At 36.3% G+C, this 72,089-nt stretch overlaps 3 pseudogenes; 1 reads left to right on the forward strand and 2 right to left on the reverse strand.

The window, feature by feature from the left end:
- Positions 1-8,583: 8,583 nt before the first annotated feature.
- LOC143410608 (coiled-coil domain-containing protein 34-like) lies at positions 8,584-34,186 on the reverse strand (annotated as a pseudogene).
- Positions 34,187-39,278: 5,092 nt separating this feature from the next.
- On the reverse strand, positions 39,279-44,606 carry LOC143410609 (leucine-rich repeat-containing G-protein coupled receptor 4-like; annotated as a pseudogene).
- A 27,365-nt stretch (positions 44,607-71,971) lies between these two features.
- LOC143410610 (melanoma inhibitory activity protein 2-like) overlaps positions 71,972-72,089 on the forward strand; it is a 4,128-nt pseudogene continuing 4,010 nt past the window's right edge.

The raw sequence follows: 72,089 nt of genomic DNA on the forward strand, positions 1-72,089 counted from the left end.
TTCAAAAGCACTTGTGATTGCAAACTGAGGCTGCGTCTACTCTGGGATCAGGAAACAATGGCGAATTCTCTGTAACTGCACAAACTATTGGGAAAATTGTACATGGGTGTGTCTGGTGAGCATTTTACTAAGAGATACTTTCTCTAATTCACCTTTTAGATTTACCTGTGTGGGCACTTTGCATCTCATCTTATACCAAGGGAGGAAAGCCTTTGGCTGAGGGAGTGGGAGCTGTTAGGTGGTTGTTTTGGTAACTTTATTCAAACTAAGAAGGGCATATACTACTTCCATTATTAATAATTACAGTCAAATGACATAATAAGCAATTCCACGTGGCAAACATTGTATTAGGTACTTTACATGATTAATCTTTGCATCCACCTATGGACTAAGCTTTATTGGGCCCATTTTTTAAAAGAATTAACTGAGGCTTAAGGAGGTTAAGACTTGTCTAAGTCCCCACAAAACATGTACTCAAACTCTGGTGAGTCGCTACTGCTCTCCTGAGTCCTGCTACCTCCCAGCAGGAGCTGGGAATGGCCCATAGGAAGACTCCCTGAAGAAAGCTGTTTTTATTTCACACATACCCTTCTACAAAGGAAATGATGCTGCTCTTACTGTCCTTAGTAGAGATTAGTAACCAACATCTGCACCGTAAAATTACAAAAATTAATCACTCAGAATAATAAAGTGTTAGCATACAAAAGAGGTTTCGAGATCATCCAGGATAGGGTCTTTATTGAACAGATAAAACTGGTGAGCATTTTACTGAGAGAAACTTTCTCTGATTCACCTTTTAGATTTATCTGTGTAAGCACTTTGCATCTCAGCCTACACCAAGGGAGGAAAGCCTTTGCTGAGGGAGTAGGAGCTGTAGACAGGTAGGTGTTAGGTGGTTGTTTTGGTAAATGTATTCAAACTAAGAAAACATTCCACTCCCACACCATCCTGTTTTGCCACTAAAAAGGAACAATGAGAGATTTCATCTCCCTCTGGCCCTCAGGTGTTTCCCAGGGCTGTAAAAGGAAACAGCCAGTAAGGCTTCTCCTTTTTCTAAGTTCTGTGCTCATTCTATCAGCTAGAAGAACATGAAGGAGAAAAGGAAAACAGGGTGGGTGGAAGGGCTCTGCAGTTTCTAGGAAAAAAATAAGGTAGTGTTCCTTGCCAACTTTTGCCCCTGCACATACAGCACAGCTTTCTTATGGTTGACAGATAAATAAATGTATTCTCAGTTTTAAGAGGAAATCCATGACACTGCTGTCCTTTCTGAAAAATATTTTCTCTCAGGCAGACTGCCATTATTAACATTAGGTAGGTAAAGTAGCTTTGGCGGGGGCATGTTTATCTCAAACCAACATTCAATTTAATTTAGGATATTAATGGGCAATAGTAAGAACACAAATATTATTTTCTGTTTGAATAAAGAAAATTTAGATTTTAGTTTTAAAGTGTAATTGGTGTAAACTACTCCATACTTTTGTTATTCACCTGGGCCATGGGTATCATAGCAAGCAAATCGATGAGAGTGTAAACACTGAATTGCCAATTAGTTCATTGGCAATTTGTTTTTCAAATAAATAGCCCATTTTTGTCACCTCAGACTTTGAGGTCACAGAAATATAGTATTTATATTTACAAAATATACTATTTTAACATCAAAAGCCTCAAAGTATATTTTCCCATGAAATACTTAAGATTTTCTTTACAAATGATTAATAATTTTCAAATTCCCTTTGTAATTTTGTATTAATGTGTCAATATGTGCAAACCCTCTGAAAATACCTTTGTTGTTCTAAAGCTTACATATTATCTGTGGTTGTTCTTTGAAAGAAAAAAATGTTACATGTGGAAATACACTTGAGTTCTGATTCTATTACTAATTCTTCAAAGTTCTGTTTAGTTGGGTGGCTCATCCTGAGTTTGTTTAATAACTCTGAGGGCCACCTCCTCATAGGGCGAGTATAAGATTAATTGTTGTTATCTCTGCTGGCATGTATTAAGTTCTTATAGTTTTCAGATTAGGACAGTCTTGTTCACCCAGAATCTAGCACCATTTTAGGGATGCAGTAAATAGCAGAAGTTCTCACTCATTCTCCCTGAACCTTAGCTTTACTTGATGCTACAGAACACCTTCTGCTCACCCTTTCTGAAAGTATCCACTCTCACTATAGGAGAACTCTCTTCATGTTCTCCTCCCATCACTTTTGGTGCTCTTCAATGGCTTCTTTCCCTCTGCCTTACCTCTAGCTCCTTCCTCACGTTCCATCCTAATTCGTCATCTTTTTGCCAACACACAGTGAACACTTGATAGTTACATGTTGAGTGAATAAATGAAATAATTTCATGCTTCAGACTCCTTGGGATATGCTTCAATAATGATATTAATCTGATTAGGTCTAAATATCTATCACTAAGTGAAATTTCTCAACTCTGGCAACAAACCTCTATCTCCACAAGCATATCTATAGCAATATGTTCAAAATGAAACTTAAGAAGTCCAATTAAAAATAGAAGATTAATCACACACACAGATTAATCTGTCCCATTCCTTAGGAAGATAGCTAAGAAATTTCTTGAAGGAAATATATACAAATTTACAAGGACAAAGAGTACAGAAGAGAATACAGTGGTTAACTAAAAATTCCAACAAACTTTTGTAAGAAAGCAGATAGAGGTGAAATGTCTGAATTAGAAGTAAGTATGAATGCAGTATTTTTTTTCTAGTCTTTAAGGACATTACAATAGTTGATTTTTTTTCTTGATTTTAATTAGTTTTTTCCACAGGGTGCCTTTTTCCTTGCTTTTTGCATTAACCATCTAAAGTTTTCTAAGCATTGATTACTAAAGGAAAGAAGAAAGGAAGATGAGTAAGAGGTGGAGAAGGAGGAGAACAACAACTAATTTGGCCTATAGAACCAAGGAGAGCACAGTTTATGCACTGGCAAGACAGAAACCCAGATAAACTGACAGTACATAACGTAAAATGAACTCTGAGACACAGAACCACAGTTCATTATATGTTATGGACTGTCAGTTTATCTGGAACCTGGAAGCAGGCCCTGGAACAAGGCCTATGTCCCCCTAGAAAATTAGAAGCTGCTTCTCTAAGAAACTTGACAGCCCCAGGGGAAATGACTTCTCACACTTTGGAGGCACCACAAACAACAAAAATATCCACCACTGACAAGCCCTACCTATGCCCACACTGCTTCTATTCAGCTCTTTAATGACCTGTTGCTAAATACCAACATATAGGGATTTGTATTATGAATATAAAGTCAGACAGAGATTAATAAACAATTGAGGGAAACTTCTGAATATGATAAAATGAAAGGGGAAATAGGTATACAGAGCAAACAGAGCCAATGAAAATAGAAGAAAATTGTAATTAATGTCTTTAGAAATGAGAAGATGTTATATCTATAAATAACTATAGGATGCTATGAAAATGGAATAAGCAAAAGAACGCTTGGAATTTAAAAATAAGGTACCATAAAAAGTTATCTAAGAATTTGAGAGATAATATTAAAGAAATCTCTCAGAAAATAGTCTCCTCACTAGGTAGAGAGTCATGGTGGTAGGAGTAAGATAGAAGAAAAGCAACATTTAAAATACAGAATTAAATCAGAAAGACCGACAACTGCCAAACAGGATTCTAAGGGGGAAATGAACAAAAAATATTATAGAAGACAATTACCACAGAAAAAAAATAATAACCTCCTGAGAGAAGCACTAAGAGATAGTGAGAAGTGAAACAAAATACTGTTTTCCTAACAAAAATAATTTAGTACTATTTTACTTAAAAAGAAAAGCTGGGCACGGTGGTGCACACCTGTAATCCCAGGAGCTGAGGAGTCCCAGACAGGAGAATCAAGAGTTCAAAGCCAGCTTCAACAACACAAAGGCTCTAAGCAACACAGTGAGACCCTGTCTCTAAATAAAATACAAAATAGGGCTGGGGTTGTGCCTCATTGGCCAAGCACTCCTGAGAGTTCTGTTCCTAGTACCCTCCCAAAAAAAGACCTTTAGTTTTCTCCCCTGAAATCTGTCCTTCATTTCTGTGTTCTCTTTCTCTGCCAATATTATTACCAATTATCTTACCATTTTTTTCTAAAACAGTCCTGCAAGTTATGCTTCTGATGGATCTTTAAAACATCTCTTTCCAACCCTATTGGCCTTGTCTGATCCTCACTCACCTCTCCCTGAAATAGTCCCACAGTCTTATTACTGGTGGCGCTACCTTTGGTCTCTACCCATCCAAACCATCCTACTACAGGCATGCTTTTGAAAGTTGTTCATGCCTGTAGTAACCTCCTGAAAATACTTTTTCCTCTGAAACTTTGAGGCTTGATACTGGTAGAAAGGTGTTTTCCCACCTACCTTGTTCCCAATATTATTTCCAAACAACTTCATCCCCCCTTCTTCCTTTAAAACTGCCAGATATTCTGAAGATTATTTCATCTGACCACACTAGCCCATACTGTTCCTCTTGACTGTCATTTGGCTAAGACATGACCTTGCTTCACTGAAATTCTAGTACCTGGCTTACTGTCTTCCTCTTTTCCACTACTTGTGACACATTCTCAGCAATTTTAGTACCCATCTTTAAAAATAATAATCCTCTTCCTCATACTGTGGCCTCCCAAATTCTTAATTTCCTCAACATACACACACACACACACTCTCTCTCATATATATATATATAATATATATTTATTTATTTATTTATTTTTCTAGCTGGACCACCCACTGCCATGGTTATACTCTGGATACAGTCACTGGTATTCTCTACCATAAGCTCCTGCCTCTTCAGTCTCCTTCCAGTTCACCCAGCCTTTGTGACATCTTAACAAACACCTTTCTATTAAAGATCTCCTCTTCTTTTTCACCCCTCTTTACCCATCTTTTGTGAAACATCATGTTCCAGAACTATAATCACTCCCTGAAAACTCTTTAACTGCTTTGTTCCTCTTTCTCTCCATCCAACTGTCTACTTGTATAATCCTGAATAAACCTTACTCTGGGCCTAAATCCACATAGCTAAACTCTTCTCCAGAAATGGAGAAAAACATAATAGAACAATGCTAATTGGTTTTACCCCATAACCAAAAATATCAAATGGAAAGCACCATTGCCAATTGGCTCTTCTGATTTCTCTAAAAATTCTGTTTTTCTCTCTCTAAAATGCTTATTTCTCTATTACCTTTTCCTCCAACTTATAATAACCTATTCAATTTTTTTGCAGATGATCTTGCCTTTCCTTCATACCTCATATAGAAGCAAGAAACCACATGACAAGAATTACCTACATCAATTTCCTATAATACTCTCAATCCAGCTACATTTGAATCTATGAGCAATGTGCTCTATATTAAAATAGAAGAAATTTCCTTACTTCTATATAGGCCACCATTTTTGCTATTTAAGAACTGCATTTCTCAAATCATCCCTAATCTCTCCTAAATCTTCAAGTCATCTTTCAACTATAGCATTACCATCAGCAGAAACACATTTAATATCACTCATCTAATACAAAACAAAGTGACCTTTACCTTATATTTCCTTCCAGCTCATATCCCATTTAGCTTTTCCTTTCACTATAAAACTTTTGCAAAACATTACCTCCGATTCTCTATGAAGTCTATTTCATTATAGTTTCATTCCAGTTTTTCTTCATATTTATTATATAGAAAAGGAAACAAATCTGATTGTTAAGCTTGAATCTTAACCTCTTGAGCTCTGATTCAATATTGCATTTATTGATAGTAAATCAAATATATCTTCTGAGTATCTTGATTTCCTCAAGTATAAAATGAAAATAATCAAAGTAACTATCTCATAAGATTATTGTGAAGATTAAATAGCACACATGAAAGCATAAGAATACCAGGACTGTAGAAACAATTCAATACATGTTCACTATTATGTTCAACAAGAACCTTCTTTCATCTTACCAAATCCAATAATGAAGGCTCTTCCTTGTCTTAGTTCTCAAGAGGCAGTAGACAGAGTTCACAACTCACTTCTATTCATGTATCCTGTGACATCACACTCTATTGGGTTTCTTATACTCTACTGGATGCTGATTCAGGATTTGATGACTGTTTAATGTCTAAAAATTAGAATATTCAGCCCAACCTTCTTACTATCTAAACTCTTCCTAGGTATTCTGATCAAGTTTCATGTTTTTAAATACCATCTATGTGCTGATGTTGCTCAAATTCATATCTCCAATCCTTGCTTTCTTCTGAGCATCAGACACATATAATTAACTATCATCTCCACTAGGATATAAAGTTGGTACTGAAAAACCTAACAAATCCAGAACTGAATTCTTAAAGACCTCCCTCTTTCTTCATCTTAGCCCATAAATCTGCTTTATTAATCTTTCTATTTCTGTAATAATTATCATTATGTACATAGTTATCAGGCCAAATAACTAGAAGTCATATCCGATTCTTCCTTCTTCTCAAACTGATATCCAGATAATAGCAGGCCTGTTTGCTTCATCTCAAAAATAAAACTCAAATACATCTCTACTTCTTATTACTGCTGCCATCTTAATCCAAGTTATCATGATGTCTTTGCTAGATGATAAAAAAATCTTCTAAACATTTCCCTCCTCCCATTCTCCCCTCCTTCCAATTAAGTAATTTTCTTCAGAGCAGCCAATGTAATCTCAAAGAATAAACCAGACCTTATCAATTCCATGTTTAAAATCGTCAGAGGCAATTACAATTAAATCCAGGCACAGTGGTGCACAGCTATAATTCCAGCATCAAGGGAGGCTGAGGCAGGAGATCACAAGTTTGAGGCTAGCCTCTGCAATTTAATGAGGCCCTAAGCAACTTAGTGAGACAATGTCTCAAAATAAAAAAAATAAAAAGGGCTATGGATGTGTCTTACTAGTAAAGCACCTATAGGTTCAATCCACAGTACTAAAAAAAGAGAAAGAATTAAATTAAAACTACTGATATCTATTGAACTCAAGATATACACTAAAATGATTAATGACTGAATGAAAAGTCTTGCTACAATAGTTATAATTAACAGTTAATCTCAGCTGTGAAATAGAATGTTTATTAGATATAACAACTACATGTGAAACCCTCAGAAATTCAGATACTTCAAATACACATCTCTCTCTCTCTCTCTCTCTCTCTCTCTCTCTCTCTCTCTCTCACAGGCACACACACACACACACACACACACACACACACAGAGTTATATAAAGCCAAAATTGCTTTTATAGGGAAAATGCACATATATTTTTTAACAGAAAAATATTGCTACCCTGAAAAATTCTACATTTTCTCTATAAAGGCAAATTTACTCAAATGGAATGATTATCTGGAAGTATCACTATTTTAGGAGTTCTAAGAAATATGGTCAAGGATCACAAGGGCCAGAAACATAGCTCAGCATAGGTCAGTGAGTGTGAGGCTCTAGGTTCAATCTTTTGTACTGCATAAAAACAAACAAACTAACTTAACCTAAATCTCACCAACATTTTGACTAAACAAACCCTACTGATTGCTAACAAATTGTTCTATGCTTAGAAATGCATTTTTCTAAAGTTGTGATTACATGAATATGCTTAAAAAATTGTGTTGTCCTTGCATTGTTCAACATACTACCTGATCACCAGAAACTTGGCTGGTGACTAATCTGGCAAATATGGAATATATTCTAAATAGAAATCACTTTCAAATGAATAAATTTTCATTTCTTTCTCAGGCCCTATAAAAGATAACAGGCTTTTCCTAGAAAGCATATTTAATAAAATTTAATACAAATTGTGTGCTATTTTAGTAATCATTTCAACTTTTATCCTTAAAATGTGTTTATGAATAAGATCTGTGATTTCAACCTCAGCAACATAAGCTTGACAATTAACCTTTCAATATTAAAAAATATTGCAATGGCAATCCCAATTTCAAAGCTAACAAAGAAGTACAATTAATGTATAAGTATTTTTACAAAATAAAGCACAATATTACTAAGGTCTCAAGATTATGACACATCAATCTAAGATGCAGAGCATAAAACAATGTGTTTAGATTTTCCTTTGGAAGTCCCTACTCTTATATCTGTAACAAAATAAACTTTTACTCAGTTATTTTTAAAATACAAAAAATGGAAAAAGTATACTAAAAGATATCAACAAAGACTGTTTTGATTGTTCTTGGTTTCTAACCCATTTAGAAAAGCATGCAGTTTAGAAATACATATTTAGACAAATTAATCTTAATGTTATGTTCTTGAACATAAACATCAGCAAACAATATAGAGTATAAAACAATACAGGCAAAAATTTTGGTTTTATGGGTATTACAGTGTGGTTTTAATACAAGCTAAACATAAGGAAAATTGTTAGATTTATCATGCAAAACAATATGCCAAGATCAATCTTAAAAGAAAAACCAAAATGTAAAAAATACCTTTCTCAATTAATCATTTAGACTTCATATAAAATACAAAAATAATCACATGAAGTACTAACTTGCTGATTGGGAGATAAAAATTCTTTTTGATTTCAAAATTAAGTAGCTTTAGGTAAAAGCATAGTATTTTCCACATATACTATCTTTCCATTTTGCACAGTGTTCCAAGGCAGAGATTGCTTCTGGCTTTATGAATTACCAGAGATGACCTGTGTGGCTAACCTATCACAGGTCTTTTATTCTTCTTTCCTGATAGATCCTTAGCTTCTTTGGGAGGTGGCATATGAATTGGTTTCCATGGAATTGAATTACAAAAGGCTGGTTCTGGATAGGAAGTTCCACTGTAAAAACCTACAATCATTGAAAAATCAGAACAAAACAAAACAACTAAACTTCTTGAGAACAACTACATATTTTAAAATTCCTAGAAAATGTTAAACTGTCAAAAAGGCTAACTATCACTGACACGCCAATCTAATCTGAATACTTTTAAAAACCTAACACTTTCTAATATACCAATGTAGTAAAAGATAATTCTGAGAAGCCAACAAATAGTTAAAACATATACAAAAATTAATGCTGAGAACCCAAATAATATTGTTAAAATCTATGCAAATAATAATACCTGCAAAGTTTTTAATATGGAATTAATTTCAGAACCATAAAATTGAATAAAACCTTCATTTTCTTAAACCTGTCTAGGAAATGACTTATTTGTGAACTAGTTTCCCCTTGTCAGAGACTAAAATTTACAGAAAAAAATTATTTTGCTTATACAGTTAAAGTGAATCAAGATTTTTTTAGAACAAAAGAATTTTGATTTATTGTTATTCAAGTTAATAAGATTTCACAGAATCAGTATAATTTTAGTACTAATTAGAGAGCATCTTTTGATGAACATACTGTTTAAAAATTGTGATGCCTGACAATAATAACTATGTCAAGGAAGAACATTCTGTAAATTATGTTCAAATCCTTTGGTCATTATAGACACACAAATTCCTTTATTTCATAACTGATAAAAATGATAGGATAAAGAATAAAGACTTAAGGGAAGTACAGCATGCAGACAAATATGATGCTTATTAGAATGAAGGGAAGGGATGGGGATAGGAAAAGAATAGAGTGAAATGAATTTAAAATAATGCTCATATGATGTATATAATTGAACCATTGTGTACATCCATAAGAATGGTATGTCCCATATTTGTTTAGTTATATCAAAATGAATTCTACAGTCATGTATAACTAAAGGGAACCAATAAAACAAAAAAGAATTAAACTCATTTAAAAAGCAAAGTAATTTAATAAAATAGTCCATTGTTTTAGCAATTAATTTCTAGTCAATATGTATATTCCCACCTAAAGTCTTAGCTTTACTATCTAATCATTAGGTTAAAATCACTGCTTATTGCCCTTTTTTTAAGCAAGAAAGAAAGATAGAAAGGGAGGGTGGCAGGGAGGAAGGTGGGGGTAAGAGGAGGAGGAGAAGGAGAATGAAGAAGCCATCCTCAGTAGCTAAAATGGATTAATGGGTATAATGGATGACCTCTATGACATATAAGAGAGGCCTAATCCTGACAGCAGGAATGTGTCTTTCAGACCCTGGCAGCCAACTTTGACTGCATAATATGTCAACACACACTTCACCAAGATGGTCAAAACAAAGTCTGGAATATGTTCCATTGTGTGAACAAAACAGAATGGGAGTATTTTTAATAATAAATCATTTAAACAAGCGAAGGCAGCTGTCATCAAGGTATGAACTTTCAACATAAAGCACAACGAAAAATATGCAATGCCATTTATCATCAGACCAAGCCTAAAGGCCAATTGGTTCTGTTTGATCATGTGCTATCTATATCCTACCCTGTAAAAATAATGTGCCAAAGACACTGGAAGCTCTACCTTAGAGAAGGTTAGAAAAAGGGTAGGCAAGATGAACCATTAAAAACATCCTCAGTAAGGCTTTTTCATCCAAGAATGTAAGAGCACTACCAGGGATGTTAGTAATTGAACCCAGGGCTGTATGCATGCTAAGGACCTGCTCTGTGACTGAACTACAATTCCATTCCTGAGAATTTAACTTATTTCCAAATGTTAGAAATCATTGATTAAAAGTGTAAGTTTGCAGTTCTACAACCATTACTTTTATATATCATTTATGCAGAATGAATAAATTCCTACCAACATAGTATAATTTTCTAAAAGATAGTAATTTGAAAGAAAAATAAATTTTATAAGTTTCTATTTCTGTGAAAAAGAAACAAAATGTATAAAATTTGCTTTTGCAAACCATACTTATGTAAGCCACATAACATTAAAACTAACCTGTAAGTTTTCCATTGGCATACCCATAGCTCTTTACAGCTGGACGACGTTTACCTTTTGCATTTTCCAACCATTCCTTAAACTTTTATCTGCTATTTCCTTTTTCTCTTGTAATTTAGCTTGCTGTTGTTTTTCTTTTTCCTTAAAATGACAGGACCAAAGCATTCCCAAGGATATTCTATAACTAAACTTTCCATTCAAATTTTACTGAGTCTTTTCTCCCAGTTCTTTCCTCTCTCGATGGCTTACTGGCCACAATATTGAATTATATTTCTATAATTTGAGAGTAAAATTGAACATAATCAGGGATGTGATATTAATGCATCTTCCTCTAAACAATAAGATATCAAACCCAAGAAAAAGAAAGGAATCCACTTTCTTTTTAAAGTAATTTATTATACAGTAATATGACTAGATAAAAGTACATTGAAAAAATATTTAAAACAACTAACAACAATTTTGAATATGACTGAAAAATGTATAGGCTTATTGAAATTACTCAATGTAAGGAAACCAAAAATACATATTCATTTTGAAGCTTAAAGACAGCATAATATAAGTAAGGATAGTTTCATATCTTTATGCTATGATACGGTCAATTTTCTAATCATATACTTTTTTCTAAAATATAGTTGGCACCTATGAACACCAAAAACATATATTCTAACTGGCTACTTTAATAAAAATACCTTTTCTTTCTTCTTCTTCTCACATTCTTCAGCAATTTTTTTTCTTTAACCATTCTTGATATTTTTCTTTTGCTTTTTCTTGCAAATGTTCTTTCTCTAGTTCTTTTGCTGCTTTCTCCTCCATTTCTTTATTCATTTTTTGTTCTCTTTCTTTCCTTTTCTTAAATAAAAATAGAAATTTTAATTGAAATACCTGTAATTATTCTCACATAAAGAAGGATTGTTATATGCAATAATTTTCTAAACTTCTATTATTCTTAAAATAAGTGGTGTAACAGTGGTTGGCACAATGTGGTTTATGAGAATATATAACATACTGCAATTACCTGTTCAATGCCAATAACAGGTAGTTACTGCTTGGCTGCAAGTTCCATTAGGACACTGACAAAGATCTTGCTCACCAACATATACCTGCAACTGGGATAGTACTTAGTAAATAACAGGTGCTCAATAAATATTCTTTAAATAAATTAGTGAATAAATATCACTATCTGTTAGACTGCTGAATCCTAGTATTTTTAATGGATGTTTATCCTCATGTATATAAACATTTCCTAGATAGACAATTTGTCAATACAAATACATGGATAAGTATTCACCAAAAGTGTGTTATAGAATTCAAATGAATAATGCCTGCTGAAGATTGCATATAAGGACATAATTGGGCAAATATTTAGGTATACTGTTTTATATAGATCAGAGGTTTGCAAACAAGGCGGAATGTCAAATTCGGCCCACAGGCCATCTGTATTTATAAACAACATTTTATATAAGTATGGCCAACTAATTTTGCTTATATATTTGCATATGGTTTCTTTTATTCTACAATAGCAAAGTTGAATAGTTGCCATAGAGACTGCATGGGCAGAAAACCTGAGATGTTTAAGATCTGGCACTTTTCAGAAAAAAAATAATAATAATTTTTGACATAGAATATAACTCAATGATTTTCTTCTCCTTACTCAAATGATAACCTACCAACTGTAGTTAACTTTTAAATAAATAATGACATGGAGAGTTCTCTTTATCAAAGTTTTAGAAATTAACCTGAAAGGTATGAAAGGAATATGGAATACAAATATATATATACATATCAGTTTTCATGGAGCAAAGAAAGATGATCCCAAAAGAGAAATTCCTTCCCTGAAAGTATCTTGTAAAATACTGTAATATAAATTAACACCCAATTAATAAACATCAGTTACATACAATATATGTCCTGTTCAGTGCTGAACAGCACAAGCAAGTCTTGAAAATCAGGGCTTGCACCATTCCTCAAGTTGATATATTTCTTTCTAGCTGTGAAAAGGAATCTTTTCATAACAAAACCTCAATAGCCAATGGAACAATAATGGGTTTTAATTACTCCTCACTGACAGAAAGTCTACAAACTGAAAATGGTCTTGGAATATATCTCTCTTAATCTGTGTGATTTATGACTCTCCTGCCTAACCTCACCAGCAAGAAATCATCCAGTCCCTACAATGTTTTCAATGACAGAAACTAACACTTCATTGGTATCTATACCTCACACTATTCTATGTACTTTATTATACATATGGACCATCAGTTAATTCTGACACTCCCAGTATGAGGTAGGTACTATTATTATCCTATTTACAAAGGAGGAAAGGAAGGCACAAGAAGGTAAGTAATTTGTCTAAGATCACACAGTAAGTAGTAGATCACAATAGACCACAAAGACTTCAAAATGGAGGAATGCTAAAAATAATGTTATGCCAAAAAATTTAAACCAAAGTGAAATGTCAAAACTTCTTAAAACATACTACTTCTCAAAATTAATTCAAGAAAAAATAGTATCTGGATATCCATTTATTATAAAAAATTCAAAATTTAAAAATTTACCACAAAGTACTCTAGCTTCTGATAGCTTCATTGGTAGTTTGCAATGTACACTTAAGAAAGAAATAATACAAATGACTACACAAATTAATTTTATGTTACAAGATAATATCAGAAACAAGGCAAGATAACTGCTCTATAGCCCAAAATGTGAAATAATTAGAAATACATATAACAAATGATGCATAATACCATCATTAAAAACTAAGTAAAACTGATGAGAAATAAGACAAATAAATGGAAAGAAAAACATATTCATACATTTTAAATTTGATATTACTAAGAGCCATTTTCTCCAAAATGATCTACACATTTAACAAAATCCCAATAGTGCCAGGCACTATTCAAGCAGGAATAATTAGCAAATCTGATAATCAGATGCTGAATTACATATAGAAAGGTGCAAAGGAACTAAAATAAGTTTGGAAAAGAAGATAAAAGTTGATTTATATATCTATTTTTAAAAAACTATAAGTTCAATAATTATAGAGCTGTAGTAACAATTTATTACTGCTGACACAGGATATAAATCAATAGAAGAGACTAGAATTCAGAAATAGATCTATGTGTGTGTGTGTGTGTGTGTGTGTGTGTGTGTGTGTGTGTGTGTTCTATTGATTTTAAACAAAGTGCCAAGGTAATTTGAGAGGGAAAGGATTATCTATTCAATTAACAGTGGAACAATTTAATATATGTATGCAAATGAATGAACCCCAACTTTTAACTCAACCAGATATTAAAATTAACTAAAACTAAACATACAGGTAAAGCTGAAGTTATAACTTCTAGAAGAAAACAATAAATATTTTACACTCTTGAATCACACAATGTTTCTTAAATAAAGACATACAAAACATAACCATAAAAGAAAAAACTGAAATATGGAATATTGTCAAAATTTAAAACTTGTGTTCTTTAAGTTGGTCACAGAGGTGCCCTATAATCCCAGTGCATAGGGATGCTGAAGCAGGAGGATCGCAAGTTCAAGGCCAGCCTCAGCAACTTAGGGAGGCCCTACACAATTTAGCAAGATTGTGTCTCAAAAAAAAGGATGGGGATATATCTAAGTGGTAAAGTCTACATGGGTTAAATCCCCAGGGAAGGAAGGAAGGAAGGAAGGAAGGAAGGAAGAAAGGAAGGAAGATCATTCTGCTCTTTAAAATATAGTATTTAGAAAAATTAAATGTGCCATGAGTCATGGCACACACCTGTAATTACAATGACTCAGCAGACTGAGGCAGGAGGATTTCAATTTCAAAGTCAGCCTCAGCAACTTAGCAAGGCCCTCGTACGCAACTTAGTAAGAAACTGTCTCAAAACAAAAAAAAAAAATTTAAAAAAAAAACTGGCTGGAGATGTGACTCAGTTGTTAAACATCCCTGGATTTAGTCCTTGGCAAAAAAAAAGAAAGAAAAAAAATTAAATGGGAGAAAATATTTGCAATGCATTTATCTGACATTGGACTTGTGGTCTGAATATATAAAGAATCCAAAGACTGGGGATTAGCTCATTGATAGGTGCTAGAGTAGCCTGAGTGAGGCCCTGAGTTCAATCCCCAGCACCACATTAAAAAAAGAAAAGACAAAGTGAAGAGAAATGTACAAAATTCACCCAGTGTCACATGTACCTATATTCCCAGCTACTTGGGAGACACAGACAAGAGGATCACCTGACAAACCCAGGAATTTGAGGTCAACCGGGGTAAAAAAGTGATATCACCAAGATCCCCATCTCAAAAAAAAAAAAAAGAAAAGAAAAAGAAAGAAAGAAAGAAAAGAAAGAATAATTCCTACATGTCTTTTGACGGAGAAAGGAGACTTGTTGAGGACTGAACCCAGAGCCTGCTAAGAATGCTCTCAGCCACTAAGTTTTATTCAACCGTGAATTCTTACAAATTCTTATATCTTAATAAGAAGTCATATAACCCCTTCAAAAAATGGGCAAAAGACTTAAACTGACACAAAACAAATCAAAAAGAAGCTAACAACAAATGTAGCTCAGTTGTATAATGCTACCTACCATGGTCAACAAGTATAATAAACTAAATTTTGTCCCTTCACCTCCTATGTTGAAGGACTATCTCCCAGTGTGAGGAGATAAAACCTTCCAAGGGTAAATCAAACTTAAATGAGGTCTTAATCCAATAAGACTGAAGTCCTTTAAAGAGGAAAATACACCAAAGATATGTGTGCACAGAGAAAAAGCCAGAAGACAAGCCATCTGCAGGCCAGAGGCCTAAATAGAATCCAAACCTGCAGACACTGGGATATGAGAAAATTTCTGTTGTTTAAACCACCAAAGTCTGTGGTATTTGGTTATGGCATCCCTGAAAGACTAATACAATGAGCTTATAAAAAGATGTGAAACAGCATTAGATCTCATGGAAATGAAAATTAAAACAATGGCATATACTATACACACACTGGAAGAATGAAAATGAAAGACTGGCATTATAAGGTTTGCCAAAGATGTAAAATATTTGGAACTTTCATAAATAGTCATGGGAATATAAATTGGTAAAGCACCTGAGAAAATACTTTGGTAATTTCTCATAAACACATTCTTACCATATAGCCCAGCAATTCAGCTCCTAAACATTTACCCAAAACAAATGAAAACAAATGTCCACAAAAGACTTGTATATAAATGGTCATAGAATTTTATTCATAATATCTCCTAATGGAAAACAATCCACTGACCATCAACTAGTGAATGGATAAACAATTTGTGCTATTCCATGGGAGACTACTCATCAATAAAAATGAATCAACAATATATGAACTATCAGGATATTTTTAAAAACAAAAGAAGTCCAACACATTCTTTCATTCTGCTTTTAAGAAAGCATAGAATGTACAATCTTATATACAGAATAGAAAGATTACTAAGATATTTGGAGCTGTGGCTGGCTCTGGGAAGGGGAATGGGGGTTGGATGTGAAGGGAACTTTCCGGAGTGATGAAAATGTTGTATTATCTTGACTGTGGTGCTTACTAATTATACAGGTATGTATATCTGTCAAACTCATAAACTTAAAATAGGTGTATTTTATTGCACAGCAGGCAGTCAGAATAGTCACTGCTAATGAGAAAGCAGTCAGCCATTAAGTGGCTTCAGATTTTCTAGCACACTGGTTCTATATCACAGAGGACAATAATTAATCTTCCTTTTCTAAAATGGTGCCCTGAAAGAACCTTTGTTTCTTACAAGTAAAAGAAATGAACAACTGGCTACTTAAAGTTTTGACTTTCTATTTTAATTCTTCTAATAGGGCCTACTTGGCACATAGAAAAAGCTAAGTAAACACTTGTTGAAAGCATGAATGATAAACTGATAGCAGTGTTATCAATCATACACCTTGTTGATTTGAATTACGTCTTTCAAATAAAATATCAGTGTGTTTTGAGAATTAAAAACAATTTTATTTTTCAATAACTTTTTAAACATTGAAAGTAGAGGTCTTTTTCAAAATTTGTATTAATGTGTAAAAAACATTAATCTGGAAAATAATTTAGCATAGCAACACAAATACTAAGTGTACTCAATGAGATAAGATATTTGTTTTAAAAGAATTTCACAATTTACAGTCATATTAGAAGAAAGCAAACTTACTAATGTATACATGAATTCTTTTGTCTGATTTTTTTATAAAACACAGTGAAAATGACTCAGAGAAAATAGCAGCCCAAGATACAACTAAAATGAAGCTGGAGGCAGCAGAGGACCACACACCATAAAATGTAAACAGAAAGCTAGATGCCAGACAGGAAGAGAAGAATCAGGAGAACAGTCTTTACAAATACAGGTAAATGTAACTAAGGCTGAATAAGAAATCTGATAGTTTTTAAGGAAAAAAAAAGGAGGGATCAATTATTCTTTAACTTGCACAAGAATGCTGCAGAATAGGTAAATTAATTTTTCAGGGTTCATCTCTGAATCATTTTCTACCTTATGGAATCTTGCTTTCAATAATTAGTGATTTATATCATGGCAAGCCACTTACTCCAAAAGAATTTTTTTCCTCAAAAATAATTGGATTAGATTTACTACCACTAACTAAAACAGTGAATATATATCATATATCCCTCAGCAGCATCTTACATTCTTAGAAAAAACAACAATTATGTTTGATTGGCATGGTAAAATTAGCTTAATGAAGTTAGAAGATAAGAGAAGGTTCTTGAGGAGAGAGCACACCATACATGGATAACTATTTTTATATAAACTTCAAAAAGGTGTCAACCAAAATTTTGTAATGGTCATATAGCCTTATTTTGATTGTGACATTTATTCAAAGTACTTTTTGGGTATGAAGTAAACAAACACAATCCATAGTAATTGATTTCTAAACAAACACAATCCAAGTAAGAATCAAATACTTTTATGGTTATAATACACACACACGTACACACAGACACCTCTCTAACCAAATTTCCTTCTTCTAATGCCTGAATGATGAAGATTATGTTATCTTCAACTTACTGAAATTATTTGATGCTCATTATAATATCACTTGGCATCAGATTCAACAATAGGTAAGGACAAAAACTATAATTAAAAATTTAAAACTTTGTCCTATAATTTGAGCATTTATCTAAATTCATAGTTATATTTTAATAATAAAATCAATTCAAAACATACAAAATCACAATATAAAACAAAGTGATAGCAGAGTATTTTTTTAAATGGGGGTTGGGGGGCAGTATTAGGGATTCCACTCAAGCCCTTGTGCATGCTAGATAAGCAGTCTATCACAGAGCTACAACCTACCCTAGACCTTTTTTCTTTTCTTTTTTTTTTTTATTGGTTATTCAAAACATTACAAAGATTTCAGAATCACATCGGTTACACATCCACATTTTTACATAATACCATAATAGTAACTGTTGTATTCTGCTACCTTTCCTATCCTCTACTATTCCCCCTCCCCTCCCCTCCCATCTTCTCTCTCTACCCCATCTACTGTAATTCATTTCTCTCCTTATTTTTTTCCCATTCCCCTCACAAACTCTTATATGTAATTTTGTATAACAATGAGGGTCTCCTCCCATTTCCAAGCAATTTCCCTTTTCTCTCCCTTTCCCTCCCACTTCATGACTCTGCTTAATGTTAATCTTTTCCTCCTGCTCTTCCTCCCTGCTCTGTTCTTGTTTGCTCTCATTATATCAAAGAAGACATTTGGCATTTGTTTTTTAGGGATTGGCTAGCTTCACTTAGCATAATCTGCTCTAGTGCCATCCATTTCCCTGCAGACGAAAGAAATTAAAGGCATAAAAATAGGAAAAGAAGAACTTAAATTATCACTATTTGCGGATGATATGATCCTATACCTAGAAGACACAAAAGGGTCTACAAAGAAACTACTAGAGCTAATAAATGAATTCAGCAAAGTGGCTGGATATAAAATCAACACGCATAAATCAAAGGCATTCCTGTATATCAGCGACAAATCTTCTGAACTGGAAATGAGGACATCTACCCCATTCACAATATCCTCAAAAAAAATAAAATACTTGGGAATCAATCTAACAAAAGAGGTGAAAGATTTATACAATGAAAACTACAGAACCCTAAAGAGAGAAATAGAAGAAGATCTCAGAAGATGGAAAAATATACCCTGTTCATGGATAGGCAGAACTAACATCATCAAAATGGCAATATTACCAAAAGTTCTCTATAGGTTCAATGCAATGCCAATCAAAATCCCAACGGCATTTCTTGTAGAAATAGATAAAGCAATCATGAAATTCATATGGAATAATAAAAGACCCAGAATAGCAAAAGCAATTCTAAGCAGGAAGTGTGAATCAGGAGGTGTAGCGATACCAGATTTCAAACTGTACTACAAAGGAATAGTAACAAAAACAGCATGGTACTGGTACCAAAACAGGCGGGTGGACCAATGGTATAGAATAGAGGACACAGAAACCAATCCACAAAATTACAACTATCTTATATTCGATAAAGGGGCTAAAAGCATGCAATGGAGGAAAGATAGCATCTTCAACAAATGGTGCTGGGAAAACTGGAAATCCATATGCAATAAAATGAAACTGAATCCCCTCCTCTCGCCATGCACAAAAGTTAACTCAAAATGGATCAAGGACCTTGATATCAAATCAGAGACTATGCGTCTGATAGATGAAAGGGTTGGCTCCGATCTACATATTGTGGGGTCGGGCTCCAAATTCCTTAATAGGACACCCATAGCACAAGAGTTAAAAACAAGAATCAACAAATGGGACTTACTTAGACCTTTTTTCATTTCATTTTGAGTCAGGGTCTCAGAAAATTCACCAGACTGGCCTCAACTTTGTGATTCTCCCATCTCAGCTTCTAAAGTAGTTGGAGTCAACAGGCATGTGCCACTATGCCCAGTTATTTTAAAATTTCTAATGTATCAGGATGGGGCAGTGGCTCAGTGGCGGAGCACTTGCCTTGTACATGTAAGGCACTGGGTTCGATCCTCAGCACCATATAGAAATAAATAAACAAAATAAAGACCTTTTTTAAAAAAAATTTCTAATGTGTGATCCAACATAAGAATGTATTAAAATTGAAAGTAGGGATATGAAGGATAGCTAAATGGCTGCATGCTAGCCTAACATGCTTAAGGCAATGGGTTCAATTAGCACCATAAATTAAAAAGTAATAGTAATAATAATAATAATAATAATAATAATAACAACAAAAATTGAAAGTGAGAATAGGAATATACCTCAGTGGTAAAACCCAGCATGAGTGAAACCCTAGGTTTGATCCCCAGCACTGCAAAAAAGAAAAAGAAAAAAGAAAATTCATTCACTCATTCAATTAACAAATGCTTACTATATACAAAGAATTATAAACTTTGTAATGGATAAAAAATAATATAAAAAAGAATTTTCTTGTTCTTAAGGATCTTAAAATTACAAGGAAAGCAAAGGGATGTACATACTACAAAAACAACCATTTTTTTTTCTTTTTTATAAAACATACAGAAAATACAAAGCACCATATGATAAGTGGTATAAAGTTAATATAAATTGAACAATGATTCACAGGAAAGAATCTCTAACATGTGAACAGCCAATCTGCATGTAGGAAGTAATCTGAGTTAGATGAAAAATGGAAAAGTAGAACAGAGGATATGATGAGATTCCATCCTGATAAAATACCATATGTAAAAATTAGGAAATGAAAAATAGTAAGAAGATAAGAATTCTCAAAATTTCTCAAGAATACATACTCTTGAGGCCTTGGCAGTACAGTCAAAAGCTCAAGATTTCTAGGAAATTTATTTGTATCTTAAAAATAATGTAAAATAATTTAGTGTTCTCTTAGTATATGCAAGGCCCTGGGTTTGATCATGAACACTTTGAAAAATAAAATAAAAATAAAACTTACAGTCTACTTCTTTATATTCCTATGTTTGCTTTACTATAAAAATATAACATTTTCCTCTCAAAAAATTTCCAGTAAAACTAATACTCCAAGAAGATTGGGGGCGGCTGTGATTATCTTGTGTGAGCTCCCTAAATAATCCCAGTAAAAAGAATCAGCACCCACTTGAATCAAATGTATGAAAGATGATATGTCATGAGCTTTGTAATGTTTTGAACAACCAATAAAAAAAAGAATCAGCATAGAATAAAGAGAAAACAGATGGTAGACATGGCTGAAATGCTATTTTGGCTCAGGGAATAGAGTGGAGACTCTTCAAGCAGTCAGTCTAGAGTTGTTAAAATCTCAGTCAGAAGACAGTACAGGTGTGGAACATAAAAAAATAGACAAGGAATGACAGTCAGATCTATTCAGCAAAGTTTAATCTGGCAGAGACATACAGGAAGGGTTTATTCATTTAACAAATATTCCCGGGTACCTCTAATGTGTGGTAATGGATAAGCTGTTGGAGAACTGAAGAAAAGAAGCAAAATTCCTGATCTTATAAGAACTTATATCCTAGTGTGGAGAAGTAAACAATAAAGTTGAAGGAAGTAATGAGACCATTCAGAAAATAAAATAGAAGCAGCAATTATATATAGTAAAGGAAGGGATGTTTTGGAGCAACAGAATTATTATTATTATTAAATGGCTGAAGACACAGTAGAAGTAATAGAAATAAAGGAATAATAGGAAAAAGTCTATGAAGAAGAATGGGGCAAAGGTATTTTTTTAGGTGTACACATTTGGAGTTGCCTGCTGATCTAATGGATAGAAATCCAAGACTCAAAAAATTCAAGTCTAAAGATTCAGACTTGGTGGGGCTGGCATTATAGCTCAGTGGTAGAGCACTTGCCTAGCACATGTGAGGTGCTGAGTTCCATCTTCAGCACCGCATAAAAATAAATAAATACATTAAAGATTTTGTGTCCATATACAACTAAAAATATTTTTAAAATATTTAGAATTGCTGAATGTAGGCAGACACTAGTAGAGTTCACAGGGACAGAAAAGAACAAAATTAGAGGGCATCCAGGCTCTGTAGTGCATGCCTTTAATCCCAGTGACTCAAGGGGACTAAGGCAGGAGGATGGCAAGATAGAGACAGTCTCAGCAACTTAGTGAGACCCTGTTTCAAAACAAAATAAAAATGGCAGAGATGTAGTTCAGTGGTAAAGCATGCCTATGATCAATCCTTAGTACCAAAAACAAAAGAAGAGTAAAGGGCAAAGGGCAGAAGACAAGAGACTTGATAAATATTCATGAGGGTAGGGGTTAAAAACAAAAGCAAAACCTCAAAGAAGAAAGAACCTAAGAGAAATACAAGAAAAACCTAGCTAAGGACTAATTGGAAGAAAGACTTTGAAAAGAGATGTTAGGATATGTGTATGCATTTTATTCCTTTTTACCTATTCATTCTTTTTCTGAACCCATTCCTTGTGCTTTTCTTCAGCAATTATCTTTCTTTTTTTACGTTATTCCATTTTTTCTTTTTTCTAGTTGTTGATTTAATTCCTGTGGATTTCATTTAAACAAAAGGCAATGTTTAAGGGAAGTTCCCAAACCACATATTTTTAAAAAGGCTGAGCTTAACCAAATTAAACAAGAATATAGTTTCCATTATATAATATATACCACTACTGATAATAACTTACTTAAGTAACTAGTCTACAATGAAAGAAAGCATTGGTAAAAAGTATAAGTCATTTTTTAGAAATGCAAATAATTGCTTGGCAGCAAAACACTAGTTTCTTAGACTAAATTTCAGCTAATTTATCCTCATTGAAATCAACTTTCCCACAATTAAATTTTGGCACCACTGTAAGCTATTGGCAGTAGCTCAAGAGAATTGCAACTTTCTTTTACAATTATAAAAAGTTTCAAGTTTCTTGCTGAAGATAAAAATAGGAATTAAGTAATTCCTAAATTAAAATTTTAATTCAGAGTTACACCAAAGAAGAAATGTAAAGAAGGTATTCAGTTTTCCATAGAGAAAAAAAGAATCAGAATTTTCTTCACAGATTTTATAGCTACTGGGGTATAAAACAAAACCAAATTCATACCTCAGATTATTTAACTGCCTTGCTGTCACCAGAATCTACACGTCTGGGCATTTCCTCAGAAGAAAAAATGTGAAAGGTATGGCCAAATAAAACTACAAGTTGAATGCCACCACTCTGTCACTCATCGGCCAAATTATGGCATTAATTGAGAAAGCTGTTCAAACTAGACTTCTCTAGGACTCTACAATCATAATTACTGGTTAGTTTTCTTCCTTCCTTAGATACTAATAATCAGATACATTTATGAATCTTCCATTTGTCCCCCTTTCTCCTTCCCATCTTTCCTTTCTCCCCAAACACCTCCATGGGCAATTTTCCAACTCTCAGGTTAATTCCAGGGTTTTAAATGAAGATAAAACTTTACACCAAGAACATATTTTTTTTGCATTTTAGAATAACTAAATCCAAAGATACTTATTTACCATGACTTCTGATCTTAAAATTTCACTGCAAAGAAAATAGTTGCCCTATCTCACTTAGAAAATCTTCAAACTTTGAAATACCATATCCCACAAAACAAATATCCACCTTGATAGGATTCTTCACTACCTCATAGCTGTTATTCCTTCATTACTCACTCAATACACTCTGAGTGCCTGCTATTTATCTAACAAGAACTGTGCGTGTACACACACACACACAGAGAGAGAGAGAGAGAGAGAGAGAGAGAGAGAGAGAGAGAGAGAGAGATGAAATCTTAGAAGTCTCTCATCTAATCTTTTCTCTATATACCAAAGAATAAAGTGCTACACTGTGAGTTACTGGGTATAAAAAAAAGGAGTTTGGAGAAAAGAATGAAAAGGGAAGACAAAGAGAAATGGTTTGAACCAGGATAGTCAGAAATGAGCAGTTGCTTAAAATAGTGAGAGAAGATGACTTTAAAAGAAGTGAAAGATGTGGGTGGGGATGATGATTAATTTAAAGTGTGGTACTAATTTCCTCTTTAGATAGAAAGAGGTTTTTTGAAGACAGTAAATTGAACACTATGATGAAGAATAAAAGTCAAAAGTGATGATTTAGAGCTCTTATTAAGACTGAAGGCTGAGTTTTAAATGATCAATACTATTCTGAGGGAGATTGACTAGAAGGTTACGACAATATACCCTATAAGGGGAAGACAGTCTGGACTTGTGAAAACAAGTAAAAGGAGAAACACACAGAGTGTGTGTGGGTGTGCAGATACGCATGTGTGTATGTATGTGTATATACATGTGTATAAATTTACATATAGTAAAAGGCTAGATATAAATCTGACAACTATACATTCGAAATTTTCCAAACCAGTTCTAAATTTTCTTTTAAAGAAAAGTTTAAATGTATGATAAAGCATAATTGATTATATTTATATACTTTTTAAGAGTCTTCAGGTAACTCAAAAGGGGGAAAATTAAGATGTTGCATTACTATTTTATGAATACCAAATTTTAGTTAATATTGATATAGGTGATAATAAAGAAAAGATCCAAAATTACCTAGAAATGCTACCACTGACCTGAATAGTACTGTATTCTTATAATGTCTATTTAAGTATTTGCCTACCCAGAATATACATCACATTCTCATACACTACTCTCTCTTCCAAGGCTAGCTCCTCTTAGAATTTCCCATGCTGAATGGCTCCATCTTCACCACTGAGGCAGGCCTCCTCCAGGATACAGCAGGAGTCTTCTTTCCAAAAGCCCCTGCGTGGTCTTCTGGTACATCACTGAATATCAACAGGATTATAGCTATTTTCCCATAGAATAAACATTTGGTTATGGAAAACCAAACTCCAAAGTGGGTCCTAAACATGCATCATTATTTCAATACATTTTGCCTATTTTCAAATGATTTTTTACTATTGAAGGTAACAAAAACAAAAACAAAAACAAAAACAAAACTGACAATTTTGAGTTTCACCAACTCTATATCCTACCCTATTCCTTCCTTAAGGGCTGATAAATTAAATAGCTGAAGATTAAGTGGTGACCAGGTTAAAATATACAGGAAAAAAAGTACCTGGACTAGTCACAAAATAAATAATTTTTATAATTTTGAACAGATTACATTAAAATGTTAAGTCAAATGTTAAAAATTAGAATTAGCAAAAGACCACAGAGAACTTAGAAATAAAGAATTATTTTAAATAATAAAAATGTAAATATATTTAATAACCTACAAAACCAATATGCTAGCATGCATAATGTCAATGTTAATTTTTAGTGTTTACCATGTTTATCATTTCAACATTATTACAAATGAATAACATTTTTAATAGGGTAACTATAAAGGGTTAAAACAATTTTTTAACTCAATCTCACAGAGATGTCTAAAACAAATTTAAATGTCTGTTACTGAAATCAAATTCATGAATGAAATGAGCTTTTTAATGATTCAACTGTCCTTTAAGTTTTTCTTTAAGTGGGGCATGGTGGCACTTGCCAGTAATTCCAGCAGCTTGAGAGGCTGAGGCAGGAGGATTACTAGTTCAAAGCAATCAGCAACTTAGTGAGGCCCCCAGTAATTTAGTGAGACCCTGTTTATTAATAAACTACAAAAAAGGACTGGAGATGTGATTCAGTGGTTAAGTACCTCTGTGTGGTACTGAAAAAAAATTTCCTTTAAATGTTAAAGGAAGAAAATAAGAAAACAAGAATAAGTTCAAAAAGCAAATACTAAGTCTGATCTATTTATTTCTAAAATATTTCTTAATAAAAAGCACTTAAATTGGAAATCTAAAGAACTTAATACCAGTTCCAGCTCTGCCACTAACCGAAACCTTGGCAAAGTTACTTCTCTTGCCTTCATGCTTCTTAGCTTTTATAAGGATCTGAAATAAACCATTCCTTATGGTCAAAAATCTGTGATTTTAATGACATGGTTTGTAAGAAAATTAGGGAATAGAGTAAATAAGGACAGAAAAATAAGGGAAAGCATGACTTAGGAAATAAAGAGAAAGGCATGAAAATCCAAATAGATTTTGGCTAAAGTTTATGATGATAAGCCATCTTCTAATTCTGCATTGTTTTCTACCAATATCATCAGTCCCCCAACACCAAATGCCCTCATATATCCTGCAAAGCAAACCGATCCTACTTCCAATGGAAGTACCTCCAATTTACACTTTCTGGATGACAGAAGTTAAATATTATTTCTGCAGAAAGCTATAATAGTTTTCAGCAGTATTCTTTAAAAGAAAAAAAAAATTAAATAAAGTTTTCACTCAAAAGAAATAAAATATAAAGACCATAATAGCTCAAAATAAGCTAACAAAACATTGAGTAGATGATCCATATGTTATGATTGATAGGTACGATTCCTTGGCATGACTAACAGGCAAGATTCATTCAAAAATATTTTAAATTTCTTCAAAGTTAATTAATGAAGTAGCCATAAGAAATGTCAAATTACTCAAAACATGAAAAGGCTTTAATACATACAAATAATTATACCCTGCTATATGCTTAATGGTTGTGGTAAGAGCTTTATATTTATTATTTTATACTGTTCTTGAAACAAATATTCAGAGTAGTTATTACATGCATATGTAATAACTAACTCGTATTGTATTCTTTCTATATAGTAGGCCATATCCTGATATTCATTTAGACCTCAAAATAACAATAAGAGGTAAATATTATTCTCCCCCTTTCACTGATAGTGATGCTTCTTACAAGTGACTTCTATAGTAGCTAGAAAAATGCAAATGAACTGTGCTTTTCCACTAACTTACTCTACCAGTGTTTTCCAAGTTGTGAGTCTAAAATCAATTGAACAGGTTAAAATTGACTTTCATAAAAAAGAATACCATGTTTTGAATAAATTAAGATACTTTTTAAAATATATATGTATATACATCTATGTATAGGTTTATATTTATGTTCAACATGAAAAAATTAGGTTTCTCACCATGAACAAATATTTTTCAAAAATACTACACAAGAACTGATGAACAGTGATAGAACCCTTGCCTAGCATGTGCAGGTCTCTGGGTTTGATCCCTAGCAGTCCAAGAAAAAAAAGAAGCAGGAAAAATAAAAGCCACACTAAACATTGGAACTAGTAATGTTAAAAGAACTAGTAATGTTAAAATCTAACGTTGAGGTAAAGGGAAGAGACTGGGGTCTCAAAAATAAACATTAATTCTGAAAACAAATTTAAAAAAATCTTCTCCAAAGGCTATCACTAGCAATGATAGAAATGCCAATACCAATAAAAAACAAAATCAGCCATCTTTATAGTTTGTTTCATTTAATCCTCACAAAAATCCTATAACAGGTACTATTTTTCCCACCTATCCAGATGGGGAAACTGAAGTATAAAATCTAAATAAATTGACTAAGATCACCCAGCAAGTAAAAAGACTAGAACTAGACCTTTTATTAAGCCTGGCTGAAACCAAACCACAAAGTCTTTTTCAAGCCCTGTGCCTGCTAAGAGGAAATAAATACTACTCTCACAGTGTACATTTCCAGGAATAAATTTATATTCTAGAATACAAAGTATCATGTAAAAGGGAAATGCCAGAATATACTAATTTACACAATCATTTGAATCATTCCAAGTCTCCTAAACAGATGATTGCCTACCTGGTATAAACTTATCACAAAAATAACAACTATTTTCGAAACCAATATGAAAAATTTCAAGGAAGATCATAAAGGGCAAAGAAAGTGCAAAGCTTTAGTTCCCATGATTTTTTATAATAACATGGTTACTAACAGACTAGAATAAACTAAAATATCCAACCATAGTGTACCAGTTTACTATATTTTAATATACATTAATACATTTTAAATATACTTTAATAATAAGCAATCTTTTTCTTTTCTTTTCTTTTCTTTTTTTGTGGTGCTAGGGATTGAACCCAGAGCATTGTGCATGAGAGGCAAGCACTATACCAAATGAGCTATATCCCCAGCCAATAATAAGCAATCATTTTAAAGTGATGTTGAAAAATATTTAATGAGGGCTGGGTTATAGCTCAGTGGTAACATGTTTTCCTAGCAAGAACAAAGCCTTGGGTTAGATCCCCAATGCAGCTCCAAAAAATACAAAAAAAAATGACATGGACATATATTAATAATATAACAGGCAAAAAAAAACAGATTTAAAAAGATTGAAACTATTTCATTGAAAATAAGAAGTATCTTTCACCATTTCTGTGATGAAAAGAAATCAGATAGTGAGTCTGGATAGGGAGCTTAGGTGATGGCAAATTATACAAATCTATTTACTTGCCAGGGCGCATGCTCTTTGGTAGGTAGAATAGATTCCTGTCTCTATTTCAATTTTTCTCTTCTTTCTTAGAACTTTTCCTGAGTATATAGTTGAATTTACCTAAGAGAAAAATTCTATTGTATGTCTCTCTAGATATACATTTGTACATATAATCAGCCCTCTGTATCCATGGGTTCTGCAACCATCGATTTAATCAAGCATAGATCGAAAATATGCCAAAAAATTGTGCCTATACTGAGCAGGGACACACTGTTTTCTTGTCATTATGCTGTGAGCAATTCAGTATAATAACTACTTAGGTAGTGTTCACATTGTATTAGGCGATATAAGTAATTAGAAAAGATTAAAAGTAGATGGGGAGATATATACATCAAATGCCTTTATATAGAAAGACTTGAGCATTGAGTATTTTGGAACCCAAGAAAGTCCTGGAACCAAACCTCTTGGATACTTAAGAGAGGACTGTGTTTATTTTTTAAAAACTTACATAGAAGAAAGTCTAGAAGGCTATATTCCATATTTTTAACAAAGATTATTATTAGGTGGTGAAATTAAAAGAGCTTTTCATTTTTTAAATTATATTTAGCTATATTTTCTAATTGTTCTTCTAATGAATATACTGCTTCTATAATTAGATTTATTAAAATTGATATAGTAAACAAAGACAAACAAATGCACACACATTGTTTTCAGGAACAATAAGATTAACATTTTAATTTACAACAGCAACTCTACTCTTTGAGCTCATTGTCATATAGAAAGAATACTGTCTAGTTGTACCTCTAGAGCTTTCTGTTTCAGATGGTCATGTTCTTCTTTTTCTTTGCCAACAAACCACACCTCCCATGGTGTCAGGCTGCTTTCTCCTAAGTGGACCTGTTTCTGTTCTTCTTGGTTATCTTCTGATTCAACTTTACTGCTATGAAAGAAAGGATACTGTAGAACTTGTACACGAAATACTTCTCTTTCTAGTCAAAAATCATTTAACTATACAATGAAAACAAAATCTAACAACATATTTTCAATACTGTTATTTTAAAAACATATGAATCAATTATATAAAGCAAAAATATGAAAAATCAGGAAAAGGAAATCTAATTTTGAATTACTTTACTCATTTAGTTATGCCACACCCTTCAAAAACCAAATTATTTAAAAACCCAATGGAATAACTTGAGCCCAACCTATGTGCCTCAAGGTCACTTGAGGAAATGATTTATTTCTAAAATTTTATTTTTTTATTCCTAAAAATTCTATCTATACAAGTAATCACTAATTACTGCTAGTACACATAATCTTTTGTAGGTGTGTGTGTTTTACCAGGCATTGAACCCAGGGCCTTGGACATGCCCCTGAACTATATCTATGGCTCCACTACCACATACACACATATACACATAACGTTAATCAGATCCTGGGGCAGACCTTTCCCTTTCCCTCCATTATATAGCACAGAAAAAAGTAATGTGTACATATATACTGAGAGAATGATTAAAAGCAAATAATTTAATAATTAGGAATTCTGGGTAAAGGATGAACAAAAGTTTTTTATGTTCTTTTTCTTTAAATTTGAAATTATTTTGAAATAGAAAGCTATAGGAAAAAAATATACTCTTCTCTTTTTCAGTGCTGGGAATCGAAGCCAGAGCCTCATTCATGTTAAGTATACTCTGTACCAACTGAGCTACACCCACTACTGCTGTGGCCCTTCTCTCCTTCAACATTTAATATTTTGTTTGATGACCTTTTGCCAGTTCTTAGAGTATACAAGACTCTTCAATATGGTTATTTCTTATCATTGTCTTCATCTCCACTTTGTACCTTCTGTCAGTCTGACTCTTCTGGGTATACAGAAAATTAACTATATGAGTAAATAAAGAACAGAAGGATTTGGCTGGATACATAAGCCTCACAAAACTTATGGAAAACTTAACAATCAGTACTCACGGATAGGAAGGTTGTTCAGTACCCAACATAGCTCCAGGGGCAAGTTTATTATATAGACTCAGGTATGTGTATCTTCAACATTGTTCCTTCTAACAAACAATTGCCTCACAACTGCTTTGTACCACTTTTTCTACCTCATAGATTCAGTTTCCCTAATTTTTTTCGGGGGGTTATGTTATTTAATCATCCATTCATGTCTTTTCAGAACTTGTATTCTAAGTGGAAAAGAGACATTGTTAATATATTATTTCTTAGGCACATCTTTCCTCTTCAGTGTTGCATTATGACCTCATCTGTTCTCAGCTTCAACTATCACTATATGCTGGTGATATCTGGATCAGCTATTCTGGGCCAGATCTCTATCTTAAGTTCCAGACTTATTTCCAACAATTTTATAGACAGCTCCATGATATTGAACTCAGTCAATTGAAAAAAAAATCTAAGCATTTTCCATCATCCACCCCCCTCTTTCTTCCCCACTAAGAAAAATTTTACTCCTCTTATAACCCTAAGTGAATGTTACCACCATCCAGCCAGTTACCTAATCCAGAAATCCAGATCTGACTCCACCCACTACCCCTCCATGTCTGATTCCCCCTACCCTCATGCCCATACAATCACTAGTCATATCAATTCTACATCCTTCAATTTTCTCAAGTGATTCTCTTCTCAAACCTTTCAAACACTCCAAACATAAACAGTATCTAGCCTTCCCTTTTAAATCATTCTCTAAACCTGTTGCCAGATTTGCCTCTACCAATGCATCCCTTTATCATATAACTTCTTATCTCAAAGTTCTTCAGGGCCCATTTGCGCACAGGATGAAATCCAAACTCCTTAGCCTGACATCCATAAATTGACTCCTTCCTTTCTTTTTCATAAATGGGTGATACAGACTCTACATTTCAGTCATGTTGAACTTCTGTGGGTTGGTAAATGCACTATGGTATTGTGCTCTTCAGCTTTTGCCTAAAACCGAAATGCCTTTCCTCTACCTTCACATATGGCCAGATTAAGAGCTTACTTTCATGAGTAAAACAGCCTGGGGATAAAGTCTCTATATGCTTCTTCCTAGCTTCTGCACATATTCAAATTTCTCTAAAAAAGAGATCCCATCTGTAAAATGGAGATGACAGTAGTAGCTGCATGAAGAAGCAAAGCACTTAGTATAGTTCTGGGCCCTCAGTAAATACATGCTATGCCATTTATTATAATTATTACTATAACTAACTCCTATTCTTCCTTCAAGATTTTATTCTGATACTATATTGTCTGGGAAACTTTCTAAAAACTTCTGGATTAACTGCCTTGGGCTTCCTGTCACTGGTCTCCCTCTGCCACAGGCCATGAGTTCCTTAAAGAAAAGTACATGAATGAATGAATGAATGAATAAATAAATAAATAAGAACATGGCTGGTTGTGATAGCATATACCTGTAATCCCAGCAATGTAGGAGGCTGTAGATTAGTAGGCTGTAGATTAAAGCACCTTGGATTCAATCCCCAGGACTGGAAAAAAAAAGGAAAGAAGAAAACCAAATATGTCTTGACTGAGGGTCTAGAATATGAAACACTGTTGAAAGAAGAAATAAGTCAAATCAGTTTTTTTAGATAACACTTTAAATACTGCCTGCCTTAACATTTTTAGCAAACGTGTTCAAAATGTATAGCATATAAACTACAGATATACTCATAATAAAGAAAGGCTTCATAATTAGCTATTTATGAGAAGAAACTTATTAAGGCATAACTTTCCTAACTATAGTTATATGAAATACAGAAAAGAACTAAATAGATAAGCAGTAGGCCCAAAGCATATTATAAAAGACTCCAGAAAAATACTTTTCATCATCTTGTCTTGAGGTCATCTTTTATTATCTTCTCAATCTCAGCCAATACACTTGAAGGTTAATCCATCTTTTAAGCATAAATCTACTTGTACTGAAAATTATCTTGAGGGACTGGGGTGTGACTGAGTGGCATAATGTTTGCCTGGCATGTATGAGGCCCAGCACACACACAAATCTGAGAACAAAGATATGTGCAGCCAATGCCTGAGTCTATCTCAAAGAAGCCTTACTCTACTAGTATGCCACAATCAGATGTAGCTAGTAAGGGACAGAGAGAGGCATAAAATCCCAGAGCTCTTGGTTTCTCTGTACTCTACAGAGGATGCTGATAGCCCAAAACAATGGCTGGGCTATGACTCAGGCTGCCTTCCTTCATCTCATCCCATACAAGCTATCCAGAACAACAACTAAAGGAACACAGTCATCTTCTAAAAGAAGTGCTAGTGTTTCTGAACCATTTGAAAATAATCATGGTATCTAACTATTCTCCAGGAAGGAGAAACAGGAATTCATTCAACACACATTTATTAGTACCTAATAAAAATTTAACACTTGCCTCACACAAGATCTAACAAATTCTGCAATCTTTCTAGACCCACATCCTCAGTATTCTTTTGACTCATGGGGAATGAAATGTGCTTAGGCAGCCTTAGCCCTATTAGCTCATTCAGGCTTTGAGTGAGACATAGATAGGTCTGGCTCCTCCCAGGTTCCATTTGATTAGCATTTTGGCTTGTGGAAGCTAATGCAGGGTCTTAGTAGTTGAGCTGCAGTTTTTCATGGTCATTTATTCCTCAGGCTGATAAACTATGTCCACCTTGTTTAGTCCTGTTAATTATGTTCAGAAGGTATTTCATACATCTTTAAAATTCATTTTAAAAATATCTAATACCCACTAAGTCCTAAAGAATCCCTATAAAACATAGATGAAAATGGTCTCCTAAAATCCTAACTCTTACCACTGAGTCTATAGGGTTAATATGAGATGGCCTCTTTCTTGTTTTTTCAATCAGCCTGGACAGCATGCATGGTTACTCTTCCTGGTTTCCATTTCCACCAACATACCTCTCATCTTTAAAAGAGTAACTTTTGTAACCATGTATGGGTCATTTCAGATGGTTCCACATTCCATTCATTCATTCCTTATACAGAGAGGGGCCAACTTGTCACTTACACATAAAGTATGGGTTCTCTGGTCTGCATTTTTTATATTTCCTGTATTGTTCCTTATATAGTTTGATGATCAGAAACTTGTAAATTGGCTTCTGAAGATGACGTTTACCCCAAAATAGACCTACATTATTACAGTGATAGGCCTTTTGCTTCTATTTCTATACACCCTAAAATAGTCATCCTGTATAAGAGGGAACCTGATCAGTTTACCTCACTATTAGGCCCAGGTCTGCTAATAAATTGGTGTATGCCTTTGAGTCAGACTTTTTATTTGTGTTCTGTGATGCAGTTTTATCACATGTAAAATGAGTGGACCGAGCTGGGCTTTAATTTAATAAAATCTAGTATATTTTATTTATGGTCCCCAGTACCTAAACTAATATGTGGCAAAACATAGATGTTTGCTGACTGAATCACTGTAGAAATAAACATTAAGATGGTTTTTAATAATCCCTTTGCTTCAAATATTCTTTGATACAACAATAACTATTCCACTGAAAGTTCGTCCTCAGATCAGACACAACCCTGCCTCTGCATGCTGTCGTGGACTAATCTCTGTGCTTCAGCTCTTTACACTATTATAACCTACTACATAAAACACATTTTGGAACTAAGATTATGGACAAGAGTTCTTCAGTTCACCATCTGGATTTCTGAGGATTTGTAAAACTCCTGAAATAGAAGCAGTTTTCTGTGTTCGAGACTATATACGGGTCATTTTTAAGGAAATTGAGATAGCAGCAATTAAAGGGCTAAGAATCAGAAAACATGTCATCTTTAAGAAATGGCCCAGGACTCTCTGCAGAAAGGGCTGCATTTAAGGATGCAGGCGCCTGCTCAGCCTCTAAGGTGGAAGACAGGAGATTGTTTTGGTTTGCTGAAGGTACTTTGAAGGGTCCAAGGAACCTTGGGACCGGTGGTATCGGTCGGGCAGCCTCAGGTTTACCTGGCGCACCCTGGTAACTCCGTTCCTCTCAGGCTCAACACCTCGGCCTCTACGTCATGGACATCTTCCTCCACATCTTCCTCATCCTCTCCATCACCATGTTCATCGTCAAACAAAAAGCTCTGGTGGCCGAGGGGAGACAACAGTGACATGGTGGAATTGCTGCAGCTCTGAGGCAGCGGCGACCAACAGATAGACGTCGCCACCGCGCCCAGCCTCTGCCTCCAGGGACCCGTCATGATGACGGAGAAGGAGGCCACGGAGGCCTCAGACTGGGAACTACAGTCCGCAGAGAACAGGATGCCGGGAGGGGAAGAAGCAACACTCCACTGTCACATAGCCCGCATCTGGTCCGCCAAGTTCAAACCGGCCAAGCTGTGGAGGGGACATGCTCTCCCAGCAGGCCCCGCGCGCTGGGCCTGGCCAATCCGGGTCGCCCGATGCTGCGTTGCCATGGCAACGCAAGGAGGACGCGAGGGCTGTGTCTGGGCCTATAGAGCATGGCTTCCTCTCTGTCTGCCCTTCTTCCTGTGTCTGGAAGGTGCCTGTTGCTTATGAACTTATTCAATTCTGCTCTCTTCCAGCAGACACCTTCGGGAGGGCCTGGGCTTTTTTTGAGGTGTTGTTGCAGATCATTTGGTATTTGAAATAACGTTATTACTGAATAAAGCAACTCCTCTTAAAGGGAAAGAGGCAGAATTAAGGACTAACATCCACCCCTCGACCCCACCCCCCACCCCAACACACATATAAAATCAGGATTATATGCACCAGTCTTAATTTCCTTGAACAGTTCATGCTTTTTTGAGGGTGAGGTAATTTAACTTTACAAGTGTATCCAAGAAAGCAGGTTTAGGTGGCCTGGGGATGTAACTCAGTGGTAAAGTGCTTGCCTAGCATGCATGGGGCCCTGGGTTCCATCCCTGCTACCAAAAAATAATGCAGGTTTAGGACAATCTTTTAGTGTTTTGTTACATCTTGTTTGCCTGGCGTCTTAAGGCAACTAGTCTGTCTACACCTGCGAATTGTTTTTACTTTTTTAAGCCTCTATTATGTGCTAAGCCTCTAACCTTTGCTAAGCACTGAGGTAAAAGCTGCTGTTACTCTAAATTCCTCATCTTTTGGTGGCGACAAGTGTAATTAAAATATGCTGTGATGTGTATTTTATGAGGAAAGAATATTTTGTGGGAACTCAGGAATTGGAGATGGGGATAAAGGTAGCAAGAAAGATGACAGACATTATAAAGCTGCATGCTTTATTTATACAGTTGTAAATTTAGCTCTGTCTAGTTCATAATTTGAATAACTGGTAGAAGTATAATGTGAAAACGGACAGTGGCTAAAAATAGCACATAAAGTTGATACTGATCAAAGAGTAATACACCATCCTTGATGAAGTTTAGATCTACAAAATTTGACACAGGACAATGAAATATGATAAAAATATTAACAATCAAAGACAATTCTGGAAGCAGAAGCTATAATAAAATATGATATGCCAGCTAGAGGCATAGAGCATGGGAGACCCTGAGTTTGATTCCCCTACCACAAAAAAAAATAAATATGCATGCTTAAAACTTCTTAAATGGAATATTTTTAAATTTTAGTAACAACAGTGAAATGAAGAAAATCAGAGCAAACCAAATGAGTAATAAATTGATCAAAGAACAAAACTTATTTAGTAGAGTTTTTTCATTCTCTACCCTAATAATTCAATATTGGCATGTCTGGCTAAAACCTTTCATTAGAATATTTTGAGAATCAGTAATATCAAAAGACCCTAAACTGTTTTAGAACTTCACAAGGAAGAAAGCTTTAGGAGAAATTTCCCAACAAACATAACCTAATGCAAGCATAGTGGAAAACTCACAGGTTTTATCTATGAAAGAAAAAGAATTTTAATCAATGGTTTTTCTCTTAATAAATTTCCATAAATCAGCTGTTGAACTTTCTGATCCTAATTTACTTCTCTATAATATTAAGGAAATAATCTACATCACAGTCATATTATCTAATTAATCCTCAAAATTTTTAGTTCAGGATCTGACAGATTTAAGAGTAAATTGTATCACTTGAATGCCAAAGCTTTTGCACTATAACTTTTCGGTATGGGAATCTAAGATGTCATATACTTCCCTTCCTCCTTTAGATGTTTTATTTTTTAAAAAAATGCTTTATAAAAAAAAGTACTTTCCTTCATACTTCAGGGTCATAATTATGACAATTACATTATATGTTAACAATACTGGAGACCCAAAGACTATGGGGCAATTCCATGCTGTGGGTACACATATTTGAATGTAGTCAAGTCTTGTGGTCTCTTATACTGCCTTTACATTATTGGGGCCAAGAAGTCATAAAGAAGGGCATAAAAAGCATTAAAAGATTTTTCCCATAAGTTTTACTTACTAATGTCTTTTCTTACTACTCATTTATTTTCACTTTCATGATATATTTGAGATTTTGTTTTACTGGTTCTGTAACCTGTAAGTGAAAAATGACTTTTCCTTACAAATTCCTGTATGACATTGTTTCAAAAATCATGCCATTTTCAGTTAGTTTTAAAAATAATTATTCCTAGACATTTACAGATGAAACAATATGTCTTAGATTGCTTCAAATAGTCTAAGAGGCAGAAGGATTGAGGGGCTAGTGAATAAGGTGAAGATGAAACAGGGTTTATTGTGTGTTGTGGTTTTGGTGGTGGGTATGGTAAGGGGAGAGGGAGAGGGGTACCTAAACCATTCCTTTTATTGTGAAAATTTCAAACACATATGAATTTTAAAACAGGAAGAGGCATACACATTTACTAACACCTAGAAAATGTGTCCAAAATTAAGAGGAACTAAGTTTTGATTGGGATCTAATTTGCTGTGGTTCAGGGATTCACCTAAATTTCATTAAACCATTTGTTTTCTCATTTGTCCAAAGAGAGCTTGGAGATTGTAATACTACATTTCTAGGCAACTGACTACAATTAATATCATGTAGATATTTTTAATCATTTGCTTTTAAATAAAGATTAAATTGGTGGTATTCACTTATATTTCAAAATATGTTTTCCACAATACAGTTCAGACTTAAGACAGGATAAAAGTTTTAAGTTTAAGTGTTCTTAAATATTGACAGATAACTATCAAACAATATTTTCTAATGTTTATTTCCAACATTTTTTCTAATACTGTCTTTTCTATTTAAAACTTTTTAAATTTGTCTCCATAATAGTTAGTAAATGCATTAGCATACTTAGTTACAAATTAAGGCAAAATATATTGCTTTCTAGAAACTTTAATAATTCAAAACATAGAGTACAGTATTATATTTCATATAATATATAGCACAGTTTACCACAGATTTTATATATTTGCTTTCTATTTTTTAAATGAAAGAAAAGTTTTCAATAACTTGAATTTTGAGAAAACAAGTTTAATTAAGATTACTACCAAGTTATGATTTAATATTTATCAGATGTTTAAATATATAAACCGTGATAGCAAATTTTAAAACTTGTAAATAGGTGGCCTTACAAAATTACAACACTCTGTAAATAAATCCCTTCCACATTTTATACAAACTACATGATTTTGATATACAAAGATTCTGTTTTTACACTGACAATGTACAACCCAGATTATTCACAATGAAAAAAAGTATATAAACCACAATTTAACATTCTGCTACTGGCAGCCACTATAGGAGGTAGCTTTAATTAAATGAACTGAACAGAAGCCATGTTTCCCAACTTGTGTTGTAAAAATAATTTACATAAGATAAAAATTCTTTATATGCACAGTATGTACAGTTTAATTATTAAACTGTAATCTAGCTTAATTTTTTAGTATATCCAGGAAAATAATATGGTAGTAGGTTTGCTATTTAGTACATTGTTCAAAAAACATATTGAGCAAATATAACTTTAAGACTCCACAAAAAAAAAAAAAAACAAAAAAAAACATGGCAGAAGACCCTAGATGAGAATCAGGTAAAATTTTTAATTTTCAAAACATAGGACTAAACCTTATCCTTTCTCCCCAACCTCTTAATGATATGTCTGTCTAGTCTAACAAGAACTCAGCATATAAACTATTGAATAGGTTTTTTTGTAAGTCATGGTATGGGAAAATTTTATAGAAGCTTTCAAGTAATAACATAAGTTTAGAAGAATCCAGTTCACTAAGAAATAAATTTAAGTGCTTTGTGTCATATTTATTTTCAGCTTCCTCCAATTAAAAAAATGACCCCAGTTTACTTTCTGTATAATCCATACTTTAAATAGATGACGTAAGAACAAAACTGGAAAATATCAGTAGAACCGATGATATTAAGAAGCATTCATTAATGGGAACATTACATGGAGCCATCGAATCCCTTAGGTACTATTAAAATCTCATTAGTAAGTAGTGTAGCCAAAACTACTTAAACTCACACATCAATTAGCCATTTATTTTGTACTAGTAATATAATTGCAAAACACTGAAAATCATGGTGAGCATAACAAAGCAATATAAAATGAACCCAAACAAATGTACTGATTTTTTTATTCTAACAGCTGTTAATATGGTTTTTAAAACATCTTCAGGTTTATATAGACTTATAAAGCAATTGAACAAAATTTGTGATTCTCCTGTAAAAGTGGAAATAGAAAACAATGATACCTATGCGTACTCTCACAGTTCTATTTGGGAAACAATTCCTTTTTTGGCCTTGTAGTAACTTGTCCTGATATTAATGATCAAATATTAGGTAAAATTAGCAAGACTTTTCTGTCAGTTATATAAAGCCACATTTTGAACTACCTTTTTTAAAAATATTAACAGCTGTCCTTTATCTTGTGCTTAATTCAGAAATAGGTATAAATTTGCTCCTTATGGATCTGAAAAACCTACAAGTTATATTACTATACCACACCCAAAATTCTTTTCAAATTATGTTTTAAATAGACCACCATTCCTTGGACATTGCATTTTTCACCAATTAATAATTTAGGTACCTGTTCTTTGAAAAATATCAGATTTGAGAAATAAACTGCCACCTTCCCTTCTATGTGACACCAGGCAGTGATTACAGGAGTGCTTCCCAGATGAAAGAACAGAATAGGGTTCACTCTATAAACACTGTGAATTTGGTTGATGGGAGAAACAGTTACGAACACAGTAGTTCAGTCTTTACCTCTTGGTAGATTCGTTTTTTTTTTAGTTTCATTTTTTTAATTTTTTTTGCCATTTCACCAAGATTTTATTAAGTTCACTTATATAAGTTTTTTTGATTGGTATTTTCTTTATTTTTATTTTTTTTATTAGTTGTTCAAAACATTACAAAGCTCTTGACATATCATATTTCATACATTAGATTCAAGTGGATTATGCCTCTTGGTAGATTGTAAGCATAGCACACCAAAGGGAATCCTCGTCTCTGATAGAAGCAGGCTTGTCCACACACCTGCACTTGGTCAGAACTGTCTGAGACAAAGGAGTCTTCTTCATCTGCATAGTCAGAGTGGGCTGACTGTGTGCCACAATCAAACCAATATCCCTCTGGTCTTTGGCAAGAAGTCACTGCCAATGCAGGACAGCTGTGTGATTTTATTAAGTGTTTGCATGATACTGGCTTTGTCAAAAGAAAAGATTCACAGCAGTCACATACAGTCAGGTTACCCTGCAAGTGTGAGTACATGCCACAGTCATAGTAGAAATCCTATTCCACACAACCACCTTGGCTAGTGATGGAAACTGAAACTGATCCACTTTTCTTGGTAACGCATCACTTCAGTAACTTCCAGTCTTCTTTAAATTTTGGATTGAAGAAAACATACAGGACCAGATTTAGGCAAGCAAGCAATGGTAAAAATATCAGAGTAACAGACTTCATTATTTCAGGACTGATAGAGATTGCAGTGGTCAATGGTGCAAATGAGAAAAATGCAACAGGGCAAAAAAAGATGCAGTTGGTGAAAATTATCCAACCAACATGCTTAATCATGCTAGATCATGAGTTTTCTGAGAGGTCTTCTTTTTCCAAGTTGCAGTAAAGTTTAGTGTAGATGACGGCCATTAATAAAAATGCTAGTGAGTTTAACAGCACTAAAGTCACAGTAAATCCTAATGATGGCGTCTCTCCTGTGGGAAATGGCAAGCACAAGGGTGATGCAGAATATTCCCCTCTATGGAAAAGGGGGAAACAGCCTGATACTGCAGCACCCAGAAAAGCAAAAAGGGCCACAATCGGGAACTGCTTGAGATGATTGCTTTTCCCATTTTTCATGATATTTTTTGCAGATAAGCTTCTTTTAACAGCTGCTAACATTAATAAAAATATGGCACTTTCTGAAGAAAAAACTGTAAGGAACCCAGCTGCTTTGCAGCCACTGCCAGTCTCCCACCAAATGCCAAATTCAGCAAATCTGCCCCAGGATACGGCATCAAGAAAAGTTAAGATGCCAGAATAGATTCCCATGAATAACTTAGACACAGAAATCAAGTCTATGAACAACTTGGAGGAAGGCAGTGATGTACAAGATGTGAAGGTTGTTAAAAAGACTAGCAGGTTGAAAAACAATGCAACTAAGAAAATGAACCACATGGTGGGATGTATCATCCAGCCTCCCAGTAAATATTCACAGGGCTTAAAAGCACCTAACATGAAAAAGAAACAGAAACATGAAAGACAATTTAGAAAATACCATATTTCATTTAATATTCTTGATAGAATGACTAATGATGTTTGAATCTAGAATAAATCAGCTACCTAATTGAATTGAACCAAACTGGAAAAAAAATATTGCTTTTAAGATATTTCAGTCACAGACTAGGCTATTTTAAAAATTAAGCAGCTTAATATCTTGGGGTAGCTGGCACACACCTATAATCCCAGGGACTGAAGAGGTTTAAGCAGTAGGGGATGGCAAGTTCAAGGCCAGCCTCCTCAAATAAGCAAGATCCTGTCTCAAACTAAAAACATAAAAAGGGCTCCAGGGAGGGTACATAGTAGTAAAGCTCCCCAGGGTTCAATCACTAGTACTGAAACAAAACATAACCAGGATTAGTTTCTTTTATTATTTGGTAAGGCCATATAGAGATATTTCCAAGAAATTTTCTACTTTTTCTTTTTCTTTATTCTTTTTTTAAATATTTTTTTTTAGTTGTAGATGGGCACAATATCTTTATTTTTTATGTGGTGCTGAGGATTGAACCCAGTGCCTCACACATGCCAGGCAAGCACTCCGCCACTGAGCTATAACCGCAGCCCTCTACTTTTTCTTATACTAAATATACAAAGCACAGTATCTAGCAAATAAAGGTACTTAAAATATTGAGGGTCTGGAATCAGATGGTTCATAACTTGCTGCTCTTACCTTAAAAAAGCCACTTAAGCCTAATAAGTTGCATTTTCTGATATGTGGATAATAATGCCTCTTAATACAGTTGACTGCTTAAGTAAATTTGCATACATAAATACTTAAGCAGGCTGCTGGGCACATACTAGAACTTTAGTAAATATTAGCTTTTTTTTTCCTTCCTTATCCCTATGTATTTTATTTTTTAAAAAATATTCGTATTAGTTGTTGATGAACATTTGTTTGTTTGTTTGTTTGTTTTTATGTGGTGCTGAGAATCAAACCCAGTGCCTCCAACATGGCAAAAGCTTTACCATTTACCACTGAGCCATAACCCCAGCTCTCTATATATTTTATAACTGTATGTGTAGGTATATACACAGATTTGTAACATTTTAAACCCAGTTTCTTATGGCATTTAACAGCAACCTGCTGAAGTTGGTTATGGTAGATAATCAATGTTAAATATTTATACAAAGCTTGGCACAAAACAAAACCCCTTTATAATAGTAAAACATATATATATATATATATATATATATATATATATATATATATATATATATAATCGCAAGAATGCACTTAGTAGCTGAATTGCTGGTTCTAATAACTGATTTTGACATGCTAGTAATGTCACAAATGAAAAATACTTCATTTATAATTAAGGAGTGAAAATGTTTGACTATAAAGAACAAGAAAACTATGTATTATGATTGCCTAAAAGATGTTTTAACTTTCTGAATTGTCATGAAATTTGACATATACAATAGAACTACAGTTCTGGATCATTTATCTGATTTTCAATGAACACAAAATTTTTAGTCAAATTTCTTTTCACTCTGAACCATCAGGAAGTGCTAGAATGGAAGTTCTTTCTCACATTTTATTTGTGGGGAGGGTAGTATAGGGACTCAACCCAGGGGTGTTCTACCACTAAAGTATATACCCAGCCTTTTTCACTTTTTATTTGGAGACAGGATCTCTCTAAATTGGCGAGGGTCTCATTAAGTTGTTGACACTGGCCCTGCACTTGCAGTCCTCCTGCCTCAGCCTCCAGAATGAACCCAATTATAGGTGTGTCCAGTACTACAAAGAATGCTGTTTCCTGCCAGGCGAAATGGCACACACTTATAATCCCAGAGGCTCTGGAGGCTGAGGCAGGAGGATCATGGATTTAAAGCCAGCCTCAGCAACTTAGCAAGGCCTTAAGCAACTCAGTGGGACCCTGCCTCTATAAATAATATATAAAAAAGTGCTGAGACTGTGGCTCAATGGTTAAGCACCCCTGGATTCAATCCCCAGTACCACCGTCCCCTTCAAAATGTATGTTGTTTCCTTCTCACTGATCATCAGTTCTGTGTACAATCTCCAACACTTGAATCATTCATGGGCAAAAGAGTAAACTGCACTCCTAACTATCAAAAATTAATATCTGCACAATAAAATAAATTACATAAATGATTCATGCTAGTTGCACTTACTCATCTGTTAAAATTAAGTTTGTTCTCCTTCTCCACACAAGGAAATGGGTTAAATATTCAAAGCATACATACATAGACCCTTAAGAAGCTCACAATTCAGCATCAGTTATTAGTGAATTCACAGCACTGATGATTCTAAGTTATAAAATTAATGGCCAACCCAGGCATGGTGTCACACACCTGTAATCCGAGTGGCTCAGGAAGCTGACACCAGAGGATTGTGAGTTCAAAGCCAGCCTCAGCAACACTGAGTTGCTAAGCAACTCAGTGAGACCCTGTCTCTAAATAAAATATTAAATAGGGCTAGGGATGTGGCTCAGTGGCTGAGTGCCACTGAGTTGAATCCCTGTTACCCCGTCACCCTCCCTACCCCCAAAATTAATGGCCAGTTCATCCTGTGACATCATACTAATAGGAATCTATTTGGTAGCACCTGATTTAACAAAAAATTTTTAAAACCTTGTCTTTATAGTAAAAGTATAAATCCAAGTTCTCTGGTATGCAAGGCAGAATATGACATTACAATCAAGTAAATATTGGCATCATTTAATAACTTTCCTAAAACTACAACTTCAATGAATTAAATAAAAAAGAATAGACAAGATTGCATTTTAAAAAATTATAGGTGTATGCTTATCATCCCAGTGGCACAGGATGCTAAGGCAGGAGGATCACAAGTTCAAAACTAGCTTCAGCAACTTAGTGAGCCCCAAAGCAACTTAATGAGACCCTGCCTTAAAATGAAAAAGTAAAACAGGTTGGTGATGTGGCTCAGTGGTTAAGCAACCCTGGATTCAATCAATACCCAAAAATAAAATGAAATAAAATAATAATAATAATAATAATAATAATAATAATAATAATAAGAAGAAGAAGAAGAAGAAGAAGAAGACTGGGGACAAAGCTCAGTAATAAAGCACAAGCTTTGCATTTTGGAGGCCCTGGGTTCAATCCCTGGCACTACAATAAATAAAGACTAATATAAAAACAAAAAAAAAATTATGGACCAGTGACTTACATCAGAACTAGTTCTAGACCTAAAGGACCATCAAGAAATTTTCTCTCCAACTTGATGTACATGACCCTCCCCTGCAAGAGCTTGTTAATATGCAGATTCTTATTCAGTGGTATGAGCCTGAGATTCTGCAAGAGATGCTGGTACACTGGCCACACTATGAATCAGAAGGCCTTACAGGATCATCTAGTCCCACCTTTATAAAATAGAAATAACATCCATCTCCAGGAAGATTAAATATATTTGCCCAATGTTTACTTAAAGTAAAATATTACAGCCAAATGGGTTGATCATTACTTGTTGGGGGTGTACAATGGATAATTATTTGACTATGCTCTTCATTTTCAGCAGTGCTGGTGACATTTGCTGCATCAGTGGTACATGAATATACAACAAAGTATGTTGAATTAAAAGTGGGCAGTTCAAAAGAACCAAATGTTCCCACAATTTTCTCTCCCCTGCATGATTTTAAAGTTCAGTGTATACAAATGTGGCTTGATAACACATTAAATATGCCAGTAACACAGGAAAGGCCATTTTTCTCACAGACTTCATATTGATCCTTCCCAAACTGATTACAACACATACATTTTGATTAATGCCTTAGGGAGTGTTCTGTTTCTAAAGGTTCTTGTACTTGCCTTTCTCCTTTGTCACACTATGGTATCTTGAAGGCTGTTATCTTCTATATTTAAATTTGCATAAGAGTCACAGCCCCAAAATGCACAGCACTGATAAGAATATGGTACTGATAAAGACCTTGGGGAAAAATTGTAAAATACACTCTGAGTAGCAAGTTCATAGACATAATTTTGTTCTGTAAAAAGCATTTTAATCTTTGAAAACCCCAACCTACTATGGGTCAGAAAAGTCTAAGTATCATATAATTTAGTCTTGACAATTTATCCTCTAGGAACCTTATCTATGTTAAACACTCTGGTAAAGCTCATAAAAAATGATCATAAAGATACACCACAAAGTTTCTCCCTTTCAATGAGGTGTCTCTTAAGAAAGGTGGATGCAGATCAAGTATAGATAAAGTTTCATAATAATACTGCAATTTAAAGTACAACTGTTGCCAGGTGCAATTACACAGGCCTATAATCCAAACTGTCATATTTAAAACAGTTTTTTTGGTCAATGATTTCTCCAGCCCTAACAATGATTCAATGGGGTGCCTGACATCCTCTCATGAAATACCCTTTCTACTTAAAGCAGTTAGTATTTCTACCCCAAAACACTGGCCTCTCATAAGCCAAAGCCCATTAGAGCCCAGGATATTTTGGGGAAACTTGCTAGAGACAGTGGTACAAGAAATTTATCTGCTTTAAGAGAGAGCCCTGGGCAGATGAGGTGGCACATGCCTGTATTCCCAGCTACTTGGAAGGCAAGGCTAGGAGGATGGTAAGTTTAAAGTTAGCCTATACAACTTAGTGAGACCATATCTCAATATAAATCCTTTTCAAAAGGGCTGGAGATGTAGCTTAGTGGTAGATTGCACATGCAAGATCCTTGTTCAATCCCCATACTGCATATATATATAATATATATATATATGTATATATATATATATATTATATATATATATATATATATATATATATATATATAGAGAGAGAGAGAGAGAGAGAGAGAGAGAGAGAGAGAATCTGTAGGAAGCCTGTACATCCCCTTTCCTTAGCTAATTCATGTGGTTAAAACAACTCCAGTTGGCTTCTCTGATTCTTCAGCCCAAACATTCACACTGGGTCAAGCAGGGAGGCAGCAATTTATGGGGGATAAACATGCATCCTCCCTGCCATCTGGAGCCACCCCAATTCCTGTGAAACCTCCTAAAGTAGCCCTCTCCCCATCAGTCCTAGTCAGGTAAGTGCTGTCTGGTTCTAAGCACTGGATTTGAGAAAGAACCTCCTTCATTAGCCTCTCACATCTTTTGATTATCTCTTTGATGGGTATAAATGGTCTTTAACTTGTCCAGCTCACACATCTGGTAAGTGGCAGAGATGAAGGTTTGGACATTCAGGCTTTTAACCACCAAGTTTAATGCCATATACCATCTAGCCTCATTAAACTAAAAAAAAAGCAAAACAAAAAATTAGGGCCCTGTGCCAAACCAAAAAAAAAAAATTGAAATCCCACTCCATATTTTATACTTGGCCTTGAACACACCTTGTAAGTATTGCTGAGAAATAAAGTTGATGGTGCCAATTTTGTAGAGTCTGGTAGTCATTTGCACTGCTCACCAATGACTTCTGGCTCTTCACCTTCTGGGAACCTCCAGTATTGCACTTCCAGGTCACGTGACTAGTCCTGACCAAAGAGTGTGCATGGAAGGAGTTTGTGCCATTCCTGGATGGAGCATTTAATGCTAGTGAGAGATGAGCCTGAGATATGTCTCTCTGATAGGACAAACAATAATGCCCGTTAAGATGTTTTCTCCATTGAGCAGAGCCCTCAATCAAACTATCATGGTTGCATAATGTGAGCAAAACACAGATCTTTTTGATTTTAAGCCATTGAAATTTGGGGGTTAATATCTATCATACCCTGCTGTAGTCTATCCTAACTGATTTAGCTAGCCACCTATATCCATAGTTCAGCCAGTTGAGGATCAAAAACTTTCTTTAAAAAATTGCTTTGAGGGCTGGGGCTATAGCTCAGTGGCAGAGTGCTTGCCTAGCATGTGTGAGGCACAGTGTTTGATCCTTACACTGCATAAAAATAAAAAAAAAATAAAGGCATGCTGTTTATCGACAACTACAAAAATAAAAGTAAAAATATTTTTTTAAAAAAACTGCATTTATGGGGTAGGGTGTGGCTCAGTGGTAGAGCACTTGCCTAGCATATGTGAGGCACTGGGTTTGATCCTCAGTCTCACATTTAAAAAAATAGATAAAACAAATAAAATAAAGGTATTGTGTCCATATGCAACTAAAAATATTTTAAAAATTGCATTTTTACTGGACATGTATAGACATTTCTTCTTGTCATTATTTCCTAAACAATACATTATAATGAGTATTTTCATAGAATTTACATTGTACTATTTTTATAAGTAATTTAGAGGTAATTCAAAATGTACCAAAAATAAGTATAGGTTATACAAATATTATGCCACTTTGTATAAATTGTTGAACATTCATGGATTTTGGAGTCAAGGAGAAGTTCTGAAACCAGACTCTCAAAAATACTGAGGGATAACTGTACATACAGTATGATTGTTTACTCATTGATTCAAACATTTTTCTGCCCAAGAGTGAAAGCTCAAGCCAAAGTCCTGAAGGTCCTAGTTTAATACATCTGGGATGTGGAACAGACCTGTGCAGCTTTCTGGTACACCCAAGTGATTCTAATGGTCTAGTAAGGCTGAGATTCCTGCATGGCTACATCTTGTGATGATAGATTAAAATATGGTGTCTACACTTGAGGGCTACCTAAACTGAGAGGACAAGCCCAGAGCCAGAAAAATCACACTACTAACAGGGTAAATGACCTGAAATATTCAAAAGTAAGTAAGAATATATAAGCAATTGATGAACAATAAAGCTTTACATGTAATAGAAAGTAGATATGCTTCTTGGAAAATCCATTCATCCCATGTAGTAGAAAGTAGAAATGCTTCATGACAAATCCATTAATCACATGTAGTAGAAAGTAGAAATGCTTCTTGACAAATCCATTCATCAACTCTGTGACTCCAGACCAGGTACCCAAGCTGTCAGTTTAACATGTAGACTATTATCTGTCACTATGCTTCCAGTTATGTAAAACAAAGCTTAAAAAACTTCTAAAGATGTGGCCCAGGGTCAAAATAGTTTGTACATGGCTGAATTGGACTCCAGATCCAGGCTTTTATCTATCTAGGTCCCAAGGCCTTGACTGATTCAATTAAGGCCCCTGCTTCTCTTCCAGTTTTCTCTCTTTTCTCCCTTTATCTTGAACCATGTATTCTGGCTGCATTAAACTGCCTGTCACTGCAGGCCCACGCCATGCTACTTACTGCACACTACAGAGCTTTGGCTCCTGCTGTTGTGTCTGTCTGGCATGCCTTACTTCAATTCTCATCACCTTGTTTCTTAACCCCAGCCAGGTCATTGAATACGTGATTGGGTGACCTAATCCTTGGTGCTATGACTGCCCCCATCAGCACATTCCTTTACTGGCTCACTGAGCACCTCTATCATTAGATTGCAGTCGGGTCTCAGTTTCTTTTCTCTGAGTCATGTAACTAGCATTGGGTACACTGTGCTAAAGCACCATCCATAGACCCATGCATGCTTATTACCTCGGCTAAATCAAATCCCTGCAACCCACAAGACAGATCCTTCCAACAAGACCACACAGTAAAATATTTATGAAAGGCCTTTGTTTTCTTGTAGTTTTGTGATCACTGTACAATACTCCAACTTTGTGAATCTCAGTTGTCAGATGTAAAATGGACTAATGGGAGTACCTGCCTCACAGTTGTGAGAATTTATTAAGATGAAAACTTAAGTGCCTTGCCTGTTCATAAGGAAGACATGAACTAAACCTCAACCACCTTGGTTGTTATGAGTATCTTCTTATTAAACCACTGCTATTATCCCTACTCAGCATGCCCCCAAAGACATCATCATTAATATTATCACTCATACATCCCACCAAGTCTAAGTGACTGTGCTAAACATTCCTTCCTAGAATGTATAGTATTCTCAGAATCCTCAAAATGAGTTCTTCACATTCTTGTGATGGTTCAGTGTCCCAATCATGAATTATCTCCCTGTTACCTCCAGGAAGCTGCCCAGTGCATTCTCAGGAAGTCTGTGACTGCTAAACAGTTCCATTCAGGCTTTTTGAATATGGCTAAGAAAACATAGGTTCTCCTTAGGCTCCCACTTTCACTGACATTCTCCCCACTATGGGTGTTTCCAATTCATTTATGGTCAGCCCAGGCCACTGTGTAGATGACCCCCCACCTCTCTCTGCAAGAGGGTCAGGGTGGCAGTCAAACAGTTATGTGGACTTCTGGAATCACTGATAACTCTAAAAGGAATAATACCTGCACCAAGCTTATTTTCTTTCGTACTAGAAGGAACTCAAAGAATGGGGATTTCAGTTGGGAATAATAATACTCCATAGGCCCTCAGAGTGATCTAATCTTGTTTCCCTTCCTTCATCATTTTTCACATAGCTGAAGCACAGTAGGCAAAATTTGTAGGAAGAAAAGGAAGCAGCACTTATGTTGGGATTGTTGGAATGAGAAGAGACCAGAAATCAATGAAGAGATAAAGAGTATCCCAAGAGGCAGGTTGCCTCCAGGGAGGGCAGTGGCCAAAGTGAGAGGACCTCAGAGTGGAAATTTTCCCCAGAGGACTGGAGCAAGAAATAACTTTTTTTTTCAGAACCATGTTGACAAACAACTGCTTAAATAAAATTTCAATCCCATATCATCTGTCTCATTTAGCTGGAACAATAAGCTTACATTCCACAGCCTGGGCTGACCCTTCTGCACCCCACTGCCAATAAAGCATAAAAAGTGTGATTAGTTCTTTTTGCATGAAGAAGGACCATTAAATCAGTTGGCTTCTATTTTATGTAGCTTCTTACAACATTATCTAGCAACCAATCTTGTGTTCTTGTGTCAGGCACACTCGAGGAACATTTTTCTCAATTTAGCAATATGTAAGCAACAGCCTTTTAATTTAAAAAAAGAAAAGAAAAAATGAATTCCACAGTCACAAGTAAGGAAAGAGGACATTTGGTGGGTGCAGTAGTGCAGACCTGTGATTCCAACTACTCAGGAAGCTGAGGCAGCAGGATGGAAAGTCTGAGGCCAGTTTCAGCAACTTACTGAGACTCTGATGCAAAATAAAATAAAAAGGGTTGGGGTTGTAGCCCAGTGGTAGAGTACCCCTGAGTTCAATCCCCAGTACAAAAAAATAAAAAGGAAAAGAAAAAAGATGGTGTTAGGATGAACACTGTGGTGTTGAATTGAAATTAGTAGTAAAAACATGAACTAAAGATTTTTGAAGAAAGGAAAAAGAAAACAAAGAAAAAGAGATGTATGTGTATGCATGCATTTATGGATTTGACATAGTTCCAAATTCTGAACACTAAGAGAACTTAAAACTTTTTTTCATAGCAATGAGCAGGACAGATCTCCACCCAGATCTGGCTTCTAAATACCATTCTCCAATAATAGAGACCAGGTCTCTTTATGAAATGGTTGATCCCAGAACTGGAGCAGGGAAAATATAAAATAATCCTGGAACTCCTTGTGGTGGCAGAAAATAGACATGCTCAATAAGGAATAGGGGATTGATTTTTTTTTTAATTGGTACATTGCGATTACATTTATCAGGAGGATTTATTGTGACATATTTGTAATGAATGCAGCATAACTTGGTCAATATGATAGGGACTTATTGAAAGGATACAGGAAACAATCTGAAAGAGTTCCCAACAGCCAAGTTAGAAGAGTTTGGGCAAATAAATAATGATAATATTTGATTATAAATCATAGAATTAAATATATAACCATAGCCTATATGAATAGAAAAATAGGAAATAAAAGAATAGAGAAAGAGCAAGTTGTTTCCTTAAAGAGAATTACAGTTCATAAATAAAAAAGAATGAGGGAAATAAAAACAAAATAACATTTAGGAGACCATAATAATAATTGTTATGGGTAAGATCTGTGAATGGATGCCAAAATTTAAGTGAGCAAAAGCAAAGTTGTTTTTTTTTTTCCTCTACTAGTGGGAATTTAACCCAGGGCCTCACCCATGACAGGCCAGTTTTCTACCACTGAGCCACATCCCCTAAGAGAGTGAAAATTGACAGAAAAATAAAATATTCTCAAGGTATCTCCCAAAATATATTTATTAATGACAAAGAGAGAAATAGTAAGTTCATAGTAAGAAATCCAAAAAGCATAACATTAATTAAATAATTGAAATTAATATCAGTCCTAACCAGTCATGCTGATGTGTCCCCCTTCCCACCAAATAATTCCATAAGGACCTTTCACCTCTATGACATTTCACTATAAATCCCATAACTCTGCCCAGTCATAAGTAAACACCAAACCCAAGAGGAGAGACCCTGTACAAAACGTATGACCAGCATCTTTCTAAAGGGTCACAGTCATAAAAGACTAGGAGAGACCGAGGCATTGCCACAAATTTGAAGAGAGTAAGGAGTCATTATGACTAAGTGCAACACAAGATCCCAGACAGAAACAGGATCTTAAAGGAAAATTGGTGAAATTCAAATAAAGTCTATAGGTTAGTTGATAGTTTTGTACCCAGTTTGATGTCTTTGTTTTGATCATTATACTATAGTTCTTTAATTATGTATTTGTATCGGGGATAGAAACCAGGGGTGCTTGGACACTGAGAGACATCCCAAGCCTTTTTTAGTTATTATTTTTTTATTTTGAGACAAGATCTTGCTAAGTTGCTTAGGGCCTTGCTTACTTGCTGAGGCTGGCCTCAAGCTTTCAATTCTCCTGCCTCGGCTTCCTGAGTTGCTGGGATTACAGATATGAACCATTGTGCCCAGCCTATTTAATCTTTTTAAGAGTCAATATTAGAGGAAACTGGGTGAAGGGACTGTGGGAAAATTCTGTGGATTTGTAGAGGGGAGAAGGAAACTTCCAACAGCACCAAGACAAAACCCTTGATTAATAATGATAGTGACCAAGTGGTGAGCTCCATGCCAGCATTTTAGGTTAGGTTTGTGTGAGGGCATGTGACATACTTCACATCAGTGGGCAAATAAATCTCTGCTGCTCTTTTTCCCTTGCAAAACCTGATGTGAGTGCAGGAGACCAAATTATAGTGTGTTTCTCAACAGAACTAGATCATTAGAAGAGAGAGGTGCAAGGAGAAGTCCAGAGCAGACTTTGAAATTAGGGAGTTGAAAAGATATAAATTGTTCTGATAAGGAAAAAGGTGGAGGAGAATATTGATGAGGGGCAGGGAATATAAAAGGTGAAAAGGGACAAGATGTTCAGGGAGAATTGAAAGAAGATTCCTAACATTCATGTATGAGTTGTTTGCATTAAAATCTCCTTTCATATCCCCAGACCCTTGTAAATTCTGCTGCACATACAAGTCTGGTGTGTGTGTGTCCATGGATCTCTGAGTATCTATCAATTTTTATGTGTGTGTTTATGTATAAGTATGTAAGAGTCTATAAGTATGTATGTCTATATTTCTATGTGTCTGTGTGTCTGTGAGGCAGTCCCAGTCTGTGTGTGTGCATTTGTGTGTCTTTATTTATATCTGTTTGGGTCCATCCATAAGAGTGTATCTGTGTGTGTATATATTTGTCTGAGCCTGTATGTCTTCTCTGTGTGTGTGTGTGTGTGTGTGTGTGTGTGTATGTGTGTTTTGGAAATTCCAGCAAAGGACTGATTTCTTGTGACACTGAATTAATATAAAAAGACACAGGACTCAAAGGACCAACAAGATATCAGACAAGACAGGACCAAATTGAGCCCTAGGTGTCATAAGAATGTAAGATCCTAGAAATTTGATGATGCCATCTTTGCACTGGCATTGGAATTTTCCCAGGAAATTGGAATGCTGGTGGGAGTAAAGTTTCAAGTCAGTAGTAGCTAAAGACTTCAGAGGGCAGGATGATCCTATCCCCAAGATACTGCCTTCCTCCAGGTCTCCCAGGTCTCTGGGCTTCAGCCTCTTCACTTTTCCAATGGGAACAATGGTCACCTCCCAGTGTTAACAGGATGGATGAGAAGCAGAGCCATGAAGTAGATTTGCAAAGGTCACAGGCTAGACAGGTACCCTCCATGATCATCTTCCCTTCCATCCTGCTGGCTTCCCATGGACACTGTCACAGTCATGCCAGTAGCCAGCTGGGACCAGGGTGGGGATTCAGTGACTAGAAAGAGATTGACAAGTGTCATTTTAATGCTCAAGTTGTGTCATGTCACCAGAAAGTTTTTATGGATACTTAGTTGATTTATTGAATGAATGAATGAATGTTTAACTCAGGGACCATGAGAGTCATAAACATCAATGATGTCAAGAAAGGCTCTGATGTCAAGAAAGGCTTTTGGTGGGATTGCCTAAGTAGAAAAGGCAGTCATTTTTTAGACTTAGTTTGAATATCACCTTCTGAGAGAGTACTCCCCTGATACCCTCATCAGGTTTAAGTGTCCACTCTGTTTTCTTCTCTACCCACCCCCCATATACTAGATGGTTCATTGTGGTTTTCATTTGACCTTGAGTTCTTAGAGACAAGGTTACATCTTATTTAATCTTTCTGCATTCCTAGAAGGTCTGGACCAAGGAAACAACAAAAAAACATTTATTAAGTGTTTTCCAGGTACCAAGCATTGTGTTAAGTGCTTTAGATACCAATATGCTTGACTACATGAATATCAGGTACCAGGGGGACATTACCATGCCATTGTGCAGGTAAGAACACTGAAGCTCAGAGGAGGTAAGAAGCCTGATGCTTCTCCCTGCTTTCTGCATCTTTCTCTACCAGACAGCCTGGCCTAATTCTTGAGGTTTGGGAACAGTATGAAACTCCCAGTGTTCAAAAGGATTGGTTATAGGTGTCCAACCAGACTGGTGTTTGGTAAAGTGATGAGGCAGTCTGCCTATATTGCTGGGTAGGTGAATAGAAAGGGAGAACAATGAAGAGACAATACATGTTAGCAGCTGGCACCCATGCCATATGCCAGACATAATGCATTCTCCATCACAAACCACAGCATGGAGACCACCCCAGGAGAAGTGCCGCATGGATGGCCTCTGAATGGGGAGTTTTTACCTTAGGCACTACAGGAACCATCTGCTAGTTGATTCAGAACAAATTGGTACATGGATGCACTGTTAGGCACATAATATTTCTGGCAGGAAGACCAGGAAAAACAAAACCAAGACAATGTCTCGAAACAACAACACACATGGAAATTTGCAGAGGTGAGCTGACATGGAATAGAGACAGTAACACAACAATATTGACACCCACAATCAAGAGAAAAGAAAAATTCAAAACACCGTTTGCACATCCAGTTTCAAAAATAAAACAAAATAGGGCCACGATCTTCCAGATATTGAACCTAGAGAAGCTAAATCACTTAGCTACATCACAAGGCCTTTTTCTTTACTTTTTTTTTAGAGAGAGAGAGATAATTTTAATATTTATTTTTTAGTTTTTGGTGCACACAACATCTTTGTTTGTATGTGGTGCTGAGGATCAAACCCAGGCTGCACACATGCCAGGAGAGTGCGCTACCACTTGAGCCACATCCCCAGCCCACACAAGGCCTTTTTCATTTTTTTTTTTTAATTTGGAGACAGGATATCGCTAATTCTTTAGGATCCTGCTAAGTTTATGAGGCTTGCTTTGAACTTTTCATCCTCCTGTCTCTGCCTCCCAAGCTGCCGGAATTATAGGCACATACCGTGGTATTTGAGTAGAAAATGATTTCTTTTCTAAATGATATTTCTTGAAACATTAATTGTAATAAAAAGTTAAAAATATAAACAAATAACAATCCCAAATTCTGTTTGTTAAGTAAATAGATTTCTAGAAGTTGGGGCTCCATAGAGCCATTAAAATTGTGATGGAGAAAAATATGCACTTGGTATTTAGAAATAATCACATTTCGGGGGAACCCAACATGGCGGCGGGCAGGGAGGTAGCGCTCTCAGTACCTCCTAAATAACAGGGTCAGAGAGTTGCATTAATACATTCAGATTCTACCTGCTGAGAAACTTCTAGCAAAATTCTGCTGAAGTGAGACCTGCTGGTCAATTTGTAGGATTATTGGAGATGACAGTTTGCCCAAGATGAGTGAATCTCTGCCACATGGTGTGGAGGTCCAGACCCGCCACCTGCTGCTGCTGCGCAGTGACCAGCCTCCAGGCGGCTCAACAGGCGCGGCCCAGGGACCATATGAAGAGGTCTCTAACCAAGCCTTCATGAAATAGCGATCCCGGAACCTATACCAACCGAGCCTGGGTCAGACCAGAGACAGGCCAGACCCACTTCTCCCTTTGGACACTCTGGCAAGGAGCCTGGGGCCCACCATAGGAGAGAGGTGATGTCACCAGAATTTTCAGCCAATGGGATTCCTTCCCAGTGGAATTCACTTTTGTAGGTGTGTGTCTCTCACCCCCACCAGATACATACAGCCAGTAAAACTCGACCCAGAGCTCCATGGGCATGACTGTGGAGGCCTAGGGAAACAGAGGAGACTCTTGACTCCCAACTCCCACTACTGCCAACAGCGTGGGCATGACTGTAGGGGCCCAGGGATGCAGAGGAGACACCTGATCCCCAACTCCTCCTACCACCAGCGGTGTGGGCATGACTGTAGGGGCGGAGGGAAGCAGAGGAGACTCCCAGACCCCCAACTACCCTACTGCCAGTGGTGTGGACATGTCTGTAGGGGTTGAGGGAAGCAGAGGGGATTCTCAATCCCCAACTCCCCTTACCACCAGCAGCGACACCCAAGGTCTTAGCCGCCATTTCCCGGGTGCATGCCCACCAATGGGGTCCTGAAAAATTAAACTGTCGGTTCCCAGATCACGGCTCCACAGCACTGGGGCTTGGATGAATGACAGAGAGAGTGCTCAGTCGTTCAGGAAATAGGGCACGCAGTGGGGCTGCAAGTGTAACCAGATCCTTGGAGAGCACCTCCGGTGAGCGGGGCAGGGCTGGCTGGCAGGATGAAGTGGGGGAGGGGCCGGTGAAGAGAAACAGCTTTGTACTAACAGGATTGAGAGACTCCCAGTTGCCACCTTACAGGGATTGCTGCTGGCACAGAGGGCTGAAGCTCGGCTCAGAGGGCAGAGCTCCGCCTACTGGAAGAGAAGAAAACGGATCTCTAAGACTATTTTATTAGTTTTTTCCTCCCCTTTTCCTTCCTTCTTTCTTTCCCTTTTCAAGTTTTATTGTTCTTTCCATTCTCCTCTATTCTATCTATCTCTCTCTCATTCTTTTTTTAAGAGCACCTTCCTTCCCCTTCTCCCCAACTTTCATCCTAATTACGTGTAACTGTCTAAATGAAAATAGGTGATTGTTTTGAGGCTGTCAATAGGGCTCCTAAATACCTAGCTATTACCAAACACCCTGATCCAATCGCCTGTTCACATCCCCCTTCAGTAGAGCAATCTTCCAAAGTAGCCAAGACATACTAACCTTCACACCATCATAGCACCAAACATAAACATAAAGTCCTAAGACCAAAAAACAAATCACTATATGCATACAGAATCCGTAAGCCTTTTGTGAATTGAATGAATCAGCTGTAAAGCACAATAAAGCCCAACATTTCTAGGCATAGTCTCCCACCACAAAGGAGAGACCATAGAGATATACATTACCAAAACAAATTTATAGGAGAAAACAGAAAACACACCAGTTAAACAGAGTTGGGAAGTAATGTGAACACCATGAATAAACAAGGGAAAATAGGATTCCAAACAATGCAGGACAACTTAAATTTACAGGAGAACCTAGAGGCATCAGAAAAATGGACAGAGAAAGAACTCAAGGCATACCTGACTCAGATGGAATGGAATCTTAGAGAAGTCATTAGACAGCAAGTCGAAACAATGAAAGAATACTTTGAAAACGAATTGCAGAAGCAAATTCAAATTGCAAAGGATGAACTCTACCAGAAGACAGAGATTATAAAAAAATCAAACAGTAATCCTCAAAATGCAGGAAACCATATACCAAATTAAAAACTCAAACGAGAATATTACAAATAGACTAGATCAAATAGAAGTCAGAACATCAGATAATGAAGACAAAGTTTATCAACTCGAAAAGAATATAGTCAATGCAGAAAGAATGTTAAGAAATCATGAGCAATCCATACAAGAGATATGGGATGTCATAAAAAAACCAAACTTGAGAGTCATTGGAATAGAAGAAGGAATAGAGGTTCAAACCAAAGGAATGAACAATCTATTGAATGAAATAATATTAGAAAACTTCCCAGATATGAAAGATGGAATGGATTGCCAATCCCTGGATGCCTACAGGACCCCAAACATACAAAACCATAATAGACCAACTCCAAGACACATAATTATGAAGATAACCAACATACAGAACAAGGAGAGAATATTAAAAGCTATGAGAGAAAGGAGGCAAATTACATTCACGGGAAAACCAATTAGGTTAACTGCTGAATTTCATCACAGATGTTGAAAGTGAGAAGATTCTGGAACAACGTATTTCAAAGGCTGAAAAATAATGGATTCCAAAATGAGTACTGTATCCAGCAAAATTAAGCTTCAGATTTGACAATGATATTAAAATATTTCATGATAAACAAAAGTTAAAAGAATTCACAGCCAGAAAACCAGCACTGCAAGGCATTTTGAGCAAAACACTACAAGAAGAGGAATTGAAAAACAGCACTGAAAACTAACAGTGGGAGGTAACTCAATAAAGGGGGGGGGGGGAATAACCAAAGAGGAAAAACTAGCCAAATTAAAACAAATAAATAAATAAGCATGACTGGATATACAAACCATATATCAATAGTAACCCTAAAAGTTAATGGCTTAAATTCACCAATCAAGAGACATAGACTAGTAACCTGGATTAAAAAAACAGATCCAATAATATGCTGCCTTCAGGAGACTCATATGATAGGAAAAGACATATACAGGCTGAAGGTGAAAGGTTGGGAAAAATCATACCACTCACATGGTCCTCGGAAGCAAGCAGGTGTGGCCATAGTCATATCAAATAAAATCAACTTCAAACCTAAGTTAATCAAAAGGGATAAAGAAGAACACTATATACTGTTAAAAGGAACCATTCAACAACAAGACATAACAATTATTAATATGTGGGCACCAAACAATGGTGCTCAAACTTCATCAAACAAACTCTCCTCAAATTCAAGAGTCAAATAGACCACAACACAATAATTATGGGTGACTTCAACACACCGCTCTCTCCATTGAACAGATCCTCCAGACAAAAGCTGAATAAAGAAACTATAGAACTCAATATCACAATCAATCACCTAGACTTAACCGACATATATAGAATATATCAACCATCATCAAGTGGATACACATTCTTCTCAGCAGCACATGGATCCTTCTCAAAGATAGACCATATATTATGCCATAGGGCAACTCTTAGTAAATATAAAAGTGTGGAGATTATACCATGCATCTAATCTGATCATAATGGAATGAAACTGGAAATCAATGATAAAAGAAGGAAGGAAAAATCCTGCATCACCTGGAAAATGAACAATATGTTACTAAATGATCAATGGGTTACAGAAGACATAAAGGAGGAAATCAAAAAATTCCTAGAGATAAATGACAATACAGACACAACATATCGAGATCTATGGGACACAACAAAAGCAGTTCTAAGAGGGAAATTCATTGCCTGGAGTTCATTCCTCAAAAAAGAAAAAAACAACAAATAAATGAGCTCACTGTTCATCTCAAAACCCTAGAAAATGAAGAGCAAAAGAACAGCAAATGTAGTAGAAGGCAAGAAATAATTAAAATCAGAGAGGAAATCAATGAAATTGAAACAAAAAACATTGAAAAAATTGATAAAACTAAAAGTTGGTTATTCAAAAAAAATAAATAAGATTGACAGACACTTAGCCATGCTAATGAAGAGAAGAAGGGAGAGAACTCAAATTACTAACATATGGGATAAAAAGGTAATATCACAACAGACACTACAGAAATACAGAAGATAATTAGAAATTATTTTGAAACCCTATATTCCAATAAAATAGAAGATAGTGAAGATATCGATAAATTTCTTAAGTCATATGTTTTGCCATGATTGAGTCAGGAAGATACACACGATTTAAACAGACCAATAACAAAGGAGGAAATAGAAGAAGTCATCAAAAGACTACCAACCAAGAAAAGCCCTGGACCGGATGGGTATACAGCGGAGTTTTACAAAACCTTTAAAGAAGAATTAATACCAATACTTTTCAAGTTATTTCAAGAAATAGAAAAAGAAGGAGCTCTTCCAAATTCATTCTATGAAGCCAACATCACCCTGATCCTGAATCCAGACAAAGACACTTCAAAGAAAGAAAACTAGAGACCAATATCTCTAATGAACTTAGATGCAAAAATCCTCAATAAAATCCTGGAGAATTGAGTACAAAAGCATATCAAAAAACTTGTGCACCATGATCAAGTAGGATTCATCCCTGGGATGGAAGGCTGGTTTAATATACGGAAATCAATAAATGTTATTCACCACATCAATAGACTTAAAGATAAGAACCACATGATCATCTCGATAGATGAAGAAAAAGCATTCGACAAAGTACAACATCCCTTTATGTTCAAATCACTAAAAAAACTAGGGATAACAAGAACTTACCTCAACATTGTAAAAGCTATATATGCTAAGCCTCACGCAAGCATCATTCTAAATGGAGAAAAACTGAAGGCATTCCCTCTAAAATCTGGAACAAGACAGGGATGCCCTCTCTCACCAATTCTATTCAATTTAGTTCTCAACATACTAGCCAGAGCAATAAGATAGACAAAAGAAATTAAAGGCATAAAAATAGGAAAAGAAGAACTTAAATTATCACTATTTTCCGGTGATATGTTACTATATCTAACAGACCCAAAAGGGTCTACAAAGAAACTACTAGAGTTAATAAATAAATTCAGCAAAGTGGCAGGATATAAAATCAACAGGCATAAATCAAAGGTATTCCTGTATATCAGCGATGACAAATGTTCTGAAATGGAAATGAGGACAACCACCCCATTCACAATATCCTCAAAAAAAATATTTGGGAATCAACCTAACAAAAGAGGTGAAAGATTTATACAATGAAAACTACATAACCCAAAAGGAGAAATAGAATAAGATCTTAGAAGATGGAAAAATATACCCTGTTCATGGATAGGCAGAACTAACATCATCAAAATGGCGATATTACCCAAAGTTCTCTATAGGTTTAATGCAATGCCAATCAAAATCCCAAAGGCATTTCTTGTAGAAATAGATAAAGCAATCATTAAATTCATATGGAAAAACAAAAGACCCAGAATAGCAAAAGCAATTCTAAGCAGGAAGTGTGAATCAGGAGATATAGGGATACCAGATTTCAAACTGTAATACAGAGAAATAGTAACAAAATCAGCACGGTACGGGTACCAAAACAGGTGGGTGGACCAATGGTACAGAATAGAGGACACAGAGACCAATCCACAAAATTACAACTTTCTTATATTTGATAAAGGGGCAAAACGCATGCAATGGAGGAATGATAGCATCTTCAACAAATGGTGCTGGGAAAACCGGAAATCCATATTCAACAAAATGAAACTGAATCCATTTCTCTCACCATGCACAAAAGTTAACTCAAAATGGATCAAAGAGCTTGATATTAAATCAGAGACTCTGCGTCTAATAGAAGAAAACGTTGGCTCTGATTTACATATTGTGGTGTCGGGCTCCAAATTTCTTAATAGGACACCCATAGCACAAGAGTTAATAACAAGAATCAACAAATGGGACTTACTTAAACTAAAAAGTTTTTTCTCAGCAAGAGAAACAATAAAAGAGGTAAATAGGGAGCCTAAATCCTGGGAACAAATTTTTACTCCTCACACTTCAGATAGAGCCCTAATATCCAGAGTATACAAAGAACTCAAAAAATTAAACAATAAGATAACAAATAACCCAATGAACAAATGGGCCAAGGACCTGAACAGACACTTCTCAGAGGAGGACATACAATCAATCAACAAGTACATGAAAAAATGCTCACCATCTCTAGCAGTCAGAGAAATGCAAATCAAAACCACCCTAAGATACCATCTCACTCCAGTAAGATTGGCAGCCATTATGAAGTCAAAAAACAACAAGTGCTGGCGAGGATGTGGGAAAAAGGGTATACTTGTACATTGCTGGTGGGACTGCAAATACGTGCGGCCAATTTGGAAAGCTGTATGGAGATTCCTGGGAATGCTGGTAATGGAACCACCATTTGACCCAGCTATTGCCCTTCTCGGACTATTCCCTTAAGACCTTAAAAGAACATACTATAGGGATACTGCCACATTGATGTTCATAGCAGCACAATTCACAGTAGCTAGACTGTGGAACCAACTTAGATGCCCTTCAATAGATGAATGGATAAAAAAATGTGTCATTTATACACAATGGAGTATTACCCTACATTAAAAAATGACAAAATCATGGAATTTGCAGGGAATTAGAGCAGATTATGCTAAGTGAAGCTAGCCAATCCCTAAAAAACAAATGCCAAATGTATTCTTTGATATAAGGATTGCAACTAAGAACAGAGCAGGGAGGAAGAGCGTGAGGAAAAAATTAACATTAAACAGAGACGAGAGGTGGGAGAAAAGGGAGAGAGAAGGGAAATTGCATGGAAATGGAAGGAGACCCTCATTGTTATACAAAATTACATAAAAGAGGTTGTGATGGGGAAGGGAAAAAAAAAACAAGGGATAGAATTGAATTACAGCAGATGGGGTAGAGACAGAAGATGGGAGGGTAGGGCATGGTAGATAGTAGGGGATAGGAAAGGTAGCAGAATACAACAGTCACTAATATGGCAGTATGTAAAAACATGGATGTGTAACTGATGTGATTCTGCAATCTGTATATGGGGTAAAAATGGGAGTTCATAACCCACTTGAATCAAATGTATGAAGGATGATATGTCAAGAGCTTTGTAATGTTTTGAACAGCCAATAAAAAAAATAAATACACATAGAGAATACAAAAATTGAATTTAAAAAAAGAAAGAATCACGTTTAATAATATGCTATCATATTTGTAAGAATTTTATAATTAATTCAAGTTTTCTCCCTTGCAAACTGCTATTAGATAAGTCAGCAGTAAAAAAAAAATTCTCCTTTTTATTTCTACTGAAATAATAAAAAGGATTCCACCCCTTCTTTCAATATAGGATATAATACCTCAGATTGTGCAGTTGTTGTTTCAATTCTGTATTTTCTTGCTTAAACTCTGATACCCTCATTTTTAGCTCATGAATCTCATTTTCCAGTTGTGCATTTTTTAACCTGTTTGTTGTGTTTTATTATTCTTTGAAGTGATAGAACTGCTTTCTGGGTCTTAGATAGGCTTACAGAATCTGTCAGAAAAAAAAGAAAATAGAAATAAAATGTGACTAATTTATATATATGAAAGCTTTATATTTCACGTGTATTATGTATACACTAAACCAATGAGTGCATAAAACATGTGACACAATATGCTATACTCTGCAGACATAGCAGATGAGATGAGAAAGAAATTAGACCAAAACTAACTGAAACCCTAACACTAGCTCTAACCCTAGCCCTAAAACTAATCCTAATGCTAACATTAACACTAAAACTAATCTGATTAGAAAGCCATTGATCCTAGGAGTCCCAAACTTGGGGAGCCTAATGGGATAAGCGAACAGATGTACCCTTTGCAGTATCAAAGTAATATGACTAAATAATAGGGAGAGGCATTTCAGTAACTGAGTATTTCCCTGTTTTCTCCTAGGGTGCTCTCAGATAATGTTATTATTGTGTTCTTCAGCTTAGTGCTACTTCAACAAAAAACAAACCACACAATGCACAATGAGGACTAATTGAGTGTGTGAAGTTTCAAGCAGCTAGCACACACCCTGTTTGATTTCCAGCTCAAATTCCATTCTCCGGTAAATGTCACAATGAAGTGAAACCTGAACATACAAACTGTTTCTGACAGCAAACTGTTGATACTAGAAGGCCCACTCTTGGCGAGCATACATAGGCCAGTTCAAAGATGAATCCTACCCAGCATCAATGAAATTACACCAAAACTAACGCTATACTTAACATTAGTTCTAACTCTTGTTCTAACCCTATCTGAACCCTAATCGCACACTAACCTGTTTGGAGAACCGTTGATCCTAGGAGTTCCAAACTTGAGGAGTCTAGTGGGGAAGTGAATAGATGAATCCTGTGCAATAGCAAAGCAATCTGACCAAAAAATTGGGGGAGGTATTTCAGTAACTGGTTATTTCCCTGTTGTCTCGTAGAGTGGGCTCTGATAAAGTTGTTTTTGCATCCTTCAGCTTAGAGCTACTTCAACAAGAAACAAAAGAGACAATTCACAGTGAGAACTGAATGAATACATGAAGTTTCAAGCATCTAGCACAAATCCTGTTTGATTTCCATTCAGCCATATAGGTCAAAATGCACTGAAACATGAAAATTCAAACTGTTTCTGACAACAAATCGTTGATCCTTGAAGGCCCAAACTTGGTAAGCATAGTTAGGTTAGATAAAAGATGAATCTTGCCCAGTATCAAAGAAATTAGACCAAAACTAATGTTAACCCTAACACTAGCTCTAACCCTTGTCCTAACAATATCCGAACCCTAAACATACACTAACCTGTTTAGAGAATAATTGATCCTAGGAGTTACAATCTTGGGGCACCTAGTGAGGCAAGTGAACAGATGAATCCTGTGTAGTATCAAAGCAATCTGACCAAATAATTGGGGGATGTATTTCAGTATGTTGTTATTTCCCTGTTGTCTCCTAGAGTGCTCTTGGATAAAGTTATTTTTGCATTCTTCAGCTTAGGACTATGTCAACAAGAAACAAAATAGACAATTGACACAGAGAACTGATTGAGTGTGTGAAGTTTCAAGCAGCTAGCACAAACCCTGTTTGATTTCCAGCTCGATTTCCATTCACCCATATAGGTCACAATGCAGTGAAACCTGAAAATACAAACTGTTTCTGACAGCAAACTGTTGATCCAAGAAGGCACAAACTTGGTGAGCATAGTTAGGCTAGGTAAAAGATGAATCCTGCCCAGTATCAAAAAAATTAACACTAACCCTAACACTAGGTATAACCATAGCCCTAAACTACAAGAACCCTAACACTTACCCTTACCTGTTTAAAGAATCATTGATTTTGGGAGTTACAAACATAAGGAACCTAGTGGGGCAAGCAAACAGATGAATCCTGTGCAGTATCAAAGAAATCTGACAACATTATTGGGGAAGGTATTTCAGTAACTGAATATTTCCCTGTTTTCTCCTAGAATGCTCTCAGATAAAGTTGTTTTTGCATGCTTCATCTTAGGGCTACTTCAACAAGAAACAAACAAGACTATGTGCACTGAGAACTGATTGAGTGTGTGAAGTTTCAAGCAACTAGCACAAACCCTGTTTGATTTCCAGCTCTATTTCCATTCACCCATATAGGTCAGAGTGCAGTGAAACCTGAAAATACAAACTGTCCCTGACAGTGCATGATTGAACCTAGAAGGCCCAAACGTGGCAAGCATAGTTAGGCTAGGTAAAATAAGTATCCTGCCCATTATGTAATACATTAGGCCAAAACTAAATCTAACTCTAGCACTAGCTCTAACCCTATCTCTATCCCTAACCCTAACCATAACCCAAACACTAATCCTAACCTTATTAGAGAACCATTAATCCTAGGAGTCTCAAACATGGGGAGGCTAGTGGGTCAGGCAAACAGTTGAATTTTGTTCAGTATCAACGAAATATGATCAAATATTTGGGGGAGGTATTTCAGTAAAAGGGTATTTCCCTGTTGTATGTTAGAATGCTCTGGGATAAAGTTTTTTTTGGGGTGCTTCAGGTTAGGGCTACTTCAACAAGAATCAAACCAGACAATGCACATTGAGAACTGATTGAGTCTGTGAAGTTTCACGCAACTAGCACAAACTCTTTTTGATTTCCACCTTGATATCCATTCACCCATGTAGGTCACAATGCAGTGAAACCTGAAAATACAAACTGCTCCTGACAGCTAACCTTTGAACCCAAAAGGCCCAAACTTGGTGAGCATAATTAGGCTAGGTAAAATGTGAATTCTTCCTAGTATGAAAGAAATTAGACCAAAACTAACTCTAACCCTAACACTAACACTAACCCTAGTCTTAATAGAGAACCATAGATCCCAGGAGTCCCAAACTTGGGGAGACTAGTTGGGAACATGAACAGAAGAATCCTGCACAGTATCAAGGAAATCTGACCAAATACTTGGGGGGAGTATTTCAGCACTCCTAGAGTGCTCTTGGATAAAGTTGTTTTTGTGTGCTTCAGCTTAGGGCTCCATCAAAAAGAAACAAACCACACTATGCACACTGAGAAGTGATTGAGAGTGTGAATATTCAAGCAGCTAGCACAAACCACAAACCCTGTTTGATTTCCAGATCGAATTCCATTCACCCATATAGGTCAGAGTGCACTGAAACCTGAAAATACAAACTGTTTCTGACAGTGTACAGTTGAACCTAGAAGGCCCAAACTTGGCAAGCGTAGTTAGGCTAGATAAAATATGAATCCTGCTCAGTATCAAATAAATTAGACCAAAACTAACTCTATCTCTAGCACTAGCTCTAACCCTATCCCTAACCCTAAAAATAACCCTAATCTGATTAGAGAACTCTTGACCCTAGGAGTCCCAATGTTGGGGAGCCTAGTGGGAAATAAAAACAGATGAATCCTGTGCAGTATCAAAGAAATCTGACCAAATAATTGGGGGAGATATTTCAGTAAATGGGTATTTCCTTGTTGTCTCCTAGAGTGTGCTCAGATAAAGTTGTTTTTGCGTGCTTCAGCTTAGGGCTACTTCAACAAGGAAAAAAAAAATAGACAATGTGCACTGAGAACTGATTGAGTTTGTGAAGTTTCAAGTAGCTAGCACAAACCCTGTTTGATTTCCAGCTCTATCTCCATTCACCCATATAGGTCACAAAGCAGTGAAACCTGAAAATACAAACTCTTCCTGACAGTGAACCATTGAACCTAGAAGGCCCAAACATGGTGAGCATAGTTATGATAGGTAAAAGATGAATCCTGTCCAGTATCAAAGAAATTAGACAAAAAGTAACTCTAACCCTAACACTAGCTCTAACCCTAGCCCTCACCCTAACAGGAATATTAACACTAACCCTAACCAGTTTAGAGAACCACTGTTCCTAGGAGTCCCAAACTTGGGAAGCCTAGTGGTGCAAGAGAACAGATAAATCTGCGCAGTATCAAAGAAATCTGACCAAATAATTGGGGCAGTTTTTTCAGGAACTGGGTATTTTCCTGTTTTATCCTAGAGTTCTTGGAAAAAGTTATTTTTGTGTGCTTAAACGTAGGGCTATTTCAACAAGAAACAAACTAGCCAATGAGAACTGAGACCTTATTTCACGTTATAAGGTGACATGGTATGTCTTCTTTTTCCATTATATTGAAGACTGGTTTATTCTGCCACATGTTGACCAAAGCCCTAATTGCTGATCTACTTTTTAACAGTTTTTATTTGCTTTTAGGAGTTATACATGATAGTAGAATGCATTGATGGACTTTGATAGATCCTATATCATTTGGGTTTGTTTTTAAAAGGCCCCTGTGGCCACCGGTTAAGGAGCAGAGTGAGGAGGCCTAGTGAGGCCTGGGGAGTGCCAGGAGGAGGTTTCCTCACGATGCTGGAGGCAGGATGGAGCCAGACCTATATTGGGCTCAAGCTCTGCCCAGGAGCCGGGCCCCAGGGAAGGTCCAGTTTCTTCCTGACCCTCCTGACGACCTTGCAACCTTTGGCTTGCCCAAGGACTGCTTCTGCTCACCCGCAGAAATCCTTGGGAGCTCAGGATCCACCCAGATCTTCCAAGACGACATGAAGTGATGGTCTTGCCAGAAGGTAGTCACAGGTCCAACCTGCCTCAGACTGACCCCGTCAGAGCTCAGACTCAGCCCAGGACTGATTCTGCCCACATGTCAGATGCCCTCCAAAGCTCATGCTTTGCCCCGCACTGATTCGACCAACTGGAAGACACCTGCCAGAGTTCAGGCCCAGCACAGGTTAGCCTTGCTGACAGGCCTGGGAGCCTGGCCAAAGGTAGATCAGGCTCCCTCCCACCACCAGGAGACCCTCACCAGAGCTCAGGCCAGATGCAGGACTGCCTCTGCTCATAGGCAAATACCTTCCAGAACTCCGGCTCCTGCCTGATCTGCCAAGGCCAACTGTGCAGGAGCCTGGGCAAGGGTAAGCACAGTTCCATTCCCCCACCAGTGCAACCGTGCGGAGGTCAGGCCCAAGCTGATCCTCCCGCTGAAATGCTCTGGAGTGTAGGAAGAGGGTACTCACAGGTTCATCCTGCCTCAGGCTGACCCCTGCAGGAGCTCAGACTTACCTCAGGAATGACTCACTGTCAGATGACCTCCATAGCTCAGGCTCTGCCCTGCACTGACTCCGTCTACTGGAAGACATCTGCCAGAGTTTAGCACCAGCCCAGGGCAGCCTGGATGACAAGTGTGGGAGCCTGGCCCAAGGTAGGCCTGGCTCCATCCCACCATGGGCTGACCTCTGCCAGAGCTGGTGCTCTGCCCTGATCAGCCTTTTCCACCTGCCCGGAGATCCTTACCTAGGGTAGGCCTTGGTCCATACCCCATCCAGCTGACCCCCGCCAGAGCTCAGAATCTGCCCAGATTCAGCCTGCCTGAAGTGCAATGGAGCCCAGGCACAGGGTAGGCATGAGTTCATCCTGCCCCTGCCACATTGCCACTGTAGCTTAGGGTCGGCTCAGGAGGTCCACAGGAAAGGGTCGAGGAGAATGTGGCTTCAGAGTCACTAATCAAGACCTCCAGAGACCAAACAGAAAACAGGTCTGATTTTATTGCAGAGTTACCATGTATTTATGCTAGGCAGTAGGTAAGCAGATTACAGGCAGCCACCAATGCAATGTCTGCTAACTTTTCTTGCAGCAAGCAATCAATAAGTAGGCCATGGAGCAAGCACACGAACTGCAGTGTATGGCCTGGGGCTGTGCCTCTCACAAGCCAAGCCTAGCATGAGGGGAGTGGCCTGCCACTCAGAGGCTGTTAACATATGCCATGTATGCAGTAATCCATGCACTTTTTCCCACAACTCCCCACTCTGACTCTGCTGCAAAGATTTCATCCAGCATTGCTGTTTTTCATTGGGTGGTCTTCACATGTTTACATAACCATCTCACAACAAAAGAAAATATTATCACTATTATGAACAGTAGGGCCAGGGTAATAGCTTTATAAGGATTATTTAATTCAGCTATCAGGTTTTTCCAATGTTCTGTGAATTCGTGGAAGCAAAAAAAGGTTTTCAAGATAGACACCTTTGTCTCATTGATTTTGACAATTGCCTTGGTAAGGTTATGCATAGTCATAGAATATTTAGCATCCCAAGCACCCTTAATATACTAAGAAAAATTGGAGAAGTGAAAGGTTACATTTGCATATTGGGTGACACAAATATTCTAAAATTTAGGGTCACAAGTGAGCCTTTGCAACATAAACAGAATATCTAGTTTTTCCTGATAGAGGTCTAGTTCTTGCTGAATGACTAAGATAGCAGCTTGGGACAGTATATTTAGTCATTTAGAATGACCTAGTCTTTTGCAATGGTAGTAGACAAATTGTTTACAGTCTGAGCAGTCTAGATGCTCTGAGTGAGTAAAGCAGCAGCAGTGGTTGTGGCATCAATGGTGGCTACCAGAGCAATAATCCCAGTGATGAGAAGGCTAATTGCCTACCTTGTCCAGTGTAGTATCTCATTCAGAAGATTCTTCATCTCCACGTCCCAAGGACTCCTCCACTGGAAGGTTCACTGGAAGCCAGACCCCTGGGGACAGTTTATTCTGAGAATAAATATACATTTAGCTTTCATAGCATGGGTTAGACAATTTGTTATCCAGCAGGATATATTGACTGCATAAGGGATCTCTGTCTTAGTGATATTTATGTCATCAGTATCATTGATTATTAGCATGGCAAAGGGTGGTGGAGCACAAGCTTTTGCATAGTGGGTATAAGCATAATTTGGCACAAAGACAAATCCATGTACATATAATATATATAGTATATTAAGGGTGCTTGGGATGCTAACTATTTTATGACTATACATAACTTTACCAAGGCAATTGTCAAAATCCATTGTCAGTGTATGGACTCAATAGAGCTGGCTGCTGCCCATTTTATGAGTCTAGCAGCTAGCAATATTGGTGTGATATCCACCATGCCATACTGATTTCCTGCATACCCATTGGTAACGGCTTGTTCTGTATAGCAGTTACTGCAGTAGCTCATGTGGTTTTGGGGCACATTAGTTACATTCCAGGGGGCTGCACCTGCCCAGGCACATAGATGTTGTTTTTCCCCAGAGAAGGAATGGCAGTAACACATTAATTCCATGGGATGTTATCATTATCAGAGGGGGACGTTCCAAAAAGCATTGTTGGGTACATTGGTAGCAAGGGTTTTTGCATTTCCCATAACTCTAATGTCAGTGAGAGATAACCCAGCATATGACTTATTATAGTTATCTACAAGAGTTTCATTTCCAAGAGCAAAACAGAGAAGACTGCCTGGAATGTTGTAGGAACAGATGAAGATAGGCCCTGAAGATATTAGGAAGCAGATTTATTTGGCTGCAGCCAAGTTCAGAGAGCACAGCTTTTCTGTAATCAATCAATTCCCTGAACGCTGAGTTCAGGTAGTTTCAAAGTTTTATACCCAGCATGTAACGGGAGAGGCTTACAAATTTACAGTCTACAGAAGTTCACATAAAAGCAGCATTTTCTCTCAGTGTTTTGGGCAAGTTATCCCTTCAAGTACAACTCCTGAAAAGTGGAGAGATTCTTTATCTCCCCTTTCTTTTCTCCCCCTGCCAGCTGAAACTATAGAGCCCAATTGGTAATTTCTCTTATCTTAAAAATGTAGAAATATCTGTGAAGCCCAGCTCAAGGACAGAGGCTTTGTTTACACATTTTTACAAACTACTATATTGGATATGTTTGTGAAAAACTAGTAAGGGGGTGTCCAGCACTTTAAGTGCTGGTATCTTCTTGGCCAGTGGCCAAGTAAACAGGGTGATACAAAAATAGAAAGTTTATCTACATTGAACTCTTTTGCTGGCAGTCCTAAAAATAGCCATGGTAAAGATTTCTGGAGAAGACCAGTTAAGGCTTTTCTGTGGAGAAAGGGGGTGCAACTTCATAATCAAGGTCATAAACTTTTGGTTGTGGAGATGCAACACCTTGTTGGCAATGTGGCTTCTTTGTTTGGCCTTTATATTAAACAGAAATATGGAAATGCCCCTGGGGGCTTGTTAGGGGCTATTGCCACCTCTGAATAAAGGATGACCAATATTCCCAGTGCCTTGCATCTTCTTTCAACTGATGGATTCCTAAATTTTGCTTCTTGGGCCTGACCCCTGCCCTCAGTCTGACACTGCAGAAAGGCCCAGTGCTGACTATGCATGAGGCACCTTGGAACATTCAAAGATTAGACTTAGCTCTTATACTCAGTCCTTAAAAGGAAAGTCTGTAAAAAAAGGCATCCTTCTGTTAAATGGTGCAGGTAACCGTGATATTGGAATTGGACTGCTTAAACCTAGTAGATACTAAGCCTTCTGTTTACCAACTGAACAACAAAGGATGGCAAGTGCAACCTGTGATGTTGGGAAGAAGGGTGTACCTAGGATTTGCTCATTCTTTACTCTCATTCATTTCTTCTTAGTGTTCTTTGTGTGGCACCACTTCACCTTTTTTGGGGTGTAGGCACTCTTGTCAAGTCTGTCTTTGAGTTTCATAATTTCCTCTCTTTCTTTAGAGACAAGAGGTTGTTCTGGCCTTACCTGTAACATCTGTGCTAATTGCAGGTGCCCTCACCTGGATCAGCTCATGTCTCCTCTTGCCTACAGATTACATCAAGGTGGAAATCATGGACCCATGAGATCCCAACCACAGCTCATTTCCTGTAGATTCCCCATCTCCTCTAGTGCTCAAGCTTCCAGAAATGCCAAGTAGGAGTTCCCTAAAACTGAAGAATGGAAGCAATGTAAGTATCCATTGATGAGGAATGGATAAACATGTTGTACATCCACACAATGGAACATAATTCATCCCACATTATGTTAAGTGTAGTCACACAATCACAAGAGGACACTTACTATGTGGTTCTGCTTAGATGATGTATATAGAGACATCAAATTCACAGAAACAGAAAGCAGGGGACTGGATGATGGGCAATGGGTTGTCAATATTTCACGAGTGCAGAGTTTCTGTTATGAAGATGAAGTCTAGCAATAGATGGTGGTGATAGTGAATGAACTGAACACTTCTGAATTCTATGTGCACTTAAAAATGGTAAATATGGGCTGGGATCATGGTTTAGTAATGCAGCCAATGTTTATAGCAGCTCAATTTACAATGGCTAAGCTGTGGAAGCATCGTATATGCCCTTCAATAGATGAATTGATAATGAAACTTTGGTATATATACACAATGGAATATTACTCAGCCTTAAAAGAGAATAAAATTATGGCATTTGTAGGTAAATGGATGGATCTGGAGAATATCATGCTAACTGAAGTAAGCCAATTCAAACAACAACAACAACAACAACAAAGGCTGAGTGTTCTCTCTGATAACAGAATGCTGATCAATAATAGGGGGGTGGAAAAAATGGAGGAACTTTAATGGGGAAAAGTGAAGGAAGGGATGAAAGGAAGCTTGTGGAGAGAAAAGATGGTGGAAAGAGATGGACATTATTAACCTAGGTACATATATGAATTCACATATAGTGCATTGTTACATCAGGTACAACCAGAGAAATGAAAATTTGTGCTGAAATTGTATAGAAGAAACCAATATGCTTTCTCCTCTCTAGTCCAGAACTATAGACTTCTGGGTATGTCTCTAGCCATAAATAACTGCTGCTTTAAAGGAGACCTGACTGCATCCATCACAACCCTACTGTCAAGGTGTTCTAGAAGAAAACATGCAGGTGATTCCTATCACTACAGCCTCTCAGAACAAAGATGTCTCTTTACAGAATGCAGAGTGGCTTCACCCACTCCTACAGAACTAGCCTTTAAAGCCTCCTGGGTCTTCTGGGCCTTGGGCAATGGGCTGTGTGAGAGAAAGCTGATTCTGATACCAGTGGGCAAAGGAGGTGAGAAAAGTGAGTGTCTGGCACCTAGATAGCCTTCATTCTCCATCAAAGAGTAAGTACTATCTCAGGGAGGGAGATCCTGGGAACAAGGGAGAAATGCCTTTCTGGCAACAATTGCTAACACTCAACCCCATAAGTAATAGCCCAAATGTGGTCTACTGGGTAGCCCTAAGGGGACTGCCTTATGTAGGTTCAAGGTCAAGACAGCCTGCTAGGATGGCTGAATTTCCTGCCTGGAGAAACTCCTTCCCAATTTCAGGTACTGCAATCAAAGCCCTCAGTGAACTGGAGGCAATAGAGGTGGAAGGAAGTGAAATCCTCCAAAACCCGGGCA

This window comes from Callospermophilus lateralis, chromosome 11 (assembly GCF_048772815.1).
Source record: "Callospermophilus lateralis isolate mCalLat2 chromosome 11, mCalLat2.hap1, whole genome shotgun sequence".
NCBI lineage: Eukaryota > Metazoa > Chordata > Mammalia > Rodentia > Sciuridae > Callospermophilus > Callospermophilus lateralis.